This window comes from Pseudochaenichthys georgianus, chromosome 11 (assembly GCF_902827115.2).
Source record: "Pseudochaenichthys georgianus chromosome 11, fPseGeo1.2, whole genome shotgun sequence".
NCBI classification, from domain to species: Eukaryota; Metazoa; Chordata; class Actinopteri; order Perciformes; family Channichthyidae; genus Pseudochaenichthys; species Pseudochaenichthys georgianus.
In genome coordinates this window covers 21,354,497-21,426,585 of record NC_047513.1, presented here as the reverse complement: position 1 = coordinate 21,426,585, position 72,089 = coordinate 21,354,497, and the positions used below count along the sequence as shown (strand labels likewise).

At 42.1% G+C, this 72,089-nt stretch overlaps 3 protein-coding genes across 3 annotated transcripts in view; 2 read left to right on the top strand and 1 right to left on the bottom strand.

The window, feature by feature from the left end:
• Positions 1-16,310, bottom strand: part of poc1bl (POC1 centriolar protein homolog B (Chlamydomonas), like) — a 25,492-nt gene extending 9,182 nt beyond the window's left edge. The window contains 6 exon segments of the mRNA XM_034094345.2: positions 203-320; positions 7,410-7,595; positions 7,727-7,916; positions 10,816-10,985; positions 12,714-13,165; positions 16,167-16,310. Of these exon segments, the coding sequence (XP_033950236.1) occupies positions 203-320; positions 7,410-7,595; positions 7,727-7,916; positions 10,816-10,985; positions 12,714-13,105 (1,056 nt within the window). The 5' untranslated portion in view covers positions 13,106-13,165; positions 16,167-16,310.
• A 21,873-nt stretch (positions 16,311-38,183) lies between these two features.
• Positions 38,184-59,839, top strand: c11h18orf21 (chromosome 11 C18orf21 homolog). The gene is made up of 5 exons (XM_034093834.1): positions 38,184-38,495; positions 44,359-44,381; positions 44,764-44,984; positions 58,192-58,385; positions 58,705-59,839. The coding sequence occupies exons 1-5, from the start codon at positions 38,401-38,403 to the stop codon at positions 58,865-58,867; spliced, it is 696 nt and encodes a 231-aa protein (XP_033949725.1). The 5' UTR covers positions 38,184-38,400; the 3' UTR covers positions 58,868-59,839.
• Positions 59,840-61,368: 1,529 nt separating this feature from the next.
• Positions 61,369-71,570, top strand: rp9 (RP9 pre-mRNA splicing factor). Its single transcript, XM_034095227.2, has 6 exons — positions 61,369-61,673; positions 61,894-61,924; positions 62,036-62,165; positions 67,610-67,701; positions 68,161-68,222; positions 70,660-71,570. The coding sequence occupies exons 1-6, from the start codon at positions 61,528-61,530 to the stop codon at positions 70,883-70,885; spliced, it is 687 nt and encodes a 228-aa protein (XP_033951118.1). The 5' UTR covers positions 61,369-61,527; the 3' UTR covers positions 70,886-71,570.
• The last annotated feature ends 519 nt before the right edge of the window (positions 71,571-72,089 follow it).

Below are 72,089 nucleotides of genomic sequence, written 5' to 3'. Positions count from 1 at the left end.
GATGTCTGCTCTTCACCTCAACAACACAGAATGTTAGTCAATGGATGTACTGTCAGAGTGCTTTTTGTATCGGTCGGGTGCAAATGAGATGAGTCACTCTTTCTCAACATGTTTAAAGGCCGTACTCTGGTCTCATATTGCTGAGCGGCTTTGTAATGGTAAAACAGGGACTCTGTGGTCACTGAAGGAGAGCTGGACTCACCCGGAAGGAGAGCTCCAGGTTTTCTCCCCCCCACACTTCCATGCCCATGTCATACGTGCCCAGATGATCAAAGTAGGCTTTGCTCACAGCGAATAATCCACCTGCCATTGTCGGAGACCTGGGAGAAACAGTGAAAATAAGGCAATGTTATGATTTTCATACGTTCCAATACCCATCCTCCTTTTTAATCCAATGCAAATGTAGTTTCTCAACGGTCTAATACCTAATGCTGCATTAAGAAGATAAGAAGTGCCTTATTAAAGCCTTTGAAGAGTAGCTTTGCCTAAGCTAATAATCATCCTGCTAACACCCCGTACAATGCAATGCCAACTTTCAAAATCATGCATCACAGTTGGGTGTGATCCAAGCACAGCAGACCACATGAAGTGCAGCAGACTTTAACCCTTCAACACACGGAGATCACTTCAGGTATGCCTTCCCTCAAAACTAGACATTGTGTGAAGTTTTCTCTCTAAAAGTAGCAGCTTTAACTCGAGGAAGAATAACTTTATTGTTCACAGAAAGTTGCACATGCGACTTTTACCTGCACTGGTACCTGCCCATTTAAATGTATATATATTTAACCTTTTTCACATATCATTATAAATGTACATTTACCTGATTAGAGTTAAACTTATTATTTATTTATTATTTCTAATCATACTGTTACTACATGTATATATTCTTACTATCCCTGTGTATCTCTCATGTGTACTATATGTGTTTATCTCTTATTCTGCTGCTGTAAAACCTGAATTTCCCTGCGGGGACCAATAGAGAACCGCAGTGACGCGTCCTAAAACCCGGAAGTAAGTTAGCATTTTTAGCACTTCCGGTTCCTTCGTCAAAAAAGCAATGTATTTTCTCCATAGGGTTTTGGAAAATAGCTCGAAATAAGGTCTGTGGTTGACACAAATTTAAGAGATAAATCACGTTTTGTTCTACGACAGTAGATACATCAGCCGTGACCCCACTGGTGATTTTTGAAGAGTTTACGTGTCTGAAAAACGATGGTTGTTACCGAGTGGCTGAATAGGACTACAGAAATGGTCGAGGCCGTTGTACGTCATTACGCCTACACACGTAAACACTCCCGCTAAGTTTGTTTTCCCCTGTGTTCTGCTTGAAAGCAAGTACCTGCCTATCTGTAGTCTCTTTAGTATCTGTATATCTATATCTGACCATTAGAATCTCTATTTTTGAAATGGTCATTTTTAACACCGTAGTTTTATAAATTATAGAATAATTAATTACCAGTGTTTTCCAATTTTACTCGGCAGTTCGTTTCGTTGGCTAACGTTAGCTAAAGCTAGCGCTACTAGTTAGCTAAAGCTAGCGCTACTAGTTAGCTACGCAATGGTTTGTTGCTTTGCTCCGGGTTGCAGCCACAGGTCTTCGCATGAAACGTGCTCGTTCTATCGTTTCCCGGCCAATGTTTTCCAAAGGAGAGTCTGGATTCGTGCCATGAGGTAAGCTGACGTTACATTTTTGTCCATGTCACGGTGAAATGTAAATGATGGGTAGTGTATCGCCGTTTTAGAGATGGCACTGCTGAAAAGACCGCAACATAAGTAAAGATAATGAATACATCCTATTAAAACCTGTGTGGCTTATATGATAAGTCTAATTAGTACAAGCAGCATAACGTTTCACCATGTAACTAAAGATTGTATTCAGGGAAATCAGTTTGACATATTGAACTAATAACAACTCACCTCTGGCTGGCAGAGAACTTTCGGCTCCATAGCTTCTCTCGGACGTAACATCACATGTACATTTATATTCAATTTAATATTCCATCCCTCACATACTTTTGTATATATAATAACTTATATTTTGTTTTTCTTGTTATGCTGCTGCAACACAAACATTTCCCCAATTGGGATCAATACAGTAATATCTTAATTAATTAAGAAATATAACTATTATAATTAGTGTAGCAGCTGACACCTATTTTCAATATGGATTAATCTACCTTTATTTCTTTAGTTCAATTTTGATCTATAAAAATGTCAAAATAGTGAAAATGTTCACGAGACAAAGTGCAAGGTTATATCTTTAGATGTTTTGTTTTAGCCTATGTACTGTATGTCTTAATGCTCTTATTTGTGACGATGTGACTTCCATCAAACTAATATTTTATATCTTCCCAACAGACGAGCTGACAGGAAGCCTAACCCCCTAAACGCACCAGGAGCGTCTGCGCCGCGTTACGGCCGCGCCGCGGCGGTCGTAAGGATCGCGGCCACTCTAGTCAATGAGTGCTGTTCCACCACACGTGCCGCGTTACGGCTCAGACGCGTCCCAGAAGCGGCTCGGCGCAGCGCTTCTCTAAAATTAGGATGAATCCTATTTTTGCCGTGGCGCAGCCCAGGGTGCGAACTGGAGGGGAGCAGGGGGAGCTATAGCTCCCCTAGTGGTGACATGAGCTCCCCTGGGAACATGGTTTGTGAAATTTGGGGGGAGCTCTCTAAAATATTGATATGATGACAAAATAAATTTGGGCATGGTCTTTTTTTCAAAGGTGTAAAATAAGTGAAATAAAATTATATTTAGAGTTTATGATTCATGAAAAAAGTGTCACCTGCTTGCACGCTGCCCGCAGCTCCACCCACTACCCACTCACTCACAAGCTCGTTTAGTTAGCACTGCATGTTTACCAGGCATTGTTGCTACTGCTGACATGTCGAAAAGAAAAAAACAACGTACCTTGGGCAATTTCTTTAAAAAGACGGCCAAACAACCCGATCAAGAAGACCAACCGAATGTAGCTGGTGGTAGCACATCGTACGTTGTGACTGCTGCTACAACAGAACCGAGAGAGGAGGGAGCTAACGTCAGTGCTAGTGCTAACTTGACAGCTAACGTTAACTTGGGGGCTGAAGGGACACAAGAAGACGAGCCGTTGTGTAGTGTGTGTGGCGTCGCGTCTCTCCAGGCAGTGAGAGGGTTGTGTTGTGCTATAGCTGTATTATTAATATTGATATTGTTCATGGTTGGTGCCGCTGGCTGCTCTTATCGCGTGTGTTCGGCTCTGTGTGGGCTACAGCCGTAATAGGCTATAGCCCATGTGAAACAATGTAGCCTGTTTTTGAGTCATTTTAAGTTGATTTAATTAAACAGTCAAACGTTACATTGGTGGTCCGTGGATTATTTATTATCAAGTTGATTGAAGTTTGCGTAGCCCATACATGCTCGGGAAATCTGTTGACATGAACATGATCCATCGGGACGTTTCATGTAAATGTAGACCTGTGGCACCACCCCGTGTGCAACAGATTTTCTCTTTATAATAGGCCTATGTCTGTGCTGTTGCTATTAACGCATGGATCAGCATTCCCCCCCCCCGCAAAAAAATAAAAATAAATTCCGGCTCCCCCGGAGACCGTGGTATAGTTCGCACACTGGCGCAGCCGTAAGGTAAGGTCGGACAGGCAGCCCCCTCCTCGCAGGAAGTGGAAAGGTGAGCATCCGGGCCAGGCCCATCCCGCATATATACTAATTTAGCAGACCCCCCTCCTTCATCACAACACCTCCACTACGATACGCACAATGGACGACGAGGTGTTCATAATGGAAGTGGAGAAACACACCATTGTATACGATGTAACCGATGCTTTTTACAAGGACAACATCAGAAAGGACAAGGCCTGGTTTTTAGTCGCTGCAGTTTGTGGAGTGGAAGGTAACAACTACATATTAATGTTTTAAAGTTAATTAAGAACTGCGAGGCTGCACACACGACGCTCCGCTTCCGCAACGTTTTGAAACGCGCCTGGTGTGTTAGGTCGCAGGAGGAGGTCGCAGCGTGGCGCAGCCGCAACGTAACGCGGCGCAGACGCTCCGGGTGCGTTTAGGGGGTAACACTCAAACAACCACAACATTGCAAAGGCGAGTAAATGTAAATTAAAAACGATTCACAATTTCTTAATTTCTTCTTCTTTCTTGCAGTGAGGTGAAGCTGACCTTGCACTTGGTGCCAGTAAGGATGCTCCTCACGCAGGCTGAATGTGTCTCCCTCCTTACTGACACAGAAGCCCTTGACTTGCAATGCTTCACTAATTGTCATTTCCCTGGCTCCGTAGGGACACTGTACCTCCAGCACAGCGGGAGACCCTTCCAGACCATCTGGAGATGCCCCCAACACTCCTGATTGGGAGAGCCACAAACCTGACTCATGGACCTGCATAGGGTTGCAGTGGTGAATGCCCTGACGCCCTCACATTCATTCATAGTCCCCCACTGTACAGACAAAACACCATCCAGGGCCTGTTGTTGCCCTAGCACCCTGGCACTAAGGGAAGCAGTCACACGCTTTGACCTCAGGACAGCTCCAAAGTCGCTGGCAGTCGACCTTCCTTTCCTGAACAAATGCCAGTTTGGGTTGGTTCGCTGACCAGTGGTAGCCACCTGAATTGCCCTCTGTTGCTCCTCAGACAATGCCATGCTTGCCACAATTGCCTCAGGTCCCTGATGCCCAACAGATTTGAGAATTTCAGGAACAGTAAGTGTTTCCAAGCTGTAGTGTTCCTCTTCTGGCTCGGGGGAGAGAAGCCAAGACATTCCTGAGAACCTGCCCCCGAGTCTGTCCCTCAGCCAGTCACGATCTTCGGAGGTGGGCTCTCTTGTCAGCGGGTTGAATGACTTATTGGTTGGAGGAAATAGCTCCTCCACTGAATGCGTACGTTTAGCTGCCTTTGGCTTCTTCCACTGACGGGGTGTCAGTGCAGCTGAAAGTGTGGATGGCAAAGATGGCTAATGCAGCCGCATGACTGCATTTCCATTCTCCACATGGGCATTCACATTCTGTGGAGAGAATTCCCTCTTCTCCTGCAGATACCTGTGGTGGTGGGATTGTTTTATTATTTAAAATATATTTACATTTGTAATGCCTTCCCAATTATCCCTTTAATTGTTTATAGCCTACTGTATGTTTATTTCATGGATATTTATGTGTTTTCTGGTGTGTACAATTTGTAATCTTGGGGCCTCTTCTCTTTAACGTCTACTGGCTCAGATAATGAAGAACAACAAAATAAGTTACCATGGCTATGCAGATGACACACACATTTACGTAACAATTTCACCAGGAGACTATGCTCCAATTCAAACACTGAGTAAGTGCAGTGAACAAATCAATGACTGGATGTGTCAGAACTTTCTCCATTTAAACAAAGATAAAACTGAGGTAATGGTCTTTGGAGCCAAGGCAGAACGTTTAAAATTTAGCGCTGAGCTTCAGTCTGCAATGTTCAAACCAACAGATAAAGCCATAAATCTAGGTGTAGTCATGGACTCTGACCTGAGTTTCAACAGTCACATTAAAACAGTTACTAAATCAGCCTACTATCACCTAAAGAATATATCTAGGATTAAAAGACTAATGTCACAGCAGGATTTGGAAAAACTTGTCCATGCCTTTATCTTCAGTAGACTGGACTACTGCAATGGTGTCTTCACAGGTCTCACTAAAACATCTATTAGGAAGCTGCAGCTGATTCAGAACGCTGCTGCTCGAGTCCTCACTAACACTAAGAAAGTGGATCACATCACTCCTGCTCTGAAGTCTTCACACTGGCTTCCGGTGTGTCAAAGAATATATTTCAAAATACTGCTGCTGGTTTATAAAGCACTGAATGGTTTAGGTCCAAAATACATTTCTGACCTCCTGCTAAACTATGAACCATCCAGATCTCTCAGGTCTTCAGGGACTGGTCAGCTTTCTGTCCCCAGAGTCAGAACTAAACATGGAGAAGCAGCGTTCAGTTATTATGCTCCAAACATCTGGAACAGACTCCCAGAAACCTGCAGGTCCGCTGCAACTCTGACTACTTTCAAATCCAGGCTGAAGACTTTTCTTTTTGTCGCTGCTTTTAATTGAACTATTCACATCTTAAACTGCACTGTAACTTTTATCCATGTACTTTTTATTTTAATGTTTATTTTATTATCTTTTCTTTTTAATGACTGGTTTTAAATGCCATTTCTTAATGTCTTTCATTTTTTGTAAAGCACTTTGAATTGCCTTGTGTTGAAAAGTGCTATATAGATAAACTTGCCTTGCCTAATAAAGATTTCATGTGACACATAAAATGGATTTGTTGATGGGAATTAATGTGAATAAATTAACTCTAGGTTAACGGTACTCTTGCTATAACTACTCACCGACACTCTATAAACCTTGTCCCTCATGCTAGCCCTGACAACACCGGTAAGCACACCTTCATCTAGGCGGCCCGTGTCCTGACTTGTAGTGGTTCTCTCCTCTATCTCCAATCTTCTTGTCATCTTTGTAAAACGATATCAGACTGGTAATTGACACAGCCATGACTTCTAGTTAAATTCAGTGTGGCTAAAATGAAAAGCTTTGTTAAAATATGCAAGCTCGCGGAAGTCAAAGTCAGCTTTATTGTAAACAAATTCTACATGCGTTATACATCCAGAAATATCGTTTCCCACAGTGTGACATGTAGCCTATACATAAAACAAAAAGGGCCTAGATAAACGGGGTATACAGTTTAAAATGTTAATATATTTAAAGTGTTCAAAGTGCAGTTTCAGTGCAAGTCAGTTGAAACGATCTTAAGTTGGCGTGACGTTGAAGTCGTGCGACCCTGCTGCTGTACTGGCTTGTAGTTCGTTTATAGCATAACGTTAGCATTTCGCTTTTGGCGACTAGATTTATGATTCAAAAATTATAAAAGTAGGAGAGACATGTGGAGATTATCCGGCTGAACAAAACGTGATCCTTCTCTTAAATGTGTGTCAACCACAGACCTTATTTCGAGCTATTTTCCAAAATCCTATGGAGAAATTGCATTGCGTTTTTGACGAAGGAACCGGAAGAAGTTTACATCCGGGTTTTAGGACGCGTCACTGCGGTTCTCTATAGAGTTCCATCTTATCTTAAGTTATGGATTGTTTGATTTACATTTTTGTACAGATTGGGATGCACCACATGCTTCGGTATGGGCTTTTTAAAATCAACACATTTGAATAGATACCTCTAATTGAGGTGGTTTATTGAACCCAGGGTTCCAATACACATTCAAACATTCTCTGGGTGTAATGTGAGTGGAAATATAGAAAGTAAGTAATACAACACGTGTATTAGCAGCGGTGTATTACATCTGTAAGAGCTAATACGTGCCAATCTGATAAAGTAATCTCCCATGCTTGAAGTTGTTGTGAAGTATCATACGGTCACCTGATGGGGTCTATGCGAGACTTTCGCCTCTTGCGCTCCACTTCAGGGACCGAGTGCCACTGAAAGGTGAGTCTCCAGTCGAAGCCTCCGATCATTGGCTCGTCTGTTTGCATGTAAAACTCAAATGTGTTCCAGTCAATGGTGTCGATCACAGGGCACACGATGGTACTGGCATTCTCAGCAATCCTAAACACAAAGCATTGCAAATTACATTCTGCGAGCAGGCAACGTTGGTTTAGTATTTACATTTGATTTCTATTCAGGTTCCTCCAATACAAAAGATCTTCACAAAGCTTTTACTAATCTGATGAACCCACCGTTCAAGCAGAGGCTCAATCCAGCCAGGGACGCACTCACAGTGGCAATCGAGAAATGTCAGCACGTCGCCCGTAGCGTAGGTGGCCCCGATGAGACGAGCCCGCACCAGACCCTCCCTCTTCTTGGTGCGAATGAGTCGCACGCGATTCACTTCACTGATGTGTTGGGCCAGTTGGGATTTCAGGTACACTATTTTTCACAAGAAATACACACACACGATCAATATTTTGTACATCAAATGTATGTTGATTCCCTGTCTTACATTTTGGACAAAGTGGACAAAGTATTCAGATGTGTTTTACTAGATAAATATTACTGCTTTCAAAATGTTCATGAAGTAAGAGTATACAAGTATTTACATAAATGTATTTAGTATTATTGATGCATTCATTTGCTTTTCATTTATATGTTACAGTTGTTAATGCCGGAGCTTAAAGTCAAGCTATATGTTTTCTGTGAATTTCCCCTTGGGATCATAAAAGAAAGCCCGCAATAACACATGATCCTTTTTTGTTGATTATATTTAGTATCATTTGTCTAAATCTGAATCTTCAAAGTAACTAAAGTCGGCAGATAAACATTATTGAGTAAAAAAAACAATATATGCCTCGGAATTGTAGTATTAGGAAGGAAAATACTATACTGTTACTGTTCAAAGTATCTCAAAATCTTACTTAAAAACTGAAGCTAACTGGAAGTATATTTGTGGTTAATAAAGGTAAAACACAAAAGCTGAAAGGAAGCTGTCTGTCTGTCAATCACTCCGTCTCTCAATCCCTGCCGCCTGCCTGTCCGTCCGTCCGCGTCTGTCTGTCCGTCTGTCTGTCCGCCTGCCTGTCTGTCTGCCTGTCTTTCCGCCTGCCTGCCTGTCCGTCTGCCTGCCTGCCTGCCTGTCTGTCCATCTGTCTGTCTTTCCGCCTGCCTGCCTGCCTGCCTGCCTGTCTGTCTGTCGTCCGTCCGCCCGCCCGTCCGCCCGCCTGTCTGTCCATCTGTCTGTCTTTCCGCCTGCCTGCCTGTCTGTCTGTCCGTCCGTCTGCCTGTCTGTCTGTCCGTCTGTCTGTCTGTCCGTCTGTCTGTCCGCCTGCCTGTCTGTCTGTCTGTCTGTCCGCCTGCCTGTCTTTCCGCCTGCCTGTCCGTCTGCCTGCCTGCCTGTCTGTCTGTCTGTCTGTCTGCCTGCCTGTCTGTCCATCTGTCCATCTGTCTGTCTTTCCGCCTGCCTGCCTGCCTGCCTGCCTGCCTGTCTGTCTGTCGTCCGCCCGCCCGTCCGCCCGCCTGTCTGTCTGTCTTTCCGCCTGCCTGCCTGTCTGTCTGTCCGTCCGTCTGCCTGTCCGTCTGCCTGTCTGTCCGTCTGTCTGTCTGTCTGTCTGTCCGTCTGTCTGTCCGCCTGCCTGTCTGTCTGTCTGTCTGTCCGCCTGCCTGTCTTTCCGCCTGCCTGCCTGCCTGTCTGTCTGTCTGTCTGTCTGCCTGCCTGCCTGTCCATCTGTCCATCTGTCTGTCTTTCCGCCTGCCTGCCTGTCTGTCTGTCCGTCCGTCTGCCTGTCCGTCTGCCTGTCTGTCTGTCCGTCTGTCTGTCCGTCCGTCTGCCTGTCCGTCTGTCTGTCTGTCCGTCTGTCTGTCCGCCTGCCGGTCTGTCCATCTGTCTGTCTTTCTGCCTGCCTGTCCGTCTGCCTGCCTGTCCGTCTGTCTGTCTGTCCGTCTGTCCGCCTGCCTGTCCATCTGTCTGTCTTTCCGCCTGCCTGCCTGCCTGTCTTTCCGCCTGTCCGCCTGTCTGTCTGTCCGCCTGCCTGTCCGTCTGCCTGTCCGTCTGTCTGTCCGTCTGTCTGTCTGTCCGTCTGTCTGTCCGCCTGCCTGTCCGTCCATCTGTCCGTCTGTCTGTCTTTCCGCATGCCTGTCCGTCTGTCTGCCTGTCTGTCCGTCTGTCTGTCTGTCCGCCTGCCTGTCCATCGGCCTGTCTGTCCGCCTGTCTGTCCGCCTGCTTGTCTGTCCGTCCGTCTGCTTGCCTGTCTGTCTGTCTGTCTGTCTGTCTGTCTGTCTGTCTGTCCGTCTGCCTGTCCGTCTGCCTGTCCATCTGCCTGTCTGTCCGCCTGCCTCTCCGTCCGTCTGTCTGTCCATCTGCCTGCTTGCCTGTCTGTCTGTCTGTCTGTCTGTCTGTCCATCTGCCTGTCTGTCCGCCTGCCTGTCCGTCCGTCTGTCTGTCCGCCTGCTTGTCTGTCCGTCCGTCTGTCTGTGTGCCCGTCTGTCCTTTTGTCTGTCCGTTTGTCTGTATGTCTGTCTGTCTGTCTGTAGAAAGCCTTTTGGTCGGGGAGTGGCATGTCGAGCGTTCCATTTGGTCAGGGTGGTCAGAGGAGAGGAAATGATGTCATGGCAGCTCAGCGCAGACTGAAGTCATTATTATGGTGTAATGTCTTGGACACAACAGACTAGACTAGCTGGGACCGAATACTAATACCATTAGGACGGGCAGAAATCAAGCTACTACTATATCTAGTTTCTGAGAGATGAAGTATCAATCACAAGGTTTGCTGGTGGACACCATGAGATAGGGTCAAAAGTTCAGAGAAACTGGTCAGTCAACCTTTGAATCGTCATATATACACTGCATTCCCCAATAGACACGCTTCATGGAGAAGAGAGCATACAAAAGACACACACACCAAGAATGAGACAGCAAATGCTTGAGCAGGGAAGCAGGGAGACTGACTTGGAATGAGCTGAATAATTTGCATTTATTAACCTTGCCTCTTTTCAATAACAAAGCAATCCACTTCAAGCATGCCTTAAAATACCGCTACACCTTATTTCATCATTAAAAGAATGTGCACAAATTAGTTTCAGAGCTTGTTTTTCGAATTGTTTTCAGAATACATCCAGAGGCATTATGTAATGTATTCATTGCTCCATTGATATGCATCTTGTCATTATTTATAACAGTCCTGCTTGCCCTGTTCTCTTCCACGCTGTGAATGTGAAGAAATCAAAGCAAAACTGGAGGCTTATTTTGTTAGCTTTACTAAACTAGGCCAAGGCTCTCGGTCCTCTTTAAACACTTTTTTCTGCCAGTTGTATTGTTGTGTGTCGAGTGTCAGACCTCGGTCACTGTAGTCATCGATGAGGATGATCTCCTTCAACAGCATGGCGGGCGTGGTCTCCAGGACGCTGTGAATGGTCCTCAGCAGGGTGGACCACGCCTCGTTGTAGAAGGCGATGATCACAGAGGTGGTGGGTAATCGCCGGTAGTCAAACTTCTTACTTCGGCATCTGAGGTATGTCCATGTGTGTGTGGGTGGCAACAGGAGACAAACACAGTTGACGTAAGCAACAGTACATATGTATAATGAAAGGACAGCATGCTAAAGGGAGTCAAATGATGTTCTCATATGACCAGAGCGGCCACAGCAGTTACTGTAGCAGGGGGAGGTATCTGGTCTTAATCCAGATGGCAGTCATTAAAACAATAAAGTGCCGGAAAATATGGATGGGGGTGGGGAGGGTATCGCACCAGTGAGCAACATACCACAGCAGTGCTCTGAGAGAGACTACAGAAAGTTGAACAAACACAGACGAGGGGAGCAGAACAGAGAGGGGGAACTCAAAAGTACTGTAAACTTAGAACTTGAAGGAATAAAAAAAGGCATGAAATACTGAAAAGAAGAGAAATAAAAGTCAAACTGTGTTACTAGTTACTATACTCTATTGTTATGAGTCATTGGGGTAGAACAGTTTAAGTACTGGCACAGGTTGAATTACTTGGCTAAACCCACGATGATGACACTGTTGGAAGTTAGCCAGGAATAGATCCAAATTGTAATTCTGTAGCACCAGTTACAACCAATCAAAGAAGCCCTTTCCCTTTCTTTAACAGCAAACACGTTTCATAGTGGAGAGAAAGAGCAACAGATTCACCCTCCATTCACAGATGCATGTGAAGGAGGCACTCCACAAATCCCTCTCCTTGTATAATGGCGCGTCATGACAGACTGGCAGTTCTCGGCTAATTATGAGTTACTTAGATCCTTATAAAACATGTCACCGAACCAGTCTATTAGTTTACAAGTCAAATGTGTTCATGCAAAAATAGCGTGGAGTATTACTTCCCTTGTAACTCCGTCATGGTATGGGCAGGCAGTGAAGCACAAGAGGAACATGAAACTAAAACAGCACAGCACTTCATCTCTGCTTACTCCTTCCTCACTGTGTCTATTCAGTGGTGCCCTTGTCAAAAATGTCACTCTGCCAGCGCAAATTCCCGTCATGCACCGTCTCAAAAGTGACCGTTTGTGCAATGCAGGGAATCAGGTCTCCACAAAGGGCTAACACAGAATGTCGTATTGCTAATTAAAAGTAGTCAAATTAAATATAACAGTATTTACATTGCAATGGAATGGAATAGAAGGAATAAAATATGGAATACAAATCAGCAGTAATACTTGACTTGCAACCTTCATGGCAGTTTCCTCAGCATCTTATTAGTCTACTATTGGATATACAGGCATCTTGCTGGTCACATGGTTTATTCCAGTGTCACCAGGGCAAGATTCATATCTCTGTGCCTCTAGTTTTAGGGAAAGAGGGAAACATGGAAAGATAAACTATTAATAACATTCATCATACTTTGTGTGTCACCACAGAGGCTGAGAATAGCTGCGGACAACGACTCGGGATGGAATAAATCAATTCAGCCAGGGAGCTGCTGCTTACCAGCTTCAATAAGCCCTGCAATGCATCCAGAGAGCGTTCATCCTTGTGTTGGACTGTCAGGGGAAACTGATCCCAGTGAAGAGCTCAACTTAATCTCCATTGAGTCATTTATCCCCGACACAATTGCAGCATAGCTATCAGCCGCATGCAGGACAGAGATACACATACATGTTGGCTCGGACCTCAAAGGAAATAACAAGCAATAAAAGATGAATTAGGGATTTTCTTGAGAAACATTAGTCAACTTCGGCTCACTTTCTGACTAAGAGGCCTTTTTGCCGTACTCACTCATTCATCCTGTGGTCCTGGATGTGCCGGTGGAGGGAGATCTTATCACTGACGTAGATATTGATGGCATATCGCTCCACACTGTCCTGCTCGAGTTTCTTCTCCTCAGGGCTGAGGTTGAGGTGTGTGGCCCGCCCCCACTCCCCCAGCGCGTTGCTGTCTGGTGCTGGTTTATTGTAGAGGGGCCTAGCCAGCTGACCATCAGCCGCGGCCTCATCCAAGGACCGCTGTTTCGCCCGAACATTGCGGCCTTCTTCATCTTCTTCGTCCTCTACAGTGGAAGAGGAGGGGAACGAGGAGCCTGCTAACAGAATGTAGCCCAGCCACAGCACCCAGAGCAGCAAACCTGCCTTGGCCAGCACACCAAGTTTTCGAGAGCAACGCCCCCTCATGACGAGAAGCCCGGCAGCGTGACTGGCTGAGCTTCAGGGTGCCCCACAGGACACAAGCCTCTGGAGGACAGAAAGAATGAAATAAATAATGATTATTGAGGGTTTTATACAACATGTAAGAAACAGGAGAAGGGACAGGAAAGTGTAGACTTGTGAGAAACATCAAACCAAGGCACCAAGAAACTACCACTGACAGGAGGAGATTTACAAGATTGAACTCTTTAATCACAGCTCGCCGCATTACAACACATTCACAATCAAGTGAAGTTACACCCAGGTAAGTTAGTGCTTGCTTCTAAATGTGTGAATGCCCCCAAGGACACGGCTCCAATAGAGCAGACCAGGGGTAATCAACAGCAACATCATAAATGTAATCACCTGCTCAGGGCTGCATTAAGATGCTCATCAAATACAAATTGCAAAGATGGAAGAAGCTAAATTAGAGTTTACAGTACAGTAATGTGCTGAATAAATTAAGTCTGTGATGCATATACTCTCATTTCCTTCCTCTCGTTTAAGTCCCATTGGACAAAGTGATCTTCAATATGTAGGTTTTTACTCAGGGCTGTGCATTGGCAATAATCTGGTACGTGACATGATACAGTGGTTATGATCTTTCCATTTTGATATTTTGTGATACTCCAAGCGAGGTGATATATAGTAGCAGTAGAGTAGAGAAAATAAACTTTACTTTTTTAAATGCAATCAAAACAGTGGGGTCTGCATTTGCATTTCTCACAGTCCCTGTAAGATCCAACATCATAGCACTACTTTGAGTTGAGTGTGAAATGTAAACTATTGCTGAAAATGGATTGATACTTTATCACAAAATCTGCAATAAGTGGCTACAAGTGTTTCAATATTTCCTTTGTTTCTTCCAAACTGCGCTGTTGTGATGTTGCACATTTACACAGTTTTCAAATATCATGTGAATTTTCCAATTAGCCAGTTCACACTTCTGCTTCTGCACCATAACCAAGCAACCAGCAACAGCTCAAATATTCACACTAGTTCCTAGTACCCACAACCTATTAAATGGCATTCACAGCTCTTGCACAATACCTTTAAATCCAAATTAGCCTAGCATTTCGATTAAGAATCAGCAGTTTGAACGGTTCCTGATTTTAGGATTTAATTTCCCTTCCAATGAGACTAAAAAAAAGCAGTGGGCCAATGAATCTGGGTTAAAGAATGTGCACAAGGATGGACCAGCTGACTTTGAAATAGGATTTAGGTTGGTTCTGCAGGTGCACAAATTAGGCAGTGTCGACATTTGTGTCTGACAGACCGGCTTAGCACGCCGGGGCATAAAGAGGGCCGCGGGAAAAACAGACCACTTAGCTATGTTGACACCGACTCGAATGTAATCACATAATTGTGTTGCATTAATATTAGAGCAAGGTGCCATTTACAGTAGTGCCAGCCAGTGCCAGAAAGGCTTAGCAGCAATACTGAAAGGCACACGCACTCTTACACACAAACAACAACAGTGCGTTCCCTTCCTCACACCGACGCACAATGATTTCCTAATTCTGACAAACAATGGTTATTCCTAGGAACAGTGACTTAATAGAGAAAACCATGTCAGATAAAGATGTGTGTGAAAAGTTCTGTGTGGGAGAACATATATGGTACAAACAGTGTCAGAGGAAACTCAATTTCCACTGAGAGTCCTTCAAGGCAGCAGCACAGCTCCAATCTGGGCCTCGGCCAACGCACTCGGGAGTCCTGAGGTTACAAAATGGAGACGCAGTCAGACAAAAAAACCTTTTATTGGCTGTCCATCACACCTTCCACTCTCTCTGAATCTGATAGCCTTAATGGGCAGCCGTTTGTAACGAGCTGTCGGGGACAGAGGCCTAAAAATGCAGCTTAAATCCGGCCGGCCCCCAAAAAAAAAAAACCTGGGTAATGGATATGATTTGCATTTGCTTCCCAAGCTGCAATCTGTTCAAACATATCACGCTAACAAGTCCTTAAAAAGAGAGCGATGAAAAAGATGGGTCAACAATTTATGTTACAGTTATACACAAGAAACACACCAGGCTTGAAGTGTGAGTCACAGGATTCTCAGATGTCAGGTGAACTATGTGGTACATGAAGGAGGCTCCAGTGCTCTCCACGGTTAATGAGTAGCATACTGTACAATACATGGCTCATTTCCTCATCAGCCAGTCAAGAGAGGAAGAAAAATGTCCAAGCAGCACCAGAGGAACAGGTTACACACCAGTAAACCAACCCCATTAACCGGAGGGCCCTTTTCAGTTTGTAAAAGACCCATCAGACAGGATCCACGACTCCTTTCAACAACACAAACATCTCTTTGCTGCTTACACCCTGTGTATACAATACTGACAGAAACTGTGTTAAAGGAGCCAGGCTGTGATGCAGGATGAAAGGCTAAAAGCTTAATACAGACATCCAAATAAATCCAAGCAGACACATTTGCTTATCTTGCTTGACTTGAGCAGATTGGATGATAAGAAATGCTGCATTTGAAAGCAAAAGTAAAACTCAATGCCCCCCATATGTAATCAAATGTCAGCCTAAAGCCTCTTTATCTGGTGATCTAACTTTTATCTTTTTGGAGAAAGAGGTGTCACAAGTGTCAGGATGAAAAGAAGAGATTAAAGAGGCAAGTAGCCAGTCCCTGTCACCAGTATAGCTACAGTCAAAACACACTTTAGCAACAGGTCTCCTCGCCTGTCACATTAAACCAATGTTAGGATTACAATCTGATTTATGGTCTGCAGACAGAAGGAAAGCTCTCAATCAACGTCACACTGTGTGTATAGATTAGCGCAGTCGTGACTCAAAAGAAAGACTAATCTCAATTTTTAAACTGGCATCTACGAAACACTATTATAAGAAGCTTCAAAGTGACATTTTGAAGCTTTACGTCAGCTTTTACGTCGTTGACAAACCACACCGACTAATGAGTGACTTTACCGGTAAACAAGCAAGGAAGTTTTATCGACAACACTTTGAACACAATGTACACGACAGTTGCAAAAACGCATTTATAGTTAGATAGGAACGAAGTAATTTTGTTATAGTTTACCTTAAAAAACAAGTTACATGTCTCGGAGTTTCTTGAAGTTGCTAAGGTCGTTGTTTGTCAGCCTGCCTGCGGTGTCTCCAGTCAAACCTCTGGCTTGCAGATGTCAGCATACCCACATCCTCTCCTCCACTTTGGGCTTCTGACCTGGGGCAAAGCAGCCATGCTTACAATACTGGTTCCGGTAAGACTTTTCAAAATAAAAGAAGGAAACAAATCTTCAATCAGGAAAAACTTGTTTTTCTGGTAATTCAATAAATATAATGTGTTGGCCTATATGCAATAATAACACAGTAAAGTGTAAGCATGTGCTTTTTATAAAGGTAGAAAAAAGGTGTAAGTTTGTATCACAATGTCTCAGTATGATTTCATCGTGACACAGGAGTTCAACATATTCAAAAGATAGAATGAGATAAACCAAACGTATAATACAAATACAAATTAACATTAACAGCGATACAAATTTACAAAATTCACATATCACTGAAGTATCTAAACAATACACAATATGAAGAAAATACTGAATACATGTGAATACTCTACAATAAACAATTTCACTAGGCAACAGCAAATATACTACAGAAACAGAAACATATTGACATTGTAAATGAAGTAGCTAGTATAGAATACGTAGGCTACTATTTTGAGTGCTTAGGGTAGTTTATGCAATCTCGATCTTCCCAAACCTACTTGTTTAAAACGTAAAGAATGAAATGTATTTTGACTGGTGTATAGTGGTTTTGTTAACATTAGCTTATTACTTCCTCTTACTGGTTTCTCATACTAACTTTCACACACAAAAATAAACATACTTTATTGCTCCTTACTTCCGGTGTTGGTGGCATCGTCTCCAGTCAGCTTGATACAGCCTTCAATGCTAACCGCTGTTAGCTGTCGTCTGCTGCGATTTGCCTATGGGGATATATACAATTGCAATGTATAGAACTATATAGTCAGTAGTATTCTGTACCAGGTGGCCAGGGTGAAATATACAGGTAAGTAAGTTAAACGTGTAACCTGAACATTTATGTCCGAGTTGCTTTTCTACACTTAAAAAAGTTTTAAGTGTAGAAAAGCAGCAATAATTCAGAGTAATTAAGGATATATATAGGTGTATAACCACTTCAAAATAATTTACTTGAAAACAAGGGGTGTGTATGTGTGTGTGTGTGTGTGTGTGTGTGTGTGTGTGTGTGTGTGTGTGTGTGTGTGTGTGTGTGTGTGTGTGTGTGTGTGTGTGTGTGTGTGTGTGTGTGTGTGTGTGTGTGCGTGCGTGCGTGCGTGCGTGTGTGCGTGTGTACCCTGTGAAAAGCTCACCCTAAACTCTTAGGTTAACTTCATCCTCTAGGGGTGTCTGAACATATTACTTATGTAATTAAAATTACATTAAAAAGTTACATAAGCACACTGTCACATGTTCATGAACTGAACGACCTTTAGCCTGTATGTGAAGATAACATAAGGCTGCTGGATTCTATTATTAACTCAAAAAAAAGTAATAAACGTGTGCAATAAACACCCAAATGTAATGGAAACGTAATAATGTGTTAACTTAATTGTGTGCGCAAATTGCAACAAGTCAGCAAATAGGCATCAACTTTATCTGTCAAGCACAATCCTAAATGTTACAGAATATAAATCACTTTCACCGGGAGCAAAAGCTTTACCGGAGGAATTAAGTATTCGATAGATGATTTATGAGATACGTTAAATTAAACATAAGTCATTTGTTTTCTCTGTTTAGACTCCGGACTTGGATGCGGTGTAAGAGTTTCCAATTGTGTCGCTTTAATAATCTATTATTTAGGGAGTGTAGCTCCTTTCATCACATAGCTTTACTTTAGTTTAGGATGGATTTAACAAAATTGAAAGTCACAAAGTGTCTAAATCCTGCCTTGATGTTCACAAGAATGGTGAAAGGATCTATTCGTCCAATGCATGAATGGACAATGTGTCACACACACACACACACACACACACACACACACACACACACACACACACACACACACACACACACACACACACACACACACACACACACCCAAGCACACAAACAGACCTTCCCTCTGTGTGTTTGCCATTTTAAGCTTGGTTTGTTTTCCCATAGTCTAGGTCCTGCTCAGGCCAAACCACACTTGCCTAGAGTGTGCCGATCATGGTGCAGCCTGTTGTTAGGCCGACACCTGCACCTCTTGGTAATCTGCCAAAGTCTTTTATTCCTCCTTCTCTCTCCTTCTCCTTTCCTCGTCCTTTTCTTTCCCCAGTTGAAACCAATTGACATCTCCCTCTGTGAGGCTGATGTGCCCCCATCCGGACCTGAAAGGGGTCTCGTTTCCATGATAGGGATCTGGGGCTTTCACAGCGACAAGGGGGGCTCTTGTACAGGTCTTACATTTCAACCTTTCCCCGCATTCAAACTGTTAATTACTTTGCAACTTGCCCTGTTAGCTTGTCATAGCTACATTAGGGGAAATGCTCTTTAAATCAATTTCTAATCAAGTCATGTTTTACACTCTCCATTGTGAGGGAAAAAAGGATGTTTGCAGTTAAAAGGTTTTCTACTAACCTAAAACGTAAAAGGCTAAAGCTTAACCCAAGTGGATCAGTTCTCAAGTTATGAAAAGGTCCCTCTTTTTTCTTTAAAGGTTTTATTAAAATCCAAAGCAATTCCAGTGTTTTTGACCCTTTCTAAATAGGTAAAGAGGCTCTTGATTTGTTGGTCAGCGGTCAATTTAGCCTGTTGCTGTCCTTTATGATAATCTGCTGTTGGACTCGGCTCAGCAGCTGCAGAGTTTATGATTAAGATCTCTCTCATTTGATGGATGTGAAGAACATCAGAACCACATCAGTCAACAGTTGACCCGATACCAGAGGCAGTAAGATCAGAGGAAAACAGTTCAAGCAAAGAGCGCCATCTAGTGACTGCATGGAATACATCCTTTTGTAATTGCTTCTTACACAGTAGATAGAAATGCCTTTCCTCTTTAATGGGAAAAATCTGGACCAAGCTGGTTGCAGAAGTGAAAAAACACAAAGAGGTGGTCCTCTCAAATAGCACGGTGGTTAAATCCCTCTGCTCACAATATGGACGGAAACTGACCTGCTAACAGTCCTGAGTTCACTCCTGAGTCCCCACATATGCCGTCCCTTTCAATTCTACTGCAATATTATATAACGGATGAAATACTACAGTCAGGTGATCCCTACCCCCCTGTTTTTTAGTAGACAATAACTCAGGGTCCTCTTATCTATTTGGATGAACGGTCCATATCTTGAGCTGGAAAACACATTGATGAAGACCTTTGTGAGATGCTGGTGTCTGGTTGATAAAGTTGCGTTTCATTTGAGAAAATCATCTAACCTCTCAAATGAAAAACACAGAGCTCCATGCTAAGTTTGACAAAGGATATATAAGCTTCCCCACAACAGCACTGCACGGAATGTGTGTCTTCTCTACAATTCAATTACAGCTCTATTCACTTGTGAACTGACTTAACTGTTGGGCCAATGATTTCATTAACTGGTTGTCCTTTGTGCTTGATGTTCATTTACTGTGTTCGAGCAATAAATCATAGCAAGTAGAGGTCACTTTGTGGGACCAGGCTCCTTTAATTTAATGGAGATGGATTCTGGCCCACACCCTCACTTTGCTTATTAGCTCCCCATAGAGCGGGATACACAATGACCTTCAGCCTAAGGACTGCATGTGTTAGAAATGAGCCTGAACGTGAAGGTGCTTCTTTTATGACCTTGGTTCTGATATGAATGAATGACCTATTATTACAGTTATTGAACCATGTGTCCTTAAACTGATGGGTGTGTGTATCCATGCATCATTATGCGCACAATACTGGTTAATATTTTACGTTCTAACCCTCAGAGAGGTTGGCAAGTCTGCAGTCGGATTTGGAATACATTAGAGAGAGATAAGGAAAGACGGTCATTAGGAAAGAAAATGCTCTGGACAAACAAGGAAAAACACTTTTGAGCTTTATTCGTTACAAAGGACAGATAGATAAGGCACATCGTCCAGCTCAGATTATGTTTCACCTTGTAAGGAGAGCTATTCGTAAGACGTTCGGCACACCCCTTTTGATTCTGTGCCAGAGACTGCTGCTGTGTGTGAATGAGAGAGGGAGATTTCAATCAGTCTGAGCTTGTGGTGCTTTGTATTTACAGAATTTGGCTAAAGACCAATTGTGCTTACAGACAAATGTGCAATTTCTTTATCAAATGTGGAATTAATGACCAAATAATCAACACACAAAGCTAATTACCAGTAAACGACATAATTAGAAATTAATTATTTTACACTCAAACACTCAGCTAATCTGCTTCATCAGAGCTGTGGTTTGATCAGATTTGATTGACAGTGGCCTGGCAACATAAGCAAACATGACCAGACAACTGCGATCAAATTGCCTGATTCTGAGATAGGTTTTCCAACAAAATTAGAAACTGATGAATGCCTCGTAAAACATCACACACAGACATATCTGAATTGAAATAACCAAAATAAAGTTTCTTATGGAGGACCTCCCTTATAGTAAAAGGCAGATTGACAACAATATATTTATACTCTTTCTTTTATAGTTCTAAAACTCAGTGAATAAATAATCAGGTAATTTTGGCAACATGAATTACAAAAGAAGACAATTAAAGGTGGGGTCGGTAAATTTGAGAAACCGGCTCGAGATCGCTAGAATTTGAAAATACACAACCGGAGAAAATCGGCCACTTCCTCACAGAGCCCCTCCTCCAACACACACGAACGCGCACATGACCAATGAGGGCACGAGATAAGTTTGTGGAAGGCTGACAGGCAGGTAGGCCAGGTTGTACTTTTTACAGTATTACGGCTTCCACAGATGACATTTTTTTATGGATTTTTTGTCAAAGCACTTAAGATATTCATTGCTATCGGGATGTTAAGAGCATTCCATGGAATATAACAAAAAGTGTATCTCGAGCCGGTTTCTGAAACTTACCTACCCCACCTTTAAGTGAGGTAGGGTTCATTTGAAAGTGGAACTTTTATGTGCAAATAGGTGTTAAGATAAATCATGTAAACACACACAACTTTACATTTGAAGTAACTAGATGACCAAGCTCTGCTGCAGAGTTGAATCATTCTGGGATGTGCCTGCTAGCAGCAAACACTTAACAAGCTGTATTTCTTCTGTGTCTACTTCTGTTCTTCATTGTCACGGTTTGGTGTTTTTTGAGTGCTATTAGTTGTCTCTCATGACATAAAAGTGCAGTTTTAGCAGATATTCTGTGGCAAGTTATTTGCTAGCTTTGTAGGGTTGTCTTTAATACACTGAAGGCACGTGTCACATTCAGACCAGCACAAGTATAAACAACAACATAAGTGATGACTGAATCCATTTAGCTTCTGTTGTTGTAAGGGTATCTGCATGCTGGCTCACTGTCAAACTGTTGTGACTGTGCTTTCCAAAGCCAAGACTTCTTCTGCAAAATGGATTTACAGTTATTAAATAAATCACGATGGACTGTTATGAAAGCAGTGAAAAAAAGACCCACTTTAATACACTTTAGGTTGGCGAAGCTTTGATTTTCTTAATCTTCCCAGCTAGTAAGACTGGTGGGTGTTAATGTCAACTTAGCTTAATTTCCCTGCAAGCTAATTATACAAGGAGAGCCGGATCATTGTGTGTTATCCTATTAAGGATGCTTAATGTGCTTGTCTTTTTGTTGTACTGTGTATGTTGGACGACCGTTACACCATCCCAATGTGTTTATGCAGCTGAAGTGGACCCGGAGCAGAACGTGACATCAGCATTACACCGCGAGGGAGGAAGAGGAGAGAGGAGCAGGCGCAGGTTGGGCAGGGGCTCGTCGATGTGCCAGTCAGCCCACTCAGCAGTCAGTCCTCGCCAGCCAGGGGGCCCAATGGGAGTTTTTAAACACACACACACATGCTCGCACACACACATCCACCTCCTCACTTTTCTCCAATCCCTCAACCAGCACCAGACTCCCCAGGCCAGTCCCTCTGTTGTCGAGGCAACGCATCACATTCAGCCCAGTGAGCATCCAACTTGTTTGTTTCACTTCTGATTCACAATGGAAGGGGATGGGATGGAAAGAAAGAGACACAGAGAGAGAGAGGTGTGAGAGATTAAGGGTGTGACAGAAAATGGAGGAGAGGATGGTGGCATGAAATATGAAACGCTCCACCAGGATAGGCCAAAAGTTCTGAGTATGCAGAACGCCATGTCCGCCCCTTTGAAATGGGATCTGTTAAAAAAATGAGCACAACGGTCAAATTGGTCTAATTGGCTGCTTCACAAATGAGTGTGACAGCTGCTGATCATTTTTCCAGAGGGGGGGTTTTGTGATAAAGACTCTTTTCTATCTCCATTTCATTTGGGTATCAAAAAACCAGAAGGATGCGTAGACTGGAAGAGAGAGTTGTATATCAGACTCATTTGTATGGAAACAGTGTAATATTTGTAAGTAGAAGCAAAACGGATATCATCATAGGGTGTTATCACACAGCTGCCAAAGGTAAAAGTGCATGTCTAGACTTTAAATATAGATGGCATTTACTTAGCTTTCAAAGGAACTCCCACATCAGGCAATAAGTCTTTCATCTATTAGTGTTTATGTCAGTTCAAACTATTCACATCATAAGCAGGTGGAGCTGTGGAATGCAGTGTGATGAAGCTTGTATTTCACAGCTAGTTGGTAAATCAAATGCGTTGTGTCTGCAAGGTCAAACCAATCAGCCGTTAAGTGCATTGGAAGTAGAGATTTTCAATCATTGGGTAAACACAGAAACACAATTGCCTCCAACCAATCTATGAGCACTAGCACAAACAATGCACACACGTGGGTAAACAAACCACATCAGACACTGTATCCAGCGCTTTGAATCCCAGCCATGCAGCATGGGGACCCACTAATGAGGCCCCTCTAAGCGTAAGGGCCCCTTTGTCCCTCTCTGTTTGCTCCCGATAACACTGCTGGAGTCGTTTCTCAGCCACCCTTCACATTTATCAAAATCCCTGTGACAATATCATTGTTTTAGACCTGGTCCCTACACTAGTGCTTTCATGGCAGCAATGTCTCATCACCAGAGTCCTGCTTCCAAATAAGCAATTGCACCATAAAATGCACCTTTCTGTCCACCATTCATTAGGATGTTGGATGTACTGCCAACTAACTATTTAAATGTGGCTGGGGATAAACAAAACAAAAAAAGGTTTAAAATATCAATTGTTTCTTGTCAAAAAATGCAATGAAAAACCTTATTTCCCCCCCTCTTTTGAAACTTGAACACATTACATTCACATTTCGCTGATGAATTACCATCACTGTCAGGGGTAGAGCGGTCTCTGTTGAAACACATCACTCCAGGCTGTCGGGAAATGCAGCAGTTCATCACTTCAGCTTTGTCTTCTTGGCCCATTTGAAGGCTCTGGCCCTTTATGAAACACCCTCATAATTGTCCTCTCATCATTTCTGAGTGGATCTGACAGGGTGTCAACAATTACGCGCTCCCTGTCCCATCTGGTATCATTCCCCTCATTGAGTGTACATCCAAGCTCTTTTCTAAACAAAGCAGGGGTTGGTGCGTGTGCAAGAATGCTTGATTTGCATCCGCCCTGCAGGGAACCTCTTTACCCTTTAAAGTGTTGTGCAAATTCAGAATGAGTGAATAAACATGAGTGTGCCGCAGGGAGCTGAAAGGGAACACCTGTCACTGTCTGCAGCTTCCTGGCTGATTCCCTGAAGGTCACCTTGTGTCTGCAGGACCTGGGCGAGGGGACTGTCAGCTGATAACTCAACGCTGGACTACTCCCACTGAGGGCAGGGAGGGGACACTTATCATGACTGACCCCTCTGCTGTCAGCCGGAGGTTCAGTTCTCAGCTTTTCAAGCTCGTATCTCCCCCCCTGTCCTCTGTTTCTCCCCCCTGTCCTCTGTTTCTCCTCCCTGTCCTCTGTTTCTCCCCCCTGTCCTCTGTTTCTCCCCTCTGTCCTCTGTTTCTCCCCCCTGTCCTCGTTTTCTCCTCCCTGTCCTCTGTTTCTCCCCCCTGTCCTCTGTTTCTCCCCTCTGTCCTCTGTTTCTCCCCTCTGTCCTCTGTTTCTCCCCCCTGTCCTCTGTTTCTCCCCTGTGTCCTCTGTTTCTCCCCTCTGTCCTCTGTTTCTCCTCCCTGTCCTCTGTTTCTCCCCCCTGTCCTCTGTTTCTCCCCCCCCTGTCCTCTGTTTCTCCTCCCTGTCCTCTGTTTCTCCCCCTCTGTCCTCTGTTTCTCCCCCCTGTCCTCTGTTTCTCCCCTCTGTTTCTCCTTCTCCCCTCTGTCCTCTGTTTCTCCCCCCTGTCCTCTGTTTCTCCCCTCTGTCCTCTGTTTCTCCCCTCTGTCCTCTGTTTCTCCCCTCTGTTTCTCCTTCTCCCCTCTGTCCTCTGTTTCTCCCCCCTGTCCTCTGTTTCTCCCCTCTGTCCTCTGTTTCTCCCCCCTATCCTCTGTTTCTTCCCCCTGTCCTCTGTTTCTCCCCCTCTGTCCTCTGTTTCTTCCCCCTGTCCTCTGTTTCTTCCCCCTGTCCTCTGTTTCTCCCCCTCTGTCCTCTGTTTCTCCCCCCTGTTCTCTGTTTCTCCCCCCTGTCCTCTGTTTCTCCACCTCTGTCCTCTGTTTCTCCCTCCCTCCCTCTGCATCTCACAGGAACTGTTCATCTATTTGTTTTCACTTAGCAGGGATTGAGTCTTTTTAGCACATCTTTTTATCCTCCCATGCCTTTCTCTCTCATTTCATCTCTGTCCTCTTTTCTGTTTCCCACGTTTTCAAATGACTTTTGCCTCTTTCGGTCTTTTGTGTTTTGTTCTCTACCATTTGTTCTTCCTCCATGACTCTCCCTGCCTGTCTCCGCATGATAACTCTCCATCCGTCTGTTTATAAGTTTGGCTCTAAGATTGAAAGGCTTTCCTTTCTCCGTCTGTCTCTGTATCCGTCTGTCTATCTTTAGACACCCACTCCCCCCACCCTGCTCACCATGAGCCCTTGAGCTGGAACAGCAGAGCTCCTGGGAGCTGACATGGAGACGGTGGTCAGCCAATCCAACACTGGAGATGAGGAAACGTTTTTTTCCCTGATCCAGTTTCTTCCCATCAATGGAGGCCATTTTGCTGTGAGCATAAAATATAAAAGAGGTTGGATTTCTATTTACTCTTCATAAAATGCTTCAGCTCGGAGAATTAGGTTCAACTCTATTTTCACCGCACAGATAAATCCCCTTAAAAAAAGCAGCGTGATTTTTAATCCGTTCCTCATAACTCATAGAATAGAATCGATGTTGTCCCAGGTGTCAATGGCATATGGAATTTCATTAAGATCAAATCCCCTAAACTACAAGCCATCAGCCCAGTGAGGCTTAGCATATGTTGATGTTTGCATTATCAAAGTCACACTTCAGCAGCTTAAAAGTGATTCCAGAGGCATCACGAAACGTCTGACTGCTCGGTGGGTTTTACAGGAAATCTGTGATCGAAATCCCTCCAGCAACTCAATGAACCTCTCAAAGGCATCTCCCAGTGCAAGGAAGGACTCGCACACACGTGCCGACACGCACATACAACCACAAACTGACATGCAGACGCAGTAAGTGCACGAGGGGGATTCATTTGTGCAATATTTAAGAGGACATTTGAAGAAACCATATCCCTATCACACCGATGAAGGTGGATCATGTAAGGTTGCAAGTCATCATTTGGTAACTCCAGTTTAACAAACATGCACTGCAGTTTGTGTTGGAATATGTATGACCTTTCTCTTGGCATATCAATGCACATGAAGCCTTGTGATGATTTTGCGGTCTTTAAAGTAATCTCTCACTGCTTTGAAAGTTCACATCAAAGTATGCCGAGTGCTTTAAAGCTGACAAACCTCATATGCCCTCCGAATGAACTCTTACATTTTTTACAGTTCTCTTTAAGTTACTATCCGTCAAATTATGTTTGCTCTGCTTCAGGTAAACAGACACAATGGAAAACAGCTTGAACACAAAGAGAACAAATAACAGAAACAGTGAGGAGAGGGAACATCCTGTATCTGAACTACTGAAACAGCCTTAGTATCCTCCATGGTCAGACTACCAAACTTTATTCAGACCTTTTTTTGCTGAACAGTTGGGCAAAGTTTTTTTCTGTTGACTGATGTGTCACTCACCTTGTCTGAAATTCAGTGAGAAGTGGCAGCTGTCTCTCTAGAGTTGACTGTTGCTTGGTTTTAATAAATCATAGGCTCTCTCCCTCGCGTCTCTAGCTTCTTCCCGTATCTTATCCTGATGGCTTTCCCTCCACGCACTCTCTATCTCTGTTCTCTTTCTCTCCCTTTACTTTTCCCTTGGTCTGTCTTCATCTCTGCCATGGCTGCCAATCTCTTTGTCCCTCTTCTACCATTTCCAACTCCCCCGCTTTAATACTCAGCTTCCTCTTCCCTATCTTTCCGGTCTCTCTTTAGAAGCTCTCATCATTGCTAAGTTGCTCGAAAAGAGCCACTTCTTCTGTCATCTCCTCCAGGAGTGCTGGTACATTTAGCTTGTTCTAAAAACTCAGAGCCTTTTTTTATGAAGTCACACTGTAAAATATTACCATGATTTCACAATATTTAGCTGTAATATTTTACAATAAATTACTGTTTTACCACTTTACAGTCTTTACCTGTAATGTTCACAATATAATACTGTAATTTTGAATTTCACAGTGAAATCAATGCAGGCACAGTTCATTACTGTGAATGTACAGGATCAATGATTACCAGGAACATGTTACTGTATTATTTCACAGTAAAATGCTGTATTCAGACCATCCTCTGTGATAACACAACAAATTAAGTGATTTTCTTGCTTTTATCTTGCTTGGCTTTAAATAAAAAAAAAACTTTAAATGTATTTCTTTGGTGCAAGTTTTACTTTACCGCTGCATGTGCCTTAAAATAAACTATGCAACATATAAATCTATGTAAAATTGAAATTGTTGTCTTGGCTTATTGTTTTCAGGTGCTTGGGCATTAACCCTGAGACGGGCTCGAAAGCCAAACAGAGGCATGGCAATTTAAACCCCCATGTCAGCACATTCTTCAGAAAATTGTTGACTTCGAGTGGATGTCTGTGTAGACATGTGCTCCCCTCCTTGTTTTATTTTCTGTCTCCCTACTGCCCAGGTGCACCTGGTCTGCCCCTGGCTCCGCCTCTGCCCAGGTGCACCTGGTCTGCCCCTGGCTCCGCCTCTGCCCAGGTGCACCTGAGAGGCTTCTCAATACTCAAATTTCCCCTCCTCGACTCCTCGGTCCTCCGGTAGTGACCCGGAAATGAATTTCAGCGCGCCATTTTGAAGGACGTCTCATTTCTCTAAATGCACACCGAGGATCGAGCGTCGAGGAGGCTCTCTGGAGGAGCTATAACCGAGGATACACTGATGGTTCCTCCACGGCTCCTCCGCGGATGCATTTCCGGGAACGGTGGAGGCGTGACACACGGCCGGACTTATCTCAGCCAATGACAGCTCTGCATGCATCCCCTGGATATTATTTTAGAAACTGCTCTCATCGCAACGCGATGTTTACAGTGAGAACAGCTGTGAGGTCCTGCAGAAAGCAGAGCAGTGTGTAAAATAAATATCACTCAGTATAACAGACCTACTCTCTTTATTTGCTTTAGTTTAGTAGATATATACAAACAAAGAGTCGATATTTTTCTAAGAACATTTAGTGCTTCACATACTAAAATACACAACGGCTGTAGCCTGATTATGCTTTAGGAGCTTAGGTGTGTATGGTACAGTGTGTGTGTGTGTGTGTGTGTGTGTGTGTGTGTGTGTGTGTGTGTGTGTGTGTGTGTGTGTGTGTGTGTGTGTGTGTGTGTGTGTGTGTGTGTGTGTGTGTGTGTGTGTGTGTGTGTGTGTGTGTGTGTGTGTGTGTGTGTGTGTGTGTGTGTGTGTGTGGTACAGTGTGTAGGTATGTCCTGTACAGTGTGTAGGTGTGTGTGTGGTACAGTGTGTGCGCAGATGCGGCGGACAGACAGGTCTCAGTTGGTTTGGTGTCCTCTGCTTACTTTTAATACTTGCAAATACAACTTTTGGCCCGTAATTTCAATTCCCCATTTCAGCGACCAGAGAGAGAGGGGGGGGGGGGGGGGATATATCCAGTCTCTGATTGTGTTACGTTATTATGAGAGTGCTCTCATACTTTAAATTGCATATATTTATATAAATATATTTGTGTGTGTGTGTCCGCATCTGTAGCCTGTTATTGTCTCATTATACCGCACTCTCAATGAATTCAAGGTAAATATGTGGGGGAACAATGTTCAGCTGATCTAACAGAGATTATAAAATATGACAAAACACTCGACAGCTGATGCAGCTGTTGCCACGTAATAATGAACGGACGTCGCTTTAATATGACCGCTCAGAGGAGAGGAGTTCTCATTTCTTTAAACGTCTGCTGCTTCCCCTCCTCTTTCCCCGGTTCCCCTCCTCGGTCCTCCGCTCGCATCTCCTGTGGGCGGGACTAAGTCTCGAGGAGGGGAGTCGAGGAGGGGAGTCGAGGAGGGGAAATTTGAGTATTGAGAAGCCTCTCTGGTCTGCCCCTGTCTCCGCCTCTGCCGAGATGTTCCAAATTCCACTCAGCCGTGTATATATAAAGAGAAGCTGGAGGAGAAGGATGTCTCGCCTATCCTAACGCCGGGAGACACTCCCCTTACCTCTTTGCCATTTTGAGCTGTAGGCCATATTTTTGCAGATGTGTTTATGTTTAGCCTGGAGGACCTGGTAGTCCAGTTTTCGCGGCTTTATTTTGTTTCCCATAGGGTTTATATTTGATTTCTGGTTAGGGGAAGGAGCTCTGGGTCCTACGGCCCAGGGTGTGGCTGGCTCGGGTTCCCTCCTTCTGTTTGTTCCTTTTGGCCAGTCCTCCTCCTGACCTCTTTAGGTTTCCCGTTTCGCTTGTGTGAGCGGCTGATTATCAATAAATGCTCGTTACCAAGTACCGGTTATTGCGTGTATTCTTTCATGTTGCGGGTCTCAGCACGAGCAACAACCGCAGAATAGAGGTTGGGGCCGTAACATGTCCAAGACACTGTGAAATGTACTTTGCACTTCAATGGAGTAATACAAAGTTAAAATGGGCATTTTCTTTGTTTTTCTTTGTTGATTGAGCTGATTGAATTGTGTAGTTAGTTTTATGTAGTAAAATTCCAGTGAACTAGTCAGATTTACAATATAATATTGTATTATTTAAATTTTTTATATTTACAGTAAATTACTGGCTAATGTGTTGCATTACTTCTACAGTAATGGTGTGAAAATAGAGGTAATTACTGTAATTGATGTACAGCAAGGTACCATAATACCACAGCTCTGTACTGCTATATCACAGTAATTCCATGGGCATGGCAACTGTAAAGTCACAGTATTTAGTTGTCCTTTTATTCTAATTTACTGTAAAATATCTACAGCAATTTACTGTAAAATATCTACAGTAAATTACTGTGAAATCCATGCAACTAGTAGCCAGTAATTTACTGTAATTTTACAGCCAAACATTTTACAGTGCAGGTACTGAGGGTTTCTCACTTTTTTAGGCGATGGCAGAGGAAAGGTAAATGAAAATGACTTTGCTCATGCACTCTCTGACATTTCTTCAATAGGTTTTCTCTCCTCTTTTTGCCCATATGCTTCCAGTCTCTCCACCTTTGGCTATCTCACCCCTAACGTATTATATGTGAGTGTGAATAGATATATTGTGACTTGAATAGACTGAGGATTTGATAAGGCTGCCATATGCTGCTCATAAATGATGGATATTGGAAATCCTTCATCACAGAGATCAGGCCTGACTTTATGAGTCCTTGGCGTCCTCTCTTTGTCTATGACTACAATTACAGTAAAATGCTGTCAACAATTCAATGTGCTATTCCTCTGTCTACCTGCACTCCAGCATGAATGACTGCACTTAAATGATATTATAAACCCAGATGTGACCCGTAAGTATAACTTTTTTCCTTTTTAGCTATGCCTTTCTAATTTTAAGTTTCTCTTTTTTAGAGCACAACACCAACACTATATTTCATATATGTCATTATCAAACAAATGTCAGTCTAACCTGGTGGGGTGCCCGGGGGTGCCTGCCATGTCATGCGCTCGCTCATCCAAATATAACACATTGTGATGAGACACCTGTTACACGAAGACTTCCTCCCACTCCCGACCCTGTCTTCAGTCTCTCTCTTCAACCCCCCCAGCTGTGAGCTGAAAATGCCTTCATTTAATATTGTGGCATTACCATACCAACTAGGCCATGAGGGTGGAGTTAGCGCTGCAGTAGCAAAGGGGATAACTCTCTCTCTCGATATGTAACTGCCGATTGCAGACACAAAGTGCACTGGTGTGGAGAACTATGCGGCACAGAAAATTCTTGTTAAGACCCAGCAATCTGTTAGATCTCAGACAGATCTGTCCTCTATGTGCAGGGTGCACATGTTTCGTTTAGATATTTAGAGCAGCGAAAGGAATATGAAAATATAACAACAGGAAAAACTCACTGTCTAATAGTCTATTTAAAGAATTACAGTGAACGATACCTCCGCGACCCGACCACAGATAAGCGGGAGAAGATGGATGGACAGTGAACAATTTGGAAGGATGTATTGGCGGAAATGCAATATTATATTAATGAATATGTTTTAGTAGCGTTTAATCAACTGAAAAAAATAATGATTGTGTTTTTGTTAGTTTTGGAGCCCACCGTGTTTAACTGTCGTAGTCCAGTGGAGAATATATGAAGTCATTGCTTCTTGCCAAGAAATAGTCCAGCACATCTATTGAAAACAAGTGTTTGTTTTTACACACTGTTTTATTTTACTTTTTATTTTCCATGTTCATTAGTTAGCTTGGTAGGAAGACTTTGAGTGAGTAAGGCTAGCTATTTGCCTGCATTCTTTATGCTAAGCTAACCAGCTTCAGACTTGAGCTTCATTATCAGCTTACAGACATGAGGGTGTTATCAATCTTGTGATTTAAGGAAAGAAAACACAAGTATTTGAAATAATGTCAAATCATTACTTTAAGTCTTAAACCAAAAAAGCACCCTAATATATTTTGCAGGCAAAATATAAATTGTACATGCAGACCAAGAGGAAACTCTAATCTAAAAGAAAGTTACCCTGAAGAGATTTTGCAATCTCTCTGAGGACATAAAAAGATGAACACTCATCATAACATAACTTTAAGTCTACCTTAAAGATTGAAAACAGCAAGAACCCGCGCCCGCTGGAGCGTTCTAGTAAATATGTCATCTCCCCTGCTTCACTGTCCTCCTCTTTCCTGTTTTTATTGAAATGAGATTAAAAAGTCAAAGGCTATCTCTCTTTCACGCTCCGACCTCTTTCTCGATGCTGTCCGTTTGTAACCCGGGGCGAAGAAGAGGAAACATATAAAAGGGATCAGACAGCCCTGGTGCCTCTGTAGCACCTGCCTGCCTCACCCAGAGGTACATCACTGCTGATCTTGTCACGAGCCATTGCATCACGATGAAGTTTTCTCCCTGGGAAAGTCAGGAGTCTTGCTTCATTTGCTGCGAGTCAAGGCTCATTAAAAAGCTATATTGCTTGCCTTGTGTTTATGGTTTGGAAAGAATAATAATCCTCGACGGTGCTAATTTTCCTTGAATGCCACACTGCGAATGTCACAGCGAAGTTATTCTCTTTGGTCTGCATCTATATCTAAGATAAGACATGACCTGAGGCAAGTATTGAATTTCAACTAGAAGAACTGAGCAAACCTAATTATAGTCCAAAACAAAGCATCCTTGAATCCCACTGATGGCATGACAAATGAGAACACAAGAGTAACATTTTGCTTTGAAGTGCTTTATTTTCTAACTGTAAGACAAAATATGTTGATTTGGAAAATTACACTTTCCAGTGATATGGGAACAAGCGCTGTAGAGTGAGGAGCAGGGTCTGCAGTCGGGATCTATCTGTTGTGGGAGCTCAGTCCATCAGCGGTGTGAAGAGAAGCAGAGAGGCGAGACCACTGGCTGCAACACAAGACACGAGCGGGGAGGACAAGCGGGACCCATGTCCTGTGTTGCAGCCCCTGGCCCAGCCGACAGGTCACCTTCAGCTCAGGACGGCGACAGCTGATCCACTGTGAAGAGGAAGGAAACAGAGAAGGGAGAGGAAGGAAATGAGGGGGAGAGGGAGATAGTCAATTACAATAGATGATTGTGTGAGAGACAGAGGGAGGCGACGTGAGAATATGAGAGGGAAAAAGTGACAGAATTTGAGGGAACAGAGAATGAGACTGGAGCGGAGGGGGAAATGAACGAGAAGGATACTAATTGAGAGCGCCAAAGGGCTGATGCACCTCCAAAAACACCACATTCATCACCTGGCCAATGAGAGTTGCCTTTCTCACTGAAGAGGGGGTTGGCCTTCCAAGCTTCATCTCTTAAGCACCTTGTTCTACAACCAGAGAAAAAGGCTTACGCCCAAATTGCCTGACTCGAAGGTTAATGACTTTTAGTGCCACTGATTCACTGAAAAAGATGCCTCTAAAAATGTCCATATGTTAAAGCCCTGTGGCAGATTGGGTGTGTGTCATTGGGATTAAATGTAATCATTATCGTGGTTGTGCATTGTATATTGAAAATAAATCAGATCTGCTGCGTGATTTTGGCGTAAAAATCTGAAATGTGTGCAAGCAAAATGATGTTTATGCTATCTATAGGTCTCATAGCGAAGCAGTTTGTCATCAAAGAGGGAGAAGGCATGCAATCAATTTCCAAACCAGCCCCAAGTTATTCTCTCTCCCTTTCTTCTCGTATCTCTTGCGGAGTCTGCCGTGTAACTGGCATTGAAAGGTCATAGCCGAGTGAACTCAAAGCTGGTTGTACCACAAACAAAGAAAGGTCTGAAAATGCCATGGTTTCACTGGCATGATATCTGCAGATGGAACATCAACAGGCAAAATAACAAAGCATAATCAAACACCCTTTTTTCTGTGACATTCAAACCAAATGTTTCACAGTGGTATATTCTCCGCTAGGATTTGATCCAATCCCCCAATCCCTTTAGAGATTCTTACATCAGCCTCACTTTAAATCAGACTTTTGTGATGCAGTATGGCAATTGCATGAAAATCTTTCTCTCGCCTAGTTCCTTGTATGAAAATGAGTTCAACCTAGATTTGAAACTGCAGGGATATGAACTCAGAGGACAGATGAAAGGAGCTGCAAGGACGAAAGCAAGCAAAACATTAAATAGAGGAGAACCACGGGCAAAATTCAATTCTCTTAACCCTTTCTGCTATTCTTAACACAAACCTTAGAAAAAGAGAATATTCGGAGATTGAGTCCGAGTGAAGTCAGGTAACAATGTCTGATAGAACTGCACAGATATGTTATCAGAGAGGAGAGATAAAGGCTGCCTAACACTTGGGAATGATGCTTTTGAAGTTTGCTCTCAGGAAAAGCTGATCTCCTACATCAAGTGCATGAGGCAGTACGAGGCATTGGCTTTTTTTTAATAATGGAAGTCGCAGTGTACCTCTCCCTCCATATAGGACATTAGACAAAAAACATAGACTAATAATGGATGGCATACTACTGGAAACTGCTCAAGGCCACTTGGCTGTGGTGACAATGAGGCCACCCAGATTGTACATTCAATCGTTTACGTTAATTGCCTTTCATTACCGTGGCAACAATGAGTTTCTGACAGGACTGAAATGACTTTGCCAGACGAATATTGCAGCAGACACAGTTTGCAATTAACTGGACTTGTAATTGAAGTACTGCCACTGAGTATTAGGGCCTAATAATTCACTATAATCTGGACAATGATCACAGAGACTGTAAGGGATATGTGCCGTGTCCCTTACAGTCGAATCATTAAAAATGTTCCTTCGCTTTTCAGAAACTCACACAATGGACGACTCAACAATGGTACGTTGTGCCAGCAGCTACAATGGTGTGGCTTCTCTAATCAGTTTGTGATATGGAGGAAGATTTCAGTTTGCTGGAACAGAAGTAGAAAAAAGGGTTTAGGGAAAGACCTACAAGGAAATTGTATGAGGAAACATATTTGACTATCCATAATTGAAAAGTGATGACTATAAAAGTTTGCATAAATGAATTTGCATGAAGATCCTTTTACATGAAATGTGTCTGTAAATGTGAGGTTGCTTGGCCTTTCAGATAGGCTCTGCTTTAATCAGTTTGCTGTCTGGGATTAAAGAGGGAAAAGAAAATAGTTTTCTGGCAGCCACTGGGTGTGAGGCTCTGTGCTCGTTCATTCTCTCTGGAAGCAAGGCCGCAGGGAGCTAATAAACAAACAGCCACCATAACTTTAACACCATAGTTTTAGACATAACTCTTCGTTTTAAAGCCTGACATCCAACCGTCAAATTTTAACGAGGACTTTAAATGACAACCATTGTATAAATCACATCAACGGGCCAAACATTCAGCTTAACCTGAGGTTTGCTATCTGTCGAACACAGAGGTTCTCCCATCATACCTTTACAAAACTAATGTGCAAAGAGGCTTACTAACGTCTTACCATGACATCGTATACTCTGTAAAGCTTTTGAATGCTTTTCAGGTCTTTGAACACCAACCCTCTATCATTTTATTATGAAAAAGGAAGACGGCTTTACTATTCCTCGCTATTCCTCTCTTTGTTATTCTCCACGGATACACAACCTTTTACAAAGACCTAGCTGGTCCCTCCACTGGGTCCCTTCCCTTGTGAAAGAGCCACTGTTCTCTGGGGTTCTGGATGCTTGGATCGCCCTGGTCCAAAAAAACACTGTTTGTAGAACCAACATCTTTGTTCTCTTTAACATGATTATGCATGGTGTAGAAAAGCCGTCTGTCCTCACAGCTCTGCTTTCCGGGCCATCACATAGGAATGTACACACTGCCTTTTTGAGAGACACACATCCTTTCATTGCTTTACAATCAACTTTGATACTGAGATATTTAAGGAATTATTCTCTGAAGTACAGAAAAGGAGAATAAGCTATACAACAAGGTTGAACCAGATCACCTCCTTTTGAGTTTTCACATGCTCTTCTATCAGGAAGTACAGTAACCGCAGAAAGGTTCCGCTGAAAATAGCACAAGAGAATAATGAAGTCTCTGGGCCTGTACATGCGTAGTTTCCAGTAACAGTTGAGTGACTCAGCCGTGGAGTTGTAATCACTTGTCAAATGCTGAATATTAAATCCTATTTATCTTACAGAACTACTGATTGGGAATTAAGCCGAATGTGAAGTCATCGAGTTAATGTTAGTGATGTGTGTTCACTCCCAATGAAGCGAGACAACTTCCGACCAGCACGCAGATACAAGTCCTATGAGTAAGCGATGCTGTGACCTTGGATTTCTCTCTCTCTCTGTGTTCCTGCATCAGACCATTCATTCCCACTTCATCAATGGCTGGGATGAATGCATCACAAGCAGGGGGGTTTAAAAAGTGCTTATGCTCTAAATGATGCATTAATATGACAATTGCTTCCATAGCTAAGAAGCATGTCTGCAATACAAACCCACACGTAGAGGAGCATTAAACTCTGCACTGATTTTAATTGCACAATCTGCGCTAAGAATTTGAAAGAATGCTTCAATTGCACACACACACACACAATTACAGGGCACTGTGCCTTTTCTCCCAAGCTTTCTCAGCCCTATTGGAGTTTATGTTGCGTTTCAGAAGTGATAGCTGGCTCCATCGGCTTTTCCCTGCAGGTGCTGACAGGACACTTTGGGAGGTGTCTGCCTCCATAGGTGAAAGCCGAGTCCTGTTGGCACCAGACCTGTCTCACCACAGCACAATGGAGACGCGTTTGGTTCCAAAGGTCTCAATAAGTGGTGCATAAATACATTTAGGGATGCAATATTGGGTTCCCCTGGTAAAACTGATTCCAAAAATTCCGCCCATGGACTCAAGTGCAAAACAAAACCATTAAATATCTAATGTGTGGTATCTCGGGCAGCCTTCAAATATTTACTAACACTATAATAGCGCCTGATAATGATTGAACTCAGGGTTAGGAAAATTGGGTTCATTTATAACAGTGCAGAATAGCTTAGAAGTATTCTTTGATCATGCATTTTCATAATATTATCACACAACATTCATTTATTCCAATTTACTGTGAGTGAATAATAGTCAGCCTACCTTTCCATCACCTCTTTTTCATGTCAGCAGCACGCAGCAGAGATGGGAATGTGGTCGCACTTTGCGCACAATATAAACCTCGGTTTCTCTGTCTGCCTGACGGTCTGTCTGTCTGTCAGTCAGTCAGTCAGTACCTCCCTCCCTGTTAATCGCAAATCAATTTAGTCCTGAAGTGAGGGAAAATCCGTTTATCCGCGAACTACACATGCAAGGAGCTGCACCGCTTGACTGTTTCAATCGAGAAAGCGCCTGCCTGACAGCGCCTGATAAAGTGGAGATTTACTCGCGGACAAAGTGAGAAGCAATCCCTTCAGTTTACTCCATCAGTGATTGTGCGCTCTCTGGCCCGATGATTTAATATATCTCCAGTTTCTGGTGGCACGCCCCCCCCCCCCCCGCCCCCCCCCCACCGAAATCTTTCTCCCCATAAACTGACACACGCGCGCAAAAAAACAAGCATTATAACATACAAAGAACAACATTTTAAGTATGCTCCACAGCAGCAACATGTGATATATAACATATTGTTGTAGCCTTATTACACAATTATGGATGCAAATCATACATATAAATAATCATACAATCATAATAAAAGAGAAATATACTGTAGGCTACTGCACAGATTACCTGGATATTGCACTTAAGTATGAAGTTCCAAAATATGAGGATGGAAATTCAGTTTTAACAATGGAAATGATTGCGTCAGAGCAGAGGCTATTTCTGTTTTAACTCAGGTTCACATGGGACATTGATAGCTCATAAGGGATTATGGTACCACATCATTGCCTCCCTAAAACTAAAATGGCTGCATTTCTCGTAAATGACTACGATTAACCAACCTACTGCAGTCAGAGTGGATATTCCGGGAAAAGATGTGCTTAAAACGCACAGCTCCGGAGATCAGTCCATGGGCACCTTGAGACGAGCCGAGCAGGAGTGTGTGTTTGTAGTGCGTGTTTAGTGCGTGTTTGTAGTGCTGAACGATATCCCCTCTCGTGTATAGAACAAACCTCTGTTATGTCTCTGTATCGCAGGTGTCTGTCTGACCGGGCTGCTTCATTTGGTATCAGCCCCCCAGAGGGTGCATCGATGCGCACTCAGTGAGCTCACCCTCCCTGCTGCTGCTGCTGCTGCTGCTGCTGCAGGGAGGCTGGAGATATACAATTTCACATTGTCGCTCTTTTTTCCCTGACCTTAGAATTCCTTGATGCAATAATTCCACTACATAGCAGGAGTTTTGTAGACTCGAGCGATACATAACCTTCTGGCACAGTCTTTGTGTTCTTGAACCCAATAAACCTGGTTTGTTAATGCGCAGGACACAGCAATATTGATGTAAATACAGCCCGTAATGTTGTCAGACATTAGCAATTCTTACTCTCCCAGTATACAAGAAATGATGACATCAATAAAGAGGAAGGTTGCAGCAAATTAATAACCGAATTACCTAATGTATCTCTGAAATGCTGTCATAAGTTAGTGTCTGACTTTTAACTTTAGGAAACGTTACTGCCTCCAAACTGTTATTAACCTAATTTGTGATTTCCTACCTGAACCTTACGTGCTTTGAAAGTGATCTTAAATAAGATAAAATTACAATATCAATAAAAACTACCATGATATAATTACATTTTTAAATAACTACTTTTGGTGTATTTGCTTTTACCTTGTTTAACCAATAGCCCAAAGAGCATGATATATTACATTATGCTACCTAAACGAACAAAACAGTCGCCCCGCAGTGTACCTCTTGTTTGACTCAATCTCCCACAATGCACCACGAGCAACGTCACAGTCTTGCGACCCAACGTGGATTTACAGCAAAAGGTTTATCGAGATTCAAACGGACACATTTTTAACACGTATTGACCACTGCAGCTCCACTAGAGAGTGCGTGAATGTTTTGTTATCCTCTATTCTCACCTCAGTGGTCACTTGAACGTTTTTCAGAAGACGTTTTAACCTATGGTTTTAACACGTTGTTAGTGTCGCTCCAGTTCTCCACGAGCCACTTCAGCACCCTGCATTCAAATGAAGTTTCATCAAGAAGGAAACACATTGGACTTCCTGTTGGACGCTTCCTTGTTGTATAAAGAAACATGCCCGGAGCTATCACGGTTCTTACTGTAAGAAACATTGTTTAAAATCCTACATTAATTTCACTTTCACAGGTGCTGCTTTCTGTCGTGTATTGTTGTAATGGCAGCATGTAGCCGCTAGGTAGAGGAGCCGAGCAGTGTTAGCGGTGGAGCTCCTGCCTGTAACTGTTTATATGGACTGCTGGAAACAGTAGACTGATATGTTTAATTTGACTAACATTAGTTTATCCCAGAGTGGTGTCTTTATACTTTCTATACTTTATCCTATTTTAATTCTGTAAATGCTAATAGAAAGAGCCAGTGGGAAAAATAAATGCTCTGATTTAACATTTAACTTTAGATTTCTTACCCTTTTAACTAGAATGTTCCTTTCCTGTTCACTCAGCATATATGGGAGTTAACGCTGAAATAGAAGAACCTTTCTCTAGTTACACACAGTATATTGTGATAATTCATTTTATAGACACTCAAAAATTGAATAAAGATAGGTTTAACAAAATCACACACAGGCTTTTCTTATATTGTAATTGATCATATGTTCTTGGTTTACTAGCATATATTAATGACTGTAACAGACCATCAACAGTATTAGAAAGCATATGTAACATATTTATTTGATACCTAGTGTTACACTATGTTTCAAGAGACCTGTCAATCAATTAAAGTGTAATAGCATTGCTCTTTTAACCCTTAACCACTGAAAAGCTTATTATGTACAGTTGTTTGAGAACTAGCTTTTTCACCTTTTACATTTTAAATTTGAATATGGCTAGGTGATGTGTCACTCACATGCATATCACTCCTTTTGAAGACTTGCCCATATGAGGATAGGCAACATCCACTTTGCTGTTGGATCATTAGTGACTGATGAACATTCACAGCTTGGTGTACAGTCTTTTTCCACCTCCACATTAAGTCTGAGTAATATTTGGCTGTTGCTTGATTACTGACTTTTTTCTTTGATGATGCCACATATTATTGTTGTTATATAAAATTATCTTCTTATTGTGAAGCATTGCTGTTTGTTTAGTTCCAGTGGCTATTCCCATTATACGATACCATATACTTTATTGTCCCCGTAAGGACATTTGTTCTGGACTCCGTCCTGCAGTTCCGCATACATGTACATATAGAAACATACTAAACACTAAAATACATACACATACTTTCTTTAGCAGCGGCACCATGATCCTCTCAAAACATTTCATGACAATGGATGTCAATGCAACAGGCCTAACATCATTGTTTACCTTTGGACAAGGTTTTTTGGGAACAGGTGTTATTATTGATGTTTTCCAGAGGGTGGGGATGCTGCAGATCAACAGATTTTTGAAATATGGGACACCATGCTGATGTCAGTTCTTTTGCAAATGTTTTGGGGAGGCATGCAGAGATGCCACCTGACCCTGTGGCCTTCTTAGTACAGGTGTGTGATCGGACCTTTAAATGGTCAATCAGCACCCTTTCGTCCTGGTCAGTAGCAGAGATTGTCTCTAAGATGTCTGTACATTCAGAGGAGAAGTCCTGGGTTTCAGATCTCGTGTAAAAGTTATTCAGTTCATTTGCTTTTTGCAGGTCATCAGAGGTACAGAGAGTTTTTGTAGCTGGAGTCATATTTGTGATTGCCTTCATAGTGTCCCAAAGTTCCTTGGAGTTCATTTTAGAAAAGTTATGTTCCTTATGTCTCCTTCTAGCTTCTCTGAGCATGTGATTAAGCTCCTTTTGCACACATTTCAGTTTCATCCCGGTTTTTAAAAGATATATTTTTGCGATTGATTATACGAGCTGGTTGTGCCCAGTGGCTCATGTGCAGTTGAATGGCCTGGGGGATTTTGTGCAGCATGTGTGAGCTATTGCAACTGATGAATTCAATTTAAACGTACTCTTATTAAATCATGTGTATTTTCACAGTGAGTTATATTTCATTGGTGAGGTCACAGCACCTTCCTAACAAGATTAAACATGTGAACAAAAGTGCTGCAAGCAAAGACACTTCCTCTTATCATCGGGTAGGAGAGCAAACAGAACCTCGCCTCTTCTCTTTCATCTTTTACAAGGTTGCCACAAGGTCTCATACAAGTCTTTCCCAACTGCCTTTATCTAATACGCCTCTGGTAGTCAAGTCTTTTCATCCTTATTAGAATAAAACAAAAATAATTGATGCCGGTTCTTAAACTCCGCCATCATTCACGGTTCATTGCTTCAATTTGTTTCTTTGCCAAAGTGTATGTCTCTGATGGCGTATCCCACACATTGGTGATTATCTTATTGTGAGGAAAGTCAAAGCTGAATGTAATTTCCGGATAAAGCCACTTTAGTCTCTCTAGCGTGTGTGAGCCTTGCCACTCACAGGTGTGTCTGTGTGCTTTTCTCTATCATAATGGATATGTTGTTTTTAATCCATTGAAGTGTGTAAAAGTGTGTGTGTGGACTTTGAGTTGGGTTTCAACCAACATCCTCCAGGTTGTTTTCATTTTCACCTGAGCCAGGAAATCTGTGGGCAGAACCATGAATGGAAATCAAAACAGAGGTTTTAGCTGAAACCCCAAGTCAGGGTCATTATACGGATGTGTGCGAGGCCAGTGCTATTGAAATTCATCGATCTATTCCCCAGATTCCCTGGCTATGGAGGAGCTGTAATTAAAGAGATCATTTCGACCACATTTAGCTTAACTGTGACCAGCTGCCTAGCAGGCAAGACACGATTCTGAATGCTTGGACCAGTAGCTCAAAGACCTGGCTGGTTTCATGCCAAAGTGCCTGGCAGAGAAGACACAATAAGCAGCCACAGCAAAAACTGAAAGTGTGATGAGCTAATTGAATTTTGAATTTGATCTTCAGCCAGAGTAATAATATGGAAAGCATATCAGGAGGGAAATGAATGTAATGAAATAGAGTTCCAGATTGAGATCTTGGACGCAGTGGATCAGTTAACGGAGGGGAAATGAAAATGTTTTCGTCAGCATTGCTCAAATAGCTGGCATAAGTGTTGAGTGTGTGTTGAAAATGCTTTTACTCCCAATGAACGGCAACTGTCTCTCCATGTTCCTCCGGGTCTTTCCAGCGCCTTCTCTTCTCCAGTTTTGGTTTTGGTCATGCGTCACTGGAGTGTGTTGGTCGTGGCAGCGCGTCTGCACTCATAGACACTACTACACATATTTGTGGGAGATTGTGTTACTGCCTTCTGCCGCTGTCTTCACCTTCTGGCAGGCTGATTATTAACTAACGTGTTTTTGTTTGTGTTTGCATCAGGGCTACAATTGGTTAGTTGTTTTCTCAGTACAAAAATATCAATTTTGCCTTGCAGTAAAAGCGTTCATGAAATGATTCCAGGCGAATGTTTGTGACGGCCTGTTTGGTCCTTGTTTGTGAACTGACATGACTTTAATGTGGCTCGAGTTGCCCGACTAGTGAACCTGTTTTCCAGTAAATTCATAGTCATAGTTGTTTGTTTGGTAACTGGAACCGGACCGGTGTCATAACCAAAGTATGCAAGATGTCACTCAACTATTAAATAGCCTCAAGTGTTTTTGCTCAGCATTAAGCCCAGTTACATGCACTCTCAATAGATAACATCGTCTTGTATTACCAATAAATCAATTAGAATCTAATATTAGCCAATAGTATTGGAGTTCTGATACCAGTAGAGGTCTGTGTTCAGTGGACAATATTCAAAGCAGAGTAGGGCTCCAACTATTATTTTATTGATTATTTTTATTATCAAATGTTTTGACAGTTTTTTCTGAAATAATGTCAGAGTTATGGGGTGGGGTGTTCAAATCCTAACCTGAACCATGCTGTCAGGCGGTCCTATGTTGTTTTTACTTTCACAAAGATAATGCTACATGAATATGTTTAGCAGGTATAATGTTTAATATGTGTACCTCAGTTTCTTAGGCAGAAGTTTAATGTGGAAGCCAGTACTAATATTTGCTAATACGTACAAAACAAAGTACAGTTGAGGTCAATAGGAATGTCATTCGTTTTGCAGGTATGTTGTCATAAACCCAAGTATTAGGTACATTACAATCCCTTATGTTGGCTATAACTTAAAAATAACCAAACTTAACTTGAAATAAATTATTCAATCAAGGGGCAATTATTACTTTTTCATTGTGTGCTTTACCTCAGCTAGCACTTCAGTCTCTAATTACATTATTACATTGTAGCCAATTCCCCCCCAACCCTTTAGCATCTTTAATGGCATCTCCCACTTATCAACAGTTCATGTGTAGGTCCCATATCTCCAGTCACCACAACTAAGTGTGCCCTTAAAAGGAGATGCATGACAAGTATGATAATTAGAAGAGTTTCTTTGCGGTGTGCAGTTCCTGAAAGCTGGTTTATCACTAGAGCAGCGGAAGGAGAGGTTAAAACAACATCTGAAAAGTCCTCACAGTGGAGTCATCAGTGGTTTGTTCACAGCCTTGTCAGAGAGTGTGCTCTGTCAGTAGCATGAAGAATGTGTCCTTTTATGAAGTGTTTCTCAGTGGTGTCAAGTACAATTTCTGATTATTCCTGATGCAACTACCTCAGGAAGTGGCAGACATTTATATAAGCCAAAAAAGAAGAAAAGCTTTCTCAGCAACCATCAAAAGTGTTTTTGGGGAATCTTTTGAGGCCTGTGAGTTGTTATCCATCCTCTGCGGAGCCACAATGCACCACGCCAGCCTCGAACAACTCCTCTTCATTTCCAGTGTTTTCCTCAGGGCTTCTATATAATATGACAGTTCTAAGTCACTGATTATTAAATTGTGGTGGATCGTGCGACGGTGACTCAGACTGTGTGAAAAGTGATGACAGATATGTAGTAATCCTTCTCCACCCACTTAACGTCATACAATACAATGCGCCATCTCAAATGTAGGGTGGTTAAGAAGGCTAGTGGAGAGCGTCAACAAAGCGCTGACAGCATGTACGCAGCTGCAGTCAGTGGGTCAACTCCAGATTAAAGTCGACCCCCGGCCCCCTCCTCCTCTCCGTGAACAGCCAGCCCCTTTTCCTGCCACACGTGCAGCTGGACAGTACATTTCCTCTCATTGATTCAAGCCCAGGGCTAATTTAGTGGGATTTAGCAGTAGCTTAGTTTGAATATTTGCAGGAATATCTCATTGCATGCTTTCCAAAGTTGAAGGCAGCCTAGTGGTCAACGGGTAGCTCTGTAGTGGGGGGGAATAAAATGGTGTGGACATTTGCCCTGTATTGTTTTGGACAGGCCGGATGCTTTCCACATTGCTAATGGGGAAGATGTGTTGGTCACAAGCTGTTTTCCAATGTGTTTATTTTCATGTATTTTAACAGCATTGTTATCTGTCAGTTCCTTTCAGCAGAGTCGTACATTGAAAGCTACGTGGAACTAAATTATTCCAAGTATCCTTTCCCTATTACATTACCTTGTTAACAGGGTCAAAGGCTGTTATGCACATTTAAAAGGGCATTTTTTAACAAATACATTTGCATGTTGACTTATATATAAATGCTTTTCCCAAGAGAACCAAACACTTTTTAAATCTAAGTTTTACAATATAATTATCTTTTTCTAATGGTTTTTACAGTGTCGTGTACAAGGCCAGTTGACGAAGCAACAGCCAATTTGAATTAATTGAAAACAATTCTTTATATATTTTTTTATAGTAAAAATGCTATATACAAAAAGATATTAAGATGAAATACAAAATCTAAATAAAAAGAGGTTTGTCCCACGCGTCTTAAAAGCAATTGTTCTCATGGAAGCTAGACTTTTTCTAGTATTTCTTTTTGTATTTTCGATTTAAAAAATCTTATAAAACATGCTGAAAAAAGTTAGATCAAATTAAATCACAGTATTCTTGTCTGGTATAAAAAGCATCCTTTCAAAATATCTGATCTAGTCTCTTTTTTCCCTCCCTAGGCAGTGTCCTGTGAAGGCTAATGGTAAGTAAAGAGAACACCTCCTGGATGAATCTGACTTCTGAATTACAATGTTTGTTCTGTTTTCATTTCTGCATGTTGTCGTGAGTGATCACCAGCTTGTCCAGGTTGATACATCTCACCTTACCCACAGCCAGACACACCGAGTCAGCCAGATGTAGCAGTCTGCCTGGTGGAATCACACACACACACACACACACACACACACACACACACACACACACACACACACACACACACACACACACACACACACACACACACACACACACACACACACACACACACACACACACACACACACACACACACACACACACAGAGGTACATGCCAGGTAGTGGTGCTATTTAGTGTTCACACTGTCTCTCTGTCTCTTTTTCTCAGAACAACGGAAGCACGGCCCCTCCACTCTGCTGCAGAACACCTCCGTGTGTCAGTACTGTTATCAGTGGCTGAATCCAAACAATTACCGGATGCGACTTCGACCAAAACGGCGTCCGTCGACACGGGTGCAGAGTGTCCTGCGCAGGAAGGCCCGGGGCAAACGACTCAGCCTGATGCAGAAAGATTTGCTGCAGCGCTTCCAAAGGTCCTCCTCTGTACTGGTGAGAACACTACAACTCTGCAGAACACTCAGTTATGTATTGCACTGCACTGCAGCATAGAGTCCTTGCAGAGAAACACAGGGGCATATTCCTGAATTGTATCCTCAGCTGCAGTGGTGTTGAACTAAGTTAAGAAGACTCTTTGACCTCTGACCTTCGAAGCAGGAGAGACAAAATCATATCCCAGGGCTGCAACATTTCTTATAAAATCATTGATTATCGTGACAAAACAATCCCTGCATTGTACCCTAAAGTATTGTCTCCAGGCTTTGTTGCTATTTAGATTTATGGACTCATTCGTATTCATTCCACAGAAAGTGCCTGGCTTCATTATGGTGCTCCACTCATCATTACAGTCTTTACAGTGGTCCCATTATGCTTAACTGTAAGATAACTAATGTTTCCAGACAGTGCTTTGTCAACACTCAGCCTGCTCCCTCCCACAGCCCTATAAAGTGTTGCAGTATTCCCTTTTGACTGCCCTCTTAATGGATGGCACCAGAATGGAAAGCTTTTTCTTTTTTATTAGGGCCAGCACTCACCCACTCTACTGATAAGGACATTGGTTGTGGAGTGTGTGATGATAGGGTCATTCCCCCCCGACATCAGAGAGCACTGATCGGAGAGAATCAGTGAAGAGCCCCTCTGTGAGCTGACATCAGCCCTGATGAAGAGCTCTAGTGGAAATGCTGCTGCCTCATTAAAATCAGTTTGAGTTCATTTAACATGCAGGTATTCATGCAGGCGCTGTGAGCCCACAATCAGCTATATCAGCTGACTCTGAGGGCAAAGAGGAAGACAGAGATGGAGAGAGGGAGCACGCCTAACAAGGGAAGTGAGAAAAGTGGACGAGAATAACAAAGGAAACATAAAGGGTGAACAAAGGAACAAGTTAGAAGGCAGATAGCTAAGAGAGGTGACCAGAAGAAGTCAAATGATGGACTGTAAGAGAAAAAGTAATCTTGTAACACAATGTTGGTTTTAAAGAAGTGGCTATGTGCGTATTCCTGTTCTTCTTGTGTGGACTGGAGTTAAGATCAAATCCAGGTCTGATAGGGAAGTCATCTGGAAAAAAAAAGATTTCAGAAAATATTTACATTGAGGATGTATTTCAGCGAATAACACATTTCCAGTAATACACAGTTACAATTATAATTACGTTTTCCAGAGGCCCCAGATGACCCTAAATATAATGATATAGCTACAAGGCATTTTGTTAGACACCCCTGAATTAACCTTGAATCTTGAAAATCAATATAATAGTGCGTACGTTTGCCCTGTTAGCAGTTTTAGGGCATATGTCACACCTTGGCAGTTGTAGTGTTAAATCGGTGTGGCTTAGTCAAACATAACTGTGTCGTCCCCTGAAGGCCTCTCTACAGAAACACATCGGGACTGAGCACCTCTCCTCTTACTTATTTGTAAACAATGTTTTCGTCATGACTTCATCATTGCATTACTTCCTAGTAAACCAATACTTCCTGACCTTGTGCTCTGAGGTATGTTTACCCTCTGTTTGCTCGGGTCACTTGACTGTCATGTACTGTTCAAGGGGCAACGAGTTCTGCAGTGGTGTGATAGTGAGCCCTAAAGAAGCAGAGCGGTGAGATAAGAGGAGGAATGTGGACTGCTTTCCTATCATTGTCTCCGTGGCTGTTTGCTGATGAACAGAGCACAACAAACCAGACATGGAGAGGAGCCTGAATGAGATCCACTCGTCTCCTTTTGAAGAAGCAAGCGCGGGGTAGTTAGGATGACTGGATAAGCCAATGTATAAGATTTTTTTCTTTTTTAATCGTCAAAGTTGTTCTTTACAGTCTACAATGTCCACAGACTTGAGAATGGTTTCAGGAACGCAATGTGCCGCAGCGACCATGAACCCGTAATAATATTCTTTGTTTGTTTTATTCTTGTATTGTTTTATGACAGTGTGCTAGAGTCGAGTGTTTTGGCTGTGTACACAGTGTTCTGCCCTTCTTACTGTTAGTCACGGTACATCTACAGGAAGTGGTGGGAGATGTATTGGAAGAATAATCAAAACATGCTGTTCTATAAATGTATTGTCACATTCATGCCATGTTGTGTGCCGGACGAAGCTGTCGTTTATTCAGAACAAGGTGTGAGTATTTGCAGAAATCCATGTTTGCGTGTGTTCTCAGTCTTCTTCCAAGTGTCAAAACAGTTCTGTGGAATCTTTTATGGGAAGGGTTGTGGGAAGTTTTGAAGAGCTAATTGTTATTATGAATGTTTTTTTTAAATCTATTTTAAGTAGTTACTCCAGGCCAAGTTGCATTATAAAGTATTTCAAGCTTTTGTGAGTAAACTGTAGTCTTCCCAACAATATGTGTAGTACTATAATAGGGATATCAATGTTAACATATCCCTGCCTGAACTAAAATAACGCATGCACATGACCAGTATATTGTTCCCCTTCACACACATGGGTGGTGTGCCGTCCCTCGGGGTGTAAATCCCCTTAATTTCACACCATACTGCTCTCCCTTTAGGACGTATGTGTGTGTCGCCCGCTGGGTGGGATGTCATATGCTTTCCTCAGCGTTGTGAAGCGGTGTCTTTAGAGGTATTATAAATCAGCCGTCTTTATGCATGCTGGGCAGGTTATCGAGCAATGGCTCTGGAAATACGTTGGATTGTAACTCCACCAGAGAAGCAGAGACCCTAAATGGAGCGAAACATAGGGCGTACGTCTCCTCCTCTGTTCTACTGTTCGTGAGCCTAGATTTATGCTTTCCAGCGGAGTTGTTCGTTACAAAAATATGTAGTTTTAGGTCTTTCCTGAACATGTACAATATTGTTGTTTTAGATGGGGAATTTATGCCTTGTTTTTAACTCAACAGTTACTTACTTTGGCAATAAAAAGTGATGCTAGTAGCTCCCGGAAGAATAATTATTTTAGAGAACTGAATATGTTTACTGGATGTGTAGTCACGATGACTTCTAAACAAGTTTTGTAAAAACAACACTCGAAACCCTTGATGGAGCTTGTAAAACAACACTTGTTTTTCTCTGAAAACAACATTTGCTTTCAGAATAACAGATAAACCAGGCAGGATAAAAACAAATCAACAGTACATACGAGGTTGAAAAACATTTCCCTTTTCCCGTAAGTCATCTCTCGGTGTGATTTATGTCACCACTTCTCTGACCTCACTGGCCACCTCTCATGCTCTCGTTCACATTTCCTCCCTCTTGTGTTTTACCTCAACTCTTCTACCTGACCGCCCCTCTCACATTAATCTTAATCTTTCTTCTCTCCTCCTTCCATTCTTGGCCATCTCTTCACCACATCCCTCTGTCATATGTATCTTTCCTGGAGTTATGTTGTTGGAGAATGTGCCTCATAGGGGGATGACAGGAACCAGGAGACAGAGATGTCTGGCTGTTTCTTCGCCTCTGTTTTCTCTCAGGGAACACCGAAAGCTCCGCCGAGGGTTTGGAGGCCTCGACGTTGGGCAGCGAGTGACAGGGTGACAAGATGGGGACATGTTTGGGAAAAGAGAGGCCAGGAGGGAATCTGCAGCAGTGCGAGTGGCCTTGAGATACAAACACAGGAGACTTGCTGGAAAGAAGACACTCACTCATGTCTCACGTGTTTAGCGATTTAACAAAGTCTATGTATTTTAAGCAAGTTAACACAAATACAAAAGCAGCAGCAGCAGTTGTGGGAAGTCAGTGCCAGCTGGGACTGTCATGATTCCTTGGAAGACTACAGACACACAAGCCTTGCATAGTGATGCGCTGTCATCATGTCTGTAACCCAGCTTAAGGCTTATTGCAGCTCCAGAACAACATGTCATCTGTCAATAATCCTTTTCAATGAGTTGCCTAGTCACTGTTAAAAGCCTGCTCTCTAACTTGGAAATGTTAGAGAGGCTCTAATGTGAGTTGGCATAGGTGTCAAGGTTTGCAAGCCGCCACTGTTTGGCTTTCTGATCCTCACTTAGCAATATATTTACAGCATATTGCTCCTGTAACTGATTCTGACTGCATGTAAGAACATTATTGTCATTCAACACATATCTGCTGTAAAGCCACACTTGTGCCATTAGTTGCCTGTTATATTGTCCACAGAGGCGCTCCAAATCTAACAGCTACACCCTGAAGCACAGCTGCTCCACCCAGGGACAGATGCATAAAACTGTGGACCAACAAATGATATACAAACCAAAATATGCATATGCATTATTTATGTCTTTTGTCAGATGTATACATGCCTGGATCTATTTAATACATCTCAATTGTGTGCATAAGCTCGATTTTTACTTCACACACACACACACACACACACACACACACACACACACACACACACACACACACACACACACACACACACACACACACACACACACACACACACACACACACACACACACACACACACACACAATCACACACACTTTTAACCTTTATGTGTATGTGTGTTGAACCTAGTGACAGAATACACCAGGCCTTTAGGGGTACGTTTACAGATTTGGAACAAACAAGTTCAGAATGCCCTGGAAAAATGCCGCACAGGTAATATTTAACACATTTCTTTGTTCTGAAAGTTCTTCTCCGGATATTTACTGATAGGATGTTATCAGGCATTTTCCACGGTGAGATATCGCTGATTTATTGCCTCCCAGATGTTCATTCAAAAACTCATATGATTTACTAAAGCATTTTGAAAAACCCTATTTTATTCGATCCGGCTACTTTATCCTACTTGACTATGCCATACATCTTAATGTAAAACGTAGATATCTTCCCTCCAGCCTTTGCTCAAGTAAAGGAGTTTTTATCTATGAATGATATCCTGTCTAAACATCAGTCAGGATTCAGAAAGAAACACAGCACCATCACTGCCACAATGAAAGTGGTAAATGACATTACTAGTATTTTAGATAATAAGCAGAGTTGTGCAGCTCTGTTTATTGACCTTTCCAAAGCGTTTGACACCGTTGATCATCGAATCTTAAAGCAGAGGCTACTCAGTATTGGCATATCCAGCCTTGCAGTGGGGTGGTTTGTGAACTACCTCTCTGAAAGGTCCCAATGTGTTCATTTTGATGGACTGTCTTCTGAGTGGTTAAACATTTCTAATGGTGTACCACAAGGTTCTGTTTTAGGACCACTTTTATTCTCCATATATATTAAATGGATAAAGCTACTTTACATTTTTATGCGGATGATACTGTGATGTACTGTGCAGGTCCCTCCATTAAAGAGGCTGTTGTTAAATTACAGGCTGTTTTTAACACTATTCAGGCTCAGCTCTCTGAATTAAAGCTTCTTTTAAATGTTGAGAAAACCAAGGTAATGCTCTTTTCAAAAGCAAAAAAGACACCAGAGCCTGTTTTAGATATTGTAACTACGCAAGGAACAAAACTTGAAGTTGTTGCCTGTTACACATACCTTGGTATCTGGCTTGATGATTGTCTCACTTTTAAACTTCATGTCAATAACCTGCTAAAAAAACTGAGGGTTAGGTTAGGTTTCTTCTACAGGAACAAGTCCTGCTTCTCGCTTGAGGCCAGGAAAAGGCTAGTCACTGTGACCTTTGTACCTGTGCTGGACTATGGGGATCTGATGTATATGAATGCACCTGCCAATTGCCTGGTCAAGTTAGATGCTGCGTATCACAGTGCACTAAGATTTGTGACAAACTGTAAAGCATTAACCCATCACTGTACCCTGTATGCAAGGGCTGGTTTGCTTTCACTAACTGTACGGAGGCTCAGTCACTGGTACATTTTTATATACAAAGCCATGTTAGGGAAACTTCCATCTTATATCTGCTCCCTGATCTCTCGGATAATTGTAAGTGGCTACTGCCTGAGATCGAATGCAGTGGTTTTATTAAATGTGCCAACTGCTAGGACTGTCTTAGGGAAGACAGCTTTTAGATGCGCAGCTCCTCTGTCTTGGAATAGTCTGCACATTAAATGGAAACTGAACAATCTGGTGCCACTAAATGTTTTTAAAGCTCGGTTGGATGCTAGTCAATCGGAAGCTATTGGTACCTGCTTATGTGGATAATTATGTAAATGATGCTGTATGATGTCCTTTTGTTGTTCTGTTTATGTTTTTATGTTTCATGTGGAACTACTTGAGCAGGTCTCCCTTGAAAAAGAGATCAATTATCTCAATGGGATTTATCTGTATAAATAAAGGTTTGAAATGCTCTGGTTTGTTTTGAGGCAAGCCTGCTGTACGTGAGCTTTATCCAAACACAAGAGACACAAAAGATATAGAAACAGATATGACTTATTTTTATAAATATCTTTGTGTGTGGTATGGGGTGTCTCGGTGTGTTTACCGTGCAGCCTGCCTCCAGACACTGTGCCTAAGTGGCTGCCTGCAACATCACGGCCGGCCTCGTATTGATCCCCAAGCTGCTCTCCTGCTCTCGGCTCTATGGTGTTGTATTGATGTGTTTCACTCACACACTGCGTGTAGATATGTGTGCTTTAGATCCACGCATATCGAGCCTTTAGAAAACTCTGCCACGACAAATATTCAATTAAAAGGCACTTTTAGGCCCTGAATTCTGTCACTCACTGTTACCCTACTCATATATTGCTCCTGGTCGTGTCGGTCAGCCTGGGTCGAATTAATCAACCCAACCTGACCCCCAGCCACAGAGAGTGAAAGGCAGGAAGGGAGGTATTTATGGAGCAGGGGCTATTAATAGAAGAAAGGGTCCATTTGTGGAATTGATTTATGTGGGTCTGTGTGTGCCTATTTGGCACCCAACTTTTCTTTTGATTCCCAGAGCCAATGTACATGCAAGAGTGGTCACACGCTTTAAGCATGCATGGCACAGGGTGGCAGAAATATATACAGACCAGCAGAAGCAATGATTTCTGTGTTCATAAGTTCAGATGTATCCTCTGAAGTGTCTCTAATGTTCTTACCTGACACAACATCTGATTTCCCACGTGGCCAGCTGGGCACAGCTTCAGCTACATGAGACAAAGCTGCAAAATCTCATAGAGTTGTTGTGTTGTGAGATATCTTGGACTCTTTTGTTCCTCGTACTTGTTTCCCTGTGCGTTCAGGTACACTTACATAGGATGCATGTCTTATTTTAACACTTTATATTAAATCAAAGTGTTGCTGTTGATTGGTCGGCATGCTGGAAAGCCTTGACTGCCTAAAAAACATTCGCTCACACCAAGAGATGTATTATTTCTTTATAATGGATTTTGAAGTGGGCTAGTTAGCGAGGTATAAATACGATTTCATGCTGTTTTTATTTTAGGATTCAAGGGATGAACAGCACATGCTGGTATTTCACACACCTTGCATCATTATTTCAAAGGTCGCCACGCCCTGTGTGTAAAGGGAAATTACCATTTAGCTCTGGAACAGACCTTTACTATTATCCCCATGTGTAGGGGATGAAGATGAAATGTATCTGTGACTTTTTCTTTCTGTAGAAGCACTGTTGGATCGCCATGGATTCACTTTACAGAAGTCTTTATTCTGTTAACGGGTTTTTTCTTGGAGTCTGTTGTATCAGTGCTTCGGAGCAAGTCACTTCAAACGTGTGGGGCTACTAGTGGTACACGAAACAGCAGCAGGTCATTCTTGATGTACACATCCGTCTGCAGCCAGGTGTCTGCTTTTGTTTGTTTCACTTCACTATGGCGCTCACGCTCCTGTCCTCTAAGCTGTTGTTTCTTTACTTTCAGCTGACAAGTCACCTGAGTTCAAACAAGGACAATCTAAGCTCCGTTCATAACCTGTAAACAAACAGTTCTTGTTCGAGTATTGGCTCCCAGTTTCCTGTTGATATTTGATCAGATGAAACTTTAATGATCTGCTGGAGGAGATTGGGTAATTGCAGCAGGAAATAACAGGTGGTAGTGAGGAAAGGGTTCTAAATGAAAGTAAACACAGTGGACTGCTCATCACAACAAATACAAATACATTGAGGTGGATAGACGAACAGGAATGAGGGGAAATCTGAGCTATGTATTTGCACATGTTTTAATAGCTGCGTTGCTGCATGGATTTGACGCAAAGAAAAGCCTGCAGACAGTTTGTTCCCGTATGATGTGTTTTTAACAGCTTTACCATCTCCAGCTAAAATGATCTTTAGTGGATTAAAAACAGCTGCTCCAGCTTAATCTGCACCGTCAACATAGCTGCTTTGAATTTTTACGACTTGTTCTTCACAACGATTGTAATCACAAATGGTTTGCTAAGTTCAGAAGAGTTGTTTTAACTTTGGAAGCGATAAATAGTTTGATGAATAGGCTTCTACCGCTACATGTTCTCTTCCAGTATGAAGCTTCATCTACTGACAGAAAGGTTTGCCTATTTAGGAGTTAGAAACACATTTGTGATGACATCAGTATTCAGTTATACCTTTTTAATATGAGGGAAAATAAAATGTAGACAAGTCTATCACCAGCAAATGTTTCTTACAATGATCACAATGTCCTTATTATACTTTACATCAGCTTTGGGTCATAAATCCAACGTTATTTAAATAGTTTCATTCATACATCAATGACAACTCCAAGTGCTGAACATTCAAAAATAAAAAGCTTAATGATTTAAAAATATATTTATTTAAATGAATACAAACATTTAATGACTGAAAATATAATAAAACTAATAACAGGATAAATAGCAGGTTAAAAAAAGTGTTTCTTTTAAAGATATCCTCACCCTGCTTCTTTTATACACTGAACAAAAATATAAATGCAACACTTTTGTTTTTGCTCCCATTTTTCATGAGATGAACTCAAAGATCTAAAATATTTTCTATAAACACAAAATAACCATTTCTCTCAAATATTGTTCACAAATCTGAAAAAATCTGTGATAGTGAGCACTTCTCCTTTGCCGAGATAATCCATCCCACCTCACAGGTGTGGCATATCAAGATGCTGATTAGACAGCATGATTATTGCACAGGTGTGCCTTAGGCTGGCCACAATAAAAGGCCACTCTGAAACGTGCAGTTTTGCTTTATTGGGGGGGTCTGGGGGGGTCCGAAAACCAGTCAGTATCTGGTGTGACCACCATTTGCCTCACGCAGTGCAACACATCTCCTTCGCATAGCGTTGATCAGGTTGTTGATTGTGGCCTGTGGAATGTTGGTCCACTCCTCTTCAATGGCTGTGCGAAGTTGCTGGATATTGGCAGGAACTGGAACACGCTGTCGTATACGCCGATCCAGAGCATCCCAAACATGCTCAATGGGTGACATGTCCGGTGAGTATGCTGGCCATGCAAGAACTGGGATGTTTTCAGCCTCCAGGAAGTGTGTACAGATCCTTGCAACATGGGGCCGTGCATTATCATGCTGCAACATGAGGTGATGGTCGTGGATGAATGGCACAACAATGGGCCTCAGGATCTCGTCACGGTATCTCTGTGCATTCACAATGCCATCAATAAAATGCACCTGTGTTCGTCGTCCATAACATACGCCTGCCCATACCATAACCCCACCACCACCATGGGCCACTCGATTCACAACATTGACATCAGAAAACCGCTCACCCACACGACGCCACACACCCTGTCTGCCATCTGACCTGAACAGTGAAAACCGGGATTCATCCGTGAAGAAGAGAACACCTCTCCAACTTGCCAGACGCCATCGAATGTGAGCATTTGCCCACTCAAGTCGGTTACGACGACGAACCGGAGTCAGGTCGAGACCCCGATGAGGACGACGAGCATGCAGGTGAGCTTCCCTGAGACGGTTTCTGACAGTTTGTGCAGAAATTCTTTGGTTATGCAAACCGATTGTTGCAGCAGCTGTCCGAGTGGCTGGTCTCAGACGATCTTGGAGGTGAACATGCTGGATGTGGAGGTCCTGGGCTGGTGTGGTTACACGTGGTCTGCGGTTGTGAGGCCGGTTGGATGTACTGCCAAATTCTCTGAAACGCCTTTGGAGACGGCTTATGGTAGAGAAATGAACATTCAATTCACGGGCAACAGCTCTGGTGGACATTCCTGCTGTCAGCATGCCAATTGCACGCTCCCTCAAAACTTGCGACATCTGTGGCATTGTGCCGTGTGATAAAACTGCACGTTTCAGAGTGGCCTTTTATTGTGGCCAGCCTAACGGAGCGTCCACACTACAGCTCCAAAAATAGCTTGGAGCTGGGCGTGTCTGGAGCTTGGGGATTTTATTCAAGCAACACGGCCAACAACCAATCACATGAATCTCCCGTCCCCGACATACAAAGCAAAAACCCCCGGGGATTTTATGCGAGCAATATATATATATAAACTCCCCAAACAGGCGAAAACCTACCAGTTTTCCCCACTGTCTCTGCCACCTCCCTCCATGCCTGGTTCCTCCGGTTTGTATCCCGGTAGGTGAAGAGGGTCTGGTCATACAAAACCGGGTGATTCGCTACGGCGATAGTTAGTTTCTCCTCCGACTTTTTTTGAAATATAGAAATGAACGGCGGGATATCTCTACCAGCTTAGACGCGGTTTGATTGGCTACGGCTTCAGCTGTCAGATTTTGGGAAACGGGATTTGATTGGCTGGCGCTGGCTACTCCGGCGTCTCAGGCGACAGAAGTTGAACATTGTTCAACTTCTGTCGCCTGAGACGCCTCGCTCTGCTACCCACAATTCAGTTCGGCGAAAAAGCGCGGCTACGTGACGTCACCCCATTGAAAGTGAATGGGCAGATTGGAGCAGATTGGAGCTTTCGACGCTGTAGTGTAGACGGGCCGTGAGGCACACCTGTGCAATAATCATGCTGTCTAATCAGCATCTTGATATGCCACACCTGTGAGGTGGGATGGATTATCTCGGCAAAGGAGAAGTGCTCACTATCACAGATTTTTTTCAGATTTGTGAACAATATTTGAGAGAAATGGTTATTTTGTGTATATAGAAAATGTTTTATATCTTTGAGTTCATCTCATGAAAAATGGGAGCAAAAACAAAAGTGTTGAATTTATATTTTTGTTCAGTGTATGTGTGCAGCAATGTTAATAATGTAATATATATTTTGGAAATGTTGTCAAATTGATACAAGTAGGAATCCTTTATCATCTCATTTTCTACAACCATCATGTTTTCTACATGGATTTGTATCTACATATCTTTCATACTATTCATTCTTCTTGTTTGAAGATGCTTAAGTCTGGTGTTTCTATCCTACAACGTAAATGTTGTTTGCAAACACTGATGTGACTATTTCAGTCCAGTTTGTGTAACAGCTTCGTCACTGACGGAGCAGCAGAGTGCCGGCTGTCCCACAGAGCATTCGAGCCTTCCGACAGAGCATTGGTCAGCCCTCTTCTGAGCCCCGCCCCTCTGCAAAGATAGGTGGGTCAGTTGCTGGGCTGGTCTTTATAAAGCTGGACATGCATGCTCGTTTAGTGCACACTTCACACAAGTTCGAATAGAAAGACTGAGGAACTCATTACTCCCGCTTCATAGAAACCCAACTCTCGGACACCTGTCAGAATCTGAAATGGCTACCTTCGTGTCGGTGAGTTTTCCATCTCTTCAGCATTCAGGGCTGTCAACAGCTTGGCTCACACTTGCTGACCTCTTGGTCTGTTTTGACCCGTTTGAATCTTGTGCAACTTTGGAGGGCTTGTGTCAACAGTGGGATTTAAGTTTCTACAGGTTGCAAGTAGAGTTGCAGAAGAGCCATTAACACTTTGTCCTGCTTTTTTCTACAGTGAGGAAAGGACACTTTTTCAAGAGCTTTGTTATTTGCTAGAGTTTGTTTAATATTCTGCAGCCCTGTAGCTTGCACTTTCGCTCATCACCGAGAAGATTTGATTGCCTCCTAGTTGTTATTGGCGCTTGATCTTATAGTTGCGTCTTAGTTGTGAATCTGTGGCTGAAAGTAAAGGAGTCTTTGTGGCAATAACCATAGCTGCTGTTTTTATAATGTTTTTCGATTTTCTTTAGTTTGTCTCTGTCATATTGTAGCTACATGCACGTTCTTTTTGTTATTGGGTTGGTCAGGAGTCTGGAATGCCAATTACCGTCTTTAAGCATGAGGGTCTCATGAGCAGCTGGGTCTTGTCACTCTCATAAGTGTCTGAGCTCTTCTCCAAATATAGGGTCTTGTGTAATCTGTGTTAGGAAATTGCTTGGAATGTGTCGTGCAAGGCGCAGTTAAGTGTGACTGGCGTGCTAAAGTAATTCATGTCAAAAAATTGTTTGTCGATATTAAAGTTGCAACAGACAACTTTTCAGCTTTCCCCCATGTTGGCGCCGCTGCCAGAGAGACATGATTCAAAAAGAGCAAGAAATACTTTCCTGCTCAGAGTAATCGCTATCGACTGCTCTTCTCTTGTTTACCTACGTTTGGAGCTTGTATTCATTTGATTATTTGAAAAGAGTAGGAAACATTTTGCAGGAAATAGTTTTTTGTTTTTAGGGTTTTGTGCCATGAATTCAGCCTTCCTTTTCCTGGGAGATCGTACATGGTTTTGTTAGAAATGCATAGTGAAGGAACCAATCTATCATTCACTATCCATTACACTCGGCAATCAAAATTAACTTCATAATGGTAATTTTGTGCGGTGCATCTTTTGCACTCTATCGCAACTTAAACTAAAGAAGTTGGCTGACAGCTGTTAAAGTACCTATAGCTTGAATAGGTGAAACTGCCTGGCAACAGCCCCCCCCCCACCCTCTCAAAGGCTAAGTCAATGTTTCCCATCCCGCTTGAACTAATCCAGCCATTTTCATATCTGTACAAACATTGAAGGGTAGGATAATTTTGGGGATGATTGGCAGGGCCAATGGGAAGAGCCTCAGCTGTCAAGCAAATCATTTTCTAAATTGTTACACGTCGTGAATTTGCTTCCTGGACCCCACAGTGAACTATTCCTAAGTGTCTGATGTCTGTGAGACTTTAGGCTGCTCATGGTCCCGGGGTGAAGAAGCCCCTCTGACTGCAGACCCTTCCCCGGCTCTCTGTGTTCCTGAAGGCTTTCTGTTGCTGCGATCAATCCAGACTAAGTCGCAATAAACTCTTGTGTGTCCCACAGAAATACAGATAGATGTGGCTGTACTGGGTTTGATGAAAAATAAAAAATGACAAACGCTTTATCTTCCCTCACTTAGAATGACATCAGTTGGTAGATAAACTGCTATCATACAACAACAGCTGATATGCCTTCACCTGGGAACCTTATTATATTTGAGAGGAATTTGTATTCATGAATATGTTCCTTTTCTCTCCCCAGATGGCAACCTGCCACACTTGCAATCAAACGTCCAGACACAGAGGAATGAACAGGGAGTTTGTATCTGGCCTCGGGAAGACCCACAGCACGCCAGGGAGCGTGGGCAAATACAAGACCCCCCAGTCTACTCACAGAGCCAACATGCCTACCCCCAAGACTCCCGGCAAAGACAAGACACCTGTTCACACACCTAGGTAAGTTATTTTAAGGTGGATCTTATTAATATCCTCAGAGCTAAAGTTTAGGATATAACCTTCCTCGACTAAACTTGTTAGGTGTCACAGACATTCGAGAGGATGCTGTGTCAGGCCCATTAGCTTTTTGAATGATTATGTTTCATTAAGAGAACGGCAGCTAGCTGTAAGGGTGCTACGTGCTGGTATCCATGCTTGCCAGATCATTTACTTGTTGACGCACACTTTTAACTTTTCCTGCCGACCAACAAAATCTCAGATTTCTCTAATTTACCTCTTCTCTCCTCTCCCTTTCCAAACGTTCTCCTTCTCTCTCCAGGTCTTCCAACTCCTCTAACACCTCAGGGTCAGGCTCACATGCCTCCAAGACTCCCTCTAAACCTAAGAATTGGGTTGTGCAGCGTCTCAGCAAGATACTCATGCGAGAAGACAACCCGGGCAAGAAGAAGGGGGGCTTGAAAGATTTTCTCTCCTCACTCTGAGCGTCTCTTTTGTCTTTTTTGTCGACTCTTGAAAAAACATGGGGTAAGACCCACGTTTGTAACCCGTTAACGCCAAAGGCTAAAGGGAAACTTTATTTTCCGAGCCGGTGTGTGAAGGGTTACAGTCTGCCCCCCTACACAACTATTGCCGGGCTGTTTGGAATGGCACTCCTGGTATCCTGAATGTATCAACTGGGAGCTCTGGCTGGCTATTTCAGCTTTACATCAGGGTTACTGCTGAGCCAGTTGGAGGAGAATGCTTTAATTCTAACTCAGCACAAGACTCTTAAAATCTCCTAAACTGGGGATGTTATTTTAAGGGCAATGTTTGAGGAATTATTCAGTATTTATCAAATAGCTTAAAACCCACAGGAACTGTGGTCTGTGGGTGGAGTTTGGCATGGGAAGCTGGTTTACATGCCAATATCTTTTTTTTTTCTCCAATTAAATATGTATAGAATACATATATATATAAAACTGTTTCGTATTCATGTTTACTTGATGTCTAATCTTTTGTATTTGAATGTATTTACTTTCTTTCTTTTGTATCCAGTGGGGAGATGTTAAGTATTTACTTGACAAATGTATATGTCAATGCAAATGCATGACATGATAGGAACTGTGCACAGTCACCAGGGAAGATGTTTGTAATTATCATCTGACATGGGACTTGCTGTTTACATTGAATAGGCACTCTGCCTTAACCTGTACAGAGAGACTTATAGACAATCAGTATTGTCAATGCTTAACATTTTATTTTAATATTTTCTTTGGTTACATGTTTTTGAAAGGTTACTCTTTTCATCTTTTTGTAAAGAGCAGGGATTTGGATACATCTTCTTTTGTCGTACTGCCTGATTACCTTTTCCATTAGCTGTTGAATGTACAGTATGTATTTTAATCCTGAAATACCTCACATTTGTATTCCACCTACACTGTGAATCACTCAAATAAAACCATCTTAGTCTGAAACCTTTTCCAATTTTCTGTGAAATGAGTGCTAGAAAATGTATTTTACTGCAGCTTCAGTCTTACAGAGTTTATATTAATGTCTGCAGATATAAGGCTATAATTAATCCAGCTGCATGTACTTGGGGTATATGGGGGGTCTTTACACTTAGGATAGATCTATATTACTATCCAAGAAAATGATTGTGCAAAATATGTAAAAGAAAAACATACAAACGTAAATTAAAGTAGAACAATTTACATATAAATCGAATGAAAGTAGCCTACAAGCAAAAAATGACTTGTACATCATTAATAAATATATACTGGCAAGTTATTTGTGAATTAACCAATGGATCAATAAAGTCATAATTTTAGCCATAATAAAAATGATTGTTGATCTTATTGATTATATTTTCTATTATTAATCTTAATCTGCAAAGTCATGAGTACATAAAGTTATCAAATAAATGTAGCGGAATACAAATTACAATATTTACCTCCAAACTATATTGGAATATAGTAAATGGCCACAAATTAAAATGTTCAAGTACAAGTACCTCAATATTATACAGTACACTTCTTGAGTAAATCTACTGTTACTTAAAGGTAGGGTAGTTAAGAATGGAGAAACCAGCTTGAGTGCGCTAGAAAAAATCAGTCCTTTCCTTCAGACTTCCTTACAGAGCCTCTCCTCCAACACACACGAACGCGCACATGACCAATGAGGGCACGAGATAAGTTTGTGCACGAGATGGAAGGCTGACAGGCAGGTAGGCCATCCTGTTATTTTAGCCGGGCCGGCTAAAATAATTGGTCAAAGCATTTAATGTATTCAAAAAGAAACACTTTTTGTTATATTCCATGGAATATAACAAAAAAGAGTTTCTGAAGTGAATTACCTACCCTACCTTTAATGAATTAAAGCTATAAGACATGTATGTGAATAGAAATGTTTATTTGAGTGCTCTAAAGTAACTATTTGCCAAACCTAATGTTTATTTTACCCGCCTAATTTGTTGTTCTTGTATACTACTTTTATGTTGTTTGGTTATTTATTTATATTTTGCTCTCTAAATTCAACAACTACTAGCCTACTTCACTACTATTTCCTTTATGATGATTTTTGGAGGTGTGATTCAGTTTTGGACAGCTGACATTGAGAACATCATTGTGTTAGTCACTAATGTACTAACTTGCTATAAATAAAGTTAGGTACCTGTGAGTTATCTGTTGCCACTTTTTAATAGCAGGTAACTGGCTCCTCCACATTAACTTTTTCATTTCTCAAAATAACAAACATGAATCCTATGGGTTAGGGTTATTTAGAGAGTCTGAAAATTAAAGTGCGTATTTACAGAGTCTGAAAAAAACTAAAAAAGTGGAAAGATAACCCACAAGTACCTAAAGTTTTTTTTGACGAAAGTAATAATAACATGTTTTTAAAAAATGTGTCGCAATGAAATAAACTTGAGTTTTTCTAGAGGGAAACGCCATTTTTACCACAGCAGTACTCTACGTGTCCTGCAGGTGGCGCTGGACTTTAACAAACCGGCCTGCTGCACAGGAAGTCGGACAGCAGCAGAGAAATGTCTGCTGGTTAGCCGCTGTTAGCACGCTGCTCGATGTCTCTCACTGTGTAGCTGACAAACTATCGTTTAATGCAGCATCATTTATAAGTAAATGATTGTTCGGGGGTCTATATCAGGGCAATGTCGGACAAAAAGCGAAGAAGAGAGAAGGAGGACCGACGAGAGCACAAGAGACACAAGTCATCCAAACAGGATTTGGAGAAACTCAAAACACACACGAAAAAACTCACCCAAGAAGTGAAACAACTGAAACACCTTGAGACGTTGTGAGTAAGATTACTGAGAGCTTTTCTGCTTCAGGGTCCAAACTTATGCATGAATTATAAATGCAATTGATAAGTTATCTGTTGTAGCTCATCCATAATAATGTACTCTTACGCTCTTCCGGTTAATGTTTGGTTGTACTTGTGGTATCTTGTTATGGAAAAGACAGCTGAGCTTGAAATAGTCTGCAAGAATAACATCAGTATTATCTTCTTCATGCAGCTATGAGAAGCCTCCACCAGGACTCATAAAGGTAACGTTACATTTAGTAATGAAGCTTTAAAGAAAAATAGCTGTTGGGATTTTACACATTTTGTTATCATTTACTCAAAGAAATGCCCAAAGGTGAAAGTTACTGTTGCAGGAGCACGAGGACAAACCAGAGGACTGTATTCCTGCTGAACCCGGAAATGAAGCAGCCAGGAGCTTCCTGGCCCACGCGCCCACCAGGGGGCTGTGGATGCCCCTGGGGAGGGAGGTGAAGGTGATGCAGTGTGAGTACACGTAGCACTCATTCACTGATAACTGAAGTTTGCTTTGAGAGAGATATATATGCACTGTTTGTTGTTTTTAGGGATGCATCAGTTGCACGGTTCTTAACCGACAACAACGTTTAGAACAACAATTATGGCCAGTTCTGTGTTTTTCTTTATTTCTGCAAGGGAAATACAAATACATCTTTATTATTAAAAAATGAGAACTGTAAGCTCTTCATGAAACCACTTTGAATAAGAAATACACTTTACAAAACCTTCTTTAGCTTGCGATTCAATAACCTACACATCAAGAAGATTTTAAGTAACATTGAGTGTTGGAATCTCTTGTTGTCTGTGATAATCTACTATTGCCTGTCATTTATTCATGAAAGACATATTTAATAGCAACAAATTACCATTCATTCAATTAAATTGTTAAATTATAACATACAGACTGATGACAATTTACATTAGTCTTTTGAGCTTTTTAAACATCTCATCCTATAATTCCTATCCGACGGTGTTGTTGGTTGAACGTTTTTGATCACAGTTTAAATAATAACTTGTTTCATCTTAAATGTTGTTCTTGAGCTCAAGAAAGAGTTGCTGCTCACAGGTCCAAACATGCACTCACATTCATAAAATTAGGATGAAAACTCTCTTTAAAGCTCTTAACCTATGTTGACAGATTCCCTCATATTGGCTTAAGAAGTACCAGCAGCACCTAAAGTGTATGAACTGTAGGTGGGAGCAAACATCTATCATGTGTGTGGCAGTGGTTTTGATGGCGGAAAAATGTAACCACAAGAGCTTGTCAATTAACACCACGCCTTTTGTTTGTCTATTGCGACATATTAATACTGGTGTTGGTGGAGATTACCTTCTGACAAAGACTTTTCTGCAGAATCGGTCGCTCTGCTTAATCCTTTGAGAAAATGTTTGAATAAGTCATTTGGCTTAAAGGGATAGAGAGACGCCGCTTTGAATGATATGGACGTGAACAAAGTAAACACATTTTAAACTACTTTAGAGGATAAACAGATACTTTGTGTGATCTCACTTTAAGACTCAAGTTATTCATAACAGCTACACTGCCACTTATAGTGTTGAACATTCAAACAGTGTGAGATTTTGACACAAACTCTTGTTTTCAGTGAAGATTTCTGATTAGTTTGAGGAGGTTCCTCTTTTATAATGATGCATACATGTCAAGTACATGAGCAGGGCAATTTTGAGTGTGTGACTCCTTTTCCTAACCCTAAATACATGTTTTTCTCTTGGCCCATGGAGGAAAGAAACTACAGTTAATAACATCTTAACTCAAGGTTAACTTAATATCTTTCGTTCTTAGCTTTAACTGCAAATCTTAGTTTTCTTAGTAGACAGTTTCCTCTATTCCTTGAGTTTGTTCAGTTGTCATCAAATATAGGCTTTTAGTCGTGTGATAACATGATCAAAAGACGTGTTCAATGGCATTAAAACGAGAAAAAACGCGGCTGAATCGGTTGATCCATAGGTTGTTAATGTATCTGTGGCTTTGAAGCAATTGTTTATAATCCATAATTCCATTTGTATGTAAAAATCGGAGCACAACAGTTAGCTGCTAATGGTAGCCACCAGAGTGTATGCAGCTTCCGGTTTTGGCTCCGTGTCACTTTCACTCCTTATTTGGTAATGTGTGTGTGTTATACTGCACTGGACTGCCGCATAGCCAAGACCGGAAGCAGCAGCCACTCTGGTGGCTACCATTAGCAGCTAACTTTTGTTCTGCGATTTTTACATAAAAATGGAATTATGGATTATAAATGAAATAATTTGTTTATACAGAGACGTTAAAAACCTATAGATTAACCGATTCAGCTGCGTTTTCTCGTTTTAATGCCATTGAACGCGTCTTTTGATCAGATTGACAGCTATGGTGAGACATCTCCCCTAGAAGCTACGTAAAGGTACGTGTTGTGATGTCTGTGTTTGCTTCCCCTGTCCGAGTTCGGATCACTCAGTGATGATACTATATACCTAAATAATCTGTGGAACCTCAGCTTTAATCGGATATCTTGTATGTGCAGCTACGATAAGTAATAAGGGTACTTTTATCTTTAGTTCTGTGCCAAAGTGCGTTAGCATTTTTCGCTCAGGGGTCATTTAGATGCTTCTTATGAGACTTGTGTTTTGTTTTGGTAAAAATGGTTTGTATCGTCAGTAGGGTTGGGTATCGTTTGAATTTCCACGATTCCGATTCCGATTCTACTTTTCGATTCCGGTTCTTAACGGTTCTCGATTCCGATTCTTTGAGGGGCAGGGTAAAAAAATGATACATGCTTCTTCCACCAAAAAAATTACATTTATTCGAGAAACTTTTACACAGGTTAGTTTAAAGTAATATTCACATTAATCAGTCTGTTTATATTCACTGCTATGTAACTGTAACCTGAGAACCACTGAAGCTACAACAGTGCAACAGTCCAACTTTTAAAAACAGTTCTTGTTGAGAAAAACAAGCATATCTGCCTTCTCAGGCATACCGGGAAGAAATGTTTGAACATTTTGAAGTAAAATGCTTCAATCTGGTGCACACGCAGAATTACTAGAGACTAGATCTAGGGGGTACAACTCTAAACACCCATATGAAAAAGATCGGTTTACATTTTAATAATTAAATAACAAATAGCCTACATGTAACGCATTTTATTTTTGTTGTTCATTCATATCTTATTTTACTATTTTATTTATGCATATTTTTTATCTCTCCAGTTTAAACGATATGTCTGGTTTACTGTCCTATAGTATACATTGGAATGATTTCAAACCTGTTTTATCCCAATAATTTTAAAAGAGTGCCTTGGAAATATGTGTTTACATAAATTGTGATCAAAACGTTTGAGACCCACTGAGATAACTTAGACTAAAGTGAACTATCTAAACACTCAGAGTCCTTTACCTCACTGAGCTGTAGTTATCAGCCTCTCAGTCTGACTGGAGAGGACTCTCCTCCACATCATTGTAGAAACATCTTCTTCTTATATCCGTCAGAGCAGCTAGCACCAGATGCTAATAACAACAGCGCCCTCCCTTTCTCCCTAGCTCACTCGCACTCTGGCTGTGAGCTGCGGTTGCCAGATAAGCCAACATCCCCCATTTTAATCACTTGCAGCGCCCATCGTACAGGGCAAATGAAACGTGTAGCCGGGGTGAAAAGGGTGTTACATTTACTTAATTATGAATGTTGTTACATCAAGGCCGAAAATTAGGATGAGCACCAACGGTCAAAACATTTTTTTTTTCTCCCAGAGCTGGCAGCGCAGCGCCTCCACAGATCTGGCGCCCTAGGCGAACATCTATAACGCCAGTGCGACGGGCCGGCCCTGGTCTCAGGTTACACTGTAGGAAATGTCCCGCCCCGCTGCAGTCATGCAGTAGGCTACGGAGAGCGGCGAGAAACATTTCCTCAGGAATCGAAAAGCGGAACCGAAATTCACATTTCTAAATGATGCCGTTGGAATCGAAATGTTGGAACCGGTTCCGAACCGGAACCGGTTCTCGGTACCCAACCCTAATCGTCAGTTAGCTAAGATTATTTCCGTTAATCTGGTATAACACATTAATAGGTTCTTAAATATTAAGATCCCCTAAAAAAAAGTAAAGTACCCGCCGGGACTTTGGGGCTTAACAGGTTAAAAAAAAACGCAATATATACCGCGGGGGGGGGGGGGGGGGGGGGAAATCGCAATGTCAGTTTTTTTCAATATCGTGCAGCACTACCCGGCGGTGTGTTTGGGATTATTGTCATGCTGAAAGACCCAGCCACGTTTCATCTTCAATGCCCTTGCTGATGGAAGGAGGTTGTCACTCAAAATCTCACGATACATGGCCCCATTCATTCTTTCCTTTACACGGATCAGTCGTCCTGGTCCCTCTGCAGAAAAACAGCCCCAAAGCATGATGTTTCCACCCCCATGTTTCACAGTAGGTATGGTGTTCTTTGGATGCAACTCGGCATTCTTTCTCCTCCAAACACGTCTAGTTGAGTTTTTACCAACAAGTTCTATTTTGGTTTCATCTGACCATATGACATTCTCCCAATCCTCTTCTGGATCATCTGAATGCTCTCTAGCAAACTTCAGACGGGCCTGCACATGTACTGGCTTAAGCAGGGGGACACGTCTGGCACTGCAGGATTTGAGTCCCTGGCGGCGTAGTGTGTTACTGATGGTAGCCTTTGTTACTTTGGTCCCAGCTCTCTGCAGGTCATTGACTAGGTCCCCCCGTGTGGTTCTGGGATTTTTGCTCACGGTTCTTGTGATCATTTTGACCCCACGGGGTGAGATCTTGCGTGGAGTCCCAAATCGAGGGAGATTATCAGTGGTCTTGTATGTCTTCCATTTTCTAATAATTGCTCCCACAGTTGATTTCTTCACACCAAGCTGCTTACCTATTGCAGATTCAGTCTTCCCAGCCTGGTGCAGGTCTACAATTTTGTTTCTGGTGTCCTTTGACAGCCCTTTGGTCTTGGCCATAGTGGAGTGTGACTGTTTGAGGTTGTGGACAGGTGTCTTTTATACTGATAACGAGTAACCGGTGCCATTAATACAGTTAACGAGTGGAGGACAGAGGAGGCTCTTAAAGAAGAAGTTACAGGTCTGTGAGAGCCAGAAATCTTGTTTGTTTGTAGGTGACCAAATACTTATTTTACCGAGGAATTTACCAATTAATTCATTAAAAATTCTACAATGTGAGTTCCTGGATTCTTTCCCCCCATTCTGTCTCTCATAGTTGACGTGTACCTAGGATGAAAATGACAGGCCTCTCATCTTATTAAGTGGGAGAACTTGCACAATTGGTGGCTGACTAAATACTTTGTTGCCCCACTGTATATGACAATGAAAGAGGTCCTAAAATGTTCATATTTGAATTTTGTGCCTCTACTGTGACATGTCTACATGCTCTAATGTTCAAAAAGGTCTTTATTTTTCTCATACTGCCTGTGCTGCAGCACCTCTTTTCACCCTCTGTCTGAAACCAGAGCCATGTCTGCTCTGATTGGTTAGCTCGCTGGCTCTATTATGATTGGTCAAACACCTAGAGATCCTGCCTATCTATCACATACACTGTGTAATGCTATGTTATGGAAGTAAACAAAGGAGTCCAATAGAGGTGTATCAGTCACGGTGGGGGGAGTGTGTGGGAGAGACACTCCCTGTCAAAGGAACTATGGGATGTTAGCCTTTGTCGAGCATTTACATGCACAAAACCATCATGGAAAACCCCAAAAAGCATAACAGTGCCCCTTTAAGCATACTCTGATGGGATTGTGACTTTGGGTATATAAGGTAAGATTATGTTCCTAAGGTAAAGAATGTACTTTCATGCCGATATTGAATCTATAATATTGCAGAGTTGTACCTGTCACGTCTGTCCAACTGTCCCACTATTAACTCTCAGATGCGTTTCCTTTGCTGCAGGTTGGAGATGCAAGCGTTACGGACACAGGACAGGAGATAAGGAGTGTCCGTTCTTCATCAAAGGAAACCAGAAACTCGAGCAGTTCAGAGTGGTGAGTTTGTGAACTGCATATTAACTTGAGTTATTTATGGAAGAAATGGTCCACGGACAAAGAATGTAGGTTGGGTTGTTGTAGGTTAAGGAGCTGTGACGGCGACAAGCGTCTGAGAGCTGAGGTAACAACAGATTTGGGCCGTATTTAGTTTACACTGAGGAAACATGTGGGCAGCAGACTCCTTCCCACTGCTGGTTCCAATAGGCCTGTTTAGCATGATCTGCTGCAGGAACACACAGCCTCTCTAACCATTACCATAAATGCAACTGTGTCATATTTTCATGCCTCGCGTTGTCACGGTGAGGTTTTTAAAATTGCTGACATAACACTAAATCCAGTACAATGTATGAAATGTGTTGAGGGGAAATTGAATGGACTAAATGTGAATACATAGCAACTGTTATTGTAAGTATGTGTGTTTTCTTTAAAGTGACAGATTGCATTTTGGTGTTTTAGGCTCATGAAGATCCAATGTACGACCTCATTCGGGAAAACAAAAGGAACGAAAAAGAAACCAGGTACATGCACTCATCTTTTGAATCATGAAGGTTGCTCACATCATTTGCTCTAATTTCCATAATTAAGAGTCAGATTTGTTTTAACGGACAGACAAGATGTTTTCGGCTGCTCTGACAGTTGGATCACACACTTGAGAACTTGCAGGTTTTAGTTTTTTTCAACTGTTGTACCACAGCAGAGTGGCACAATCTCAGCTGACCTGGAAATCCTCTCATGGTGGCTGGTTCTCTGCCGGTTCCTAGCAAATAGTGTTTGACACCAGGGTGTTTGCACACACGCTTGCAAGTGTGTGTGTTTTTGCATGCATTACAAAAAGGTTATTTAAAGGTCAGTGGCGTTGTGCAGTCTGGGTAGCGTGTGTATGCTGCAGTAATTATGGCGTCTTCTTTGGAAAAATACTGAAAGTCCAGCTTGCTTTTCCAATTGCATGAACTGTATTTTGCCGTAAGTTCTCCTCAGAAAATGTAATGATGCATCTACTTAAGTGTTTTCTTGCAATTTTTCAAGGTCGAAAACATTTTGTATTTTACTCTTTACACTTGTTTTTGTTTTTTTATCCTTCCCAAAGTGACTTGTTTTTGCATTGATGATATCATCTCTACTACTTAACTACAATTATTTATATTTTTATTTTATCTGCGGTGCACACTCTTAATCAAAAATAATCAAACACATAACGAGATGTCAAGGAGCCACAGGAAGACAACAAAGCCAATATATATTTAAAGTATTTTTTATGGGTAAATGCAGCCTGTTGCTTTAGTGTAAAGATGTGTTATTGTAATGTGAATTTGATGCCTGACTGAAATGCTTAGTCTCTAATAAAATCAGTGCTGACAGTTTGGATACATAAATCCACAGTACTGGAGCTGAGGAGAAGGGACTTCTTTTATAGTTTAGCTATAGGCTATGAAGTGCTTTAATGATGGAGATGGAGTTCACTTTGAGACCTAGAGGTAAACTACCAAGAGAAGCATAACACGAAGTGCTCAGATGATCCTGCTGCTCTGAGAGATCAACATAATGAGCTCTGATGGGCACTTCTCACGAGCATGCCACCCTTTTCTCAGAGAAACCCTTTGATGGCTGAATAGTTAACAGTTTCTCAATGTCCTCATGACTTTCACATTTCTGATGTCATCATAGGGCTGCTCGATTATGGCAAAAATCATAACCACGATTATTTTGGTCAATAATTGATACCACGATTATTAAATACGATTATTCATTGACTTTGAAAACATCCATTTATTGAACTTTAAAACAAATAATAATTTGAACAGTCTCTTTTTAACTGTTGATTACCCTGAATGTATATTTCAACTGAAAAACCAATACAAAAATTAATTAAATAAATGATACATTTAAAGGTGGGGTAGGTAATTTTGGAGAAACCAGCTCGAGTGCGCTAGAATTTGAAAGCCGGAAAAATCTGCCACTTCCTTACAGAGCCCCTCCTCCAACACACACGAACGCGCACATGACCAATGAGGGCACGAGATAAGTTTGTGCACAGATGGAAGGCTGACAGGCAGGTAGGCCATCCAGTTATTTTAGCCGGGCCGGCTCAGATGATTGGTCGTGCTTTTTACAGCGCCACAGATGACATTTCTGTATGGATTTTTTGTCAAAGCACTTCAGATATTCATTGCTATCGGGATGTTAAGAGCATTCCATGGAATATAACAAAAAGTGTATCTCGAGCCGGTTTCTCAGACTTACCTACCCCACCTTTAAATAAATAATATCAAAATAATAAATACCAATAAACAAGATCAACAAATATTTTGGAGCGCACTTCCACAAGCTACTAAACATATATAAATATGATAAATAAAAATAAATTAGACTAAAATAATTCGATCAAATATGTTCTAGTGCACTGTCACAACCGAGCAAAGCAAAATAATCATTGTTTTCAATTATGTTGTTTTTGTAGTTGTGGCAGGCGAAAATCGTAATTGCGATTAAAATACGATTAATTGCACAGCCCTATGTCATCATGTGCCAGCTCACCTCTCTGAGCTGATTAAGGGGCAGGTCCTCCAGTGGCCTTTCAATGCTGTACTTTTCTCCATTCAGCTAAACAGTGAGACTCTTTCTAACGTATTGTGTGATGTGTTGATGTTCTCAAACTTTTTAAGCTGTTGACAAGAAGCACATTTTTGAGCAACTCTGATATTGACTTCTCTCCTTGCTGGACAAATGTTAGCAGAATTATAGCTTCAGTTAAGCATAATTTAATATGGCACAGAAGTTACTGTCACTGGGAATATGTTACACTGGTAGACACTTGGCTGACAATCCGTAAATGCTGGTACTAGGATGCCTTGCTGAAGGACACTTTAGAGGCTTGCCAACATCTGAGTCTGCATCACAGTTGAGTTTCTCTCTCTGTATTTAAATCTCATCTCCTCCTGCCTTTCCTGTTTCTAGGATCCAGCAGCTGCAGCAGATGCTTCAGGACAGCACTTCCTCCAATTCAGACAGCTCCTCTTCCTCATCCTCCTCCTCCTCCTCCTCATCCTCCTCCTCATCAGACAAACACCGCAGCAAGAAGAGAAAAAAGGGGAAGGACAAAAAGAAAAAAGACAAGAAGAAGAGTAAAAAGAAACAGAAGCAGAAGTCGTCCAAAACCAGTGACTCTTCAGATTCAGATTGAGTGTTTGGAACAGGCTTGTTTACTTGTACGCTGTGTGCTTTAAACATAGAGCATGGGTGAAGTAGCTGCTATGGTAGATCTTACGTAGTAGTGAAGTTTTCCGCACTCTGAAGACGTTTCTAAGCCTTTTCTAAGTCCACTGTGCATGACTTCCCCAGGATGACGACTCGCATTATACCTCCTCTCCGACGGATGGTGCAGCACGGGGTCATACGGCACAGCTGCTTAAGGAAGTGTGTGCAGCGTGTGCCACGGTATGTGTGTCAAAAAGCATTAGCTGCATGGGTAATTAATCTTAAGTGATATGAAATGAGCCCGCTGGTGTACGAGATAATGTTCTTCTATCTACGGTGTCCGCAGATTCAGTGTGTTATTAAGAGATTGTATTTTCCACCATATTTTTGTATCCCTGCCATCTCCCTGGTATTAAATACTTTGATTGTAGAGTGTGCTAAACACCGGGGTGGAAAAAAAGTCTAAATGAAACGTTGGAGTACAGCTAGGATTTGTCTTCCACGCAAGCCAGAATGTTTGAATGCTTGTTACTGTACAGAAATATCTGAAATGATTTGTGGTTGGAATATGCTCATTAATGTGCTCTAAAGAAAACCACAGCGATGGGAAAAGAATGTATGTGAATGTGCTCCCTTATTCTGAGAATAAAGATGGCTCTCTCTCCCTCAAATGTTTACTCCGCTCCAGGCTTAAGAAAAACAAACATGTTAACCATTTTGGCCTTGAATGAATGTGAAAGAGTCTTTCATATTTACGGTGATCTTTTGAGGACAGTGCAGCGAAACTCCACACGGCGAAGTCTGATCATTAAAAGTGCACAGCGTAGTCCTGCCGTGACCTTCCTCAGAAAAGAAAAGTTCATTTACAAGAGGCGAAGAACATTTGTCTTTAGATCTTGTCCTGCTCGCAGACTGAGGATACTTCAGAGGGTGTTTCTCAGAAGTCATTTTGCAATCTACACAATGCACAGCGACCCTCCCTCTGTGTTCAACTCCTCAGCTCTCTATAAGGACTTTGCAGCAGACTTGCCCTTTAGGCCACATTTGAGGAAGCCTTTTGTGTCATTTCGTCATGAGCAACACCGTTTTGAGCAGGACTCCCTGTGGAAACGAACTCGAAACATTCCCATTTCCTAATGACCCTGCTAGAGAGACAATTACAGTAGACCTACAGGGAACAAGCAAACTAG

Bases quoted from the DNA above. Each gene is read 5' to 3' on its own strand.
- c11h18orf21 (XM_034093834.1), top strand. From the start codon at position 38,401: ATGAAGTTTCATCAAGAAGGAAACACATTGGACTTCCTGTTGGACGCT. The intron at 44,985-58,191 runs GTGAGAACACTA...TTCTCTCCCCAG, and splicing joins AAAGGTCCTCCTCTGTACTG to ATGGCAACCTGCCACACTTG. The intron at 58,386-58,704 runs GTAAGTTATTTT...TTCTCTCTCCAG, and splicing joins ACACCTGTTCACACACCTAG to GTCTTCCAACTCCTCTAACA.
- rp9 (XM_034095227.2), top strand. From the start codon at position 61,528: ATGTCGGACAAAAAGCGAAGAAGAGAGAAGGAGGACCGACGAGAGCAC. The intron at 61,925-62,035 runs GTAACGTTACAT...TTACTGTTGCAG, and splicing joins CTCCACCAGGACTCATAAAG to GAGCACGAGGACAAACCAGA. The intron at 62,166-67,609 runs GTGAGTACACGT...CCTTTGCTGCAG, and splicing joins GGAGGTGAAGGTGATGCAGT to GTTGGAGATGCAAGCGTTAC.